The 72,089-nt window shown below is 49.9% G+C and overlaps 3 pseudogenes; all 3 read left to right on the top strand.

Moving 5' to 3' along the window:
* Positions 1-9,375, top strand: part of LOC135528872 (ABC transporter G family member 20-like) — a 56,833-nt pseudogene extending 47,458 nt beyond the window's left edge.
* A 21,131-nt stretch (positions 9,376-30,506) lies between these two features.
* LOC135528871 (E3 ubiquitin-protein ligase pellino homolog 1-like) lies at positions 30,507-60,475 on the top strand (annotated as a pseudogene).
* Positions 46,559-47,288, top strand: LOC135528868 (uncharacterized; annotated as a pseudogene).
* Positions 60,476-72,089: the final 11,614 nt, after the last annotated feature.

Here is a 72,089-nt window from a genome sequence, read left to right as displayed (position 1 = left end):
AGATGTATGTATTGTGTTGTACACACACTGAGCAGCACGGTGTGACTGTGGAGATGTGTATATTGTGTTGTACACACACTGAGCAGCACGGTGTGACTGTGGAGATGTGTATATTGTGTTGTACACACACTGAGCAGCACGGTGTGACTGGAGATGTGTATATTGTGTTGTACACACACTGAGCAGCACGGTGTGACTGGAGATGTATGTATTGTGTTGTACACACACTGAGCAGCACGGTGTGACTGGAGATGTATGTATTGTGTTGTACACACACTGAGCAGCACGGTGTGACTGTGGAGATGTGTATATTGTGTTGTACACACACTGAGCAGCACGGTGTGACTGTGGAGATGTGTATATTGTGTTGTATACACACTCAGCAGCACGGTGTGACTGGAGATGTATGTATTGTGTTGTACACACACTGAGCAGCACGGTGTGACTGGAGATGTATGTATTGTGTTGTACACACACTGAGCAGCACGGTGTGACTGGAGATGTATGTATTGTGTTGTACACACACTGAGCAGCACGGTGTGACTGTGGAGATGTGTATATTGTGTTGTACACACACTGAGCAGCACGGTGTGACTGTGGAGATGTGTATATTGTGTTGTACACACACTGAGCAGCACGGTGTGACTGTGGAGATGTGTATATTGTGTTGTACACACACTGAGCAGCACGGTGTGACTGGAGATGTATGTATTGTGTTGTACACACTGAGCAGCACGGTGTGACTGGAGATGTATGTATTGTGTTGTACACACACTGAGCAGCACGGTGTGACTGTGGAGATGTGTATATTGTGTTGTACACACACTGAGCAGCACGGTGTGACGGTGGAGATGTGTATATTGTGTTGTATACACACTGAGCAGCACGGTGTGACTGTGGAGATGTGTATATTGTGTTGTACACACACTGAGCAGCACGGTGTGACTGTGGAGATGTGTATATTGTGTTGTACACACACTGAGCAGCACGGTGTGACTGTGGAGATGTGTATATTGTGTTGTATACACACTAAGCAGCACGGTGTGACTGTGGAGATGTGTATATTGTGTTGTACACACACTGAGCAGCACGGTGTGACTGTGGAGATGTGTATATTGTGTTGTATACACACTGAGCAGCACGGTGTGACTGGAGATGTATGTATTGTGTTGTACACACACTGAGCAGCACGGTGTGACTGGAGATGTGTATATGGTGTTGTATACACACTGAGCAGCACGGTGTGACTGTGGAGATGTGTATATGGTGTTGTACACACACTGAGCAGCACGGTGTGACTGTGGAGATGTGTATATTGTGTTGTACACACACTGAGCAGCACGGTGTGACTGTGGAGATGTGTATATTGTGTTGTACACACACTGAGCAGCACGGTGTAACTGTGGAGATGTGTATATTGTGTTGTACACACACTGAGCAGCACGGTGTGACTGTGGAGATGTGTATATGGTGTTGTACACACACTGAGCAGCACGGTGTGACTGTGGAGATGTGTATATTGTGTTGTACACACACTGAGCAGCACGGTGTGACTGTGGAGATGTGTATATTGTGTTGTACACACACTGAGCAGCACGGTGTGACTGTGGAGATGTGTATATGGTGTTGTACACACACTGAGCAGCACGGTGTGACTGGAGATGTGTATATGGTGTTGTACACACACTGAGCAGCACGGTGTGACTGGAGATGTATGTATTGTGTTGTACACACACTGAGCAGCACGGTGTGACTGTGGAGATGTGTATATTGTGTTGTACACACACTGAGCAGCACGGTGTGACTGGAGATGTATGTATTGTGTTGTACACACTGAGCAGCACGGTGTGACTGGAGATGTGTATATTGTGTTGTACACACACTGAGCAGCACGGTGTGACTGGAGATGTGTATATTGTGTTGTACACACACTGAGCAGCACGGTGTGACTGTGGAGATGTGTATATTGTGTTGTACACACACTGAGCAGCACGGTGTGACTGTGGAGATGTGTATATGGTGTTGTACACACACTGAGCAGCACGGTGTGACTGGAGATGTGTATATGGTGTTGTACACACACTGAGCAGCACGGTGTGACTGTGGAGATGTGTATATGGTGTTGTACACACACAGAGCAGCACGGTGTGACTGTGGAGATGTGTATATTGTGTTGTACACACACTGAGCAGCACGGTGTGACTGTGGAGATGTGTATATTGTGTTGTACACACACTGAGCAGCACGGTGTAACTGTGGAGATGTGTATATTGTGTTGTACACACACTGAGCAGCACGGTGTGACTGTGGAGATGTGTATATGGTGTTGTACACACACTGAGCAGCACGGTGTGACTGTGGAGATGTGTATATTGTGTTGTACACACACTGAGCAGCACGGTGTGACTGTGGAGATGTGTATATTGTGTTGTACACACACTGAGCAGCACGGTGTGACTGTGGAGATGTGTATATGGTGTTGTACACACACTGAGCAGCTCGGTGTGACTGGAGATGTGTATATGGTGTTGTACACACACTGAGCAGCACGGTGTGACTGGAGATGTATGTATTGTGTTGTACACACTGAGCAGCACGGTGTGACTGTGGAGATGTGTATATTGTGTTGTACACACACTGAGCAGCACGGTGTGACTGGAGATGTATGTATTGTGTTGTACACACACTGAGCAGCACGGTGTGACTGGAGATGTGTATATTGTGTTGTACACACACTGAGCAGCACGGTGTGACTGTGGAGATGTGTATATTGTGTTGTACACACACTGAGCAGCACGGTGTGACTGTGGAGATGTGTATATGGTGTTGTACACACACTGAGCAGCACGGTGTGACTGGAGATGTGTATATGGTGTTGTACACACACTGAGCAGCACGGTGTGACTGGAGATGTATGTATTGTGTTGTACACACACTGAGCAGCACGGTGTGACTGTGGAGATGTGTATATTGTGTTGTACACACACTGAGCAGCACGGTGTGACTGGAGATGTATGTATTGTGTTGTACACACACTGAGCAGCACGGTGTGACTGGAGATGTGTATATTGTGCTGTACACACACTGAGCAGCACGGTGTGACTGGAGATGTGTATATTGTGTTGTACACACACTAGCAGCACGGTGTGACTGTGGAGATGTGTATATTGTGTTGTATACACACTGAGCAGCACGGTGTGACTGTGGAGATGTGTATATTGTGTTGTATACACACTGAGCAGCACGGTGTGACTGGAGATGTGTATATTGTGTTGTATACACACTGAGCAGCACGGTGTGACTGTGGAGATGTGTATATTGTGGAGTGTTAGGGAATATGGGGGATAGTCAGGCAGAGATGTTGACTTGTAATGCAGAGTTGACTTCAAAAGCTCCTCTGTGGCTGCAGAACCCGAGTTCTGGCTTGACTACTTCAATACTACATGGTACGGTACCCTGCATTACCTTATGTAGTGGTCCTACACCTCCATCTAGTGGCTGCTTGGTGGTATTACTGCACTGATACTGTAGATTGAGAAATGGTTCAGAAAAAGGGGAAGCAGGTCAAGTTTAATTAGTAAAATGTTGAAGGGACATTCTTTTCCACATCCATGTGTTTTATTTAAAAATGAATGATACACCATTTCTTTTTGAAGAATATAACTGACTTGCCTAGTTAAAAAAAGAAATGTCTCACACACCAAACAATTAATGCTAAATGTCACCCACAACAACAGTTCCATCAATGTGCCTATCGACAATCAATGGAGTCTGAAGTTTCTATTCATCCGTTGACCTCAGGTTGACCTATCCAGACCTGGGTTCAAATCTTTCACATACTTTTACTTTCATTTTTCTAACACACTGTTGAAGAAACGTTTTTAAATGTAATTACGCTGCCAGATTATATTGAGGTTTATGATAAAATAAAGAAAATCCAAGGTAGAGTAGAAAAGAATGTGCCTATTTTAAAGCTATAAATTATTGCAACGTTATATAAAATAAATAAAGTATCTCTCATGTTATAAAGGAGAAGCGTGACATTGATCCTTAAGAGGATATTATTAAGAACAAATTGTTATTTTCAATGACGGCCTAGTGGGTTAACTGCCTGTTCAGGGGCAGAACGACAGATTTGTACTTTGTCAACTCGGAGATTTGAACTTGCAACCTTGCGGTTACTAGTCCAACACTCTAAAGCCTCTTGGGGCTAGAGGGCAGAATTTTCACTTTTGGATAAATAGCGTGCCCAATTTCAACTTCCTGCTACTCATGCCAAGAATATAAGATATGCATATTATTCATAGATTTGGATAGAAAACACTCTGAAGTTTCTAAAACTGTTTGAATCATGTCTGTGAGTATAACAGAACTTATGTAGCAGGAAAAACCCAGAGGACTAACTGTTCAGATTGTTTTTTTCCTCTCTCTGTTCCCTGGGTTGTCATTGCCCAGGGATATTTCTTAGGAACCTGTTTTCAGTTCCTACCGCTTCCACTGGATGTCACCAGTCTTTGGAATTTGGTTGAGGTTATTCCTTTGTGCAATGAAGAAGTAGGCCAACTAGGAACTGGGTCCACTGTTGAGAGTTGTGCAAGACGTGAAAAGTGGCGCTGGTTTGTTTTCATTCCTGTATTGAACACAGATTCGCCCCGTCTACAATTTGATCGATTATTAACGTTTATAAAATACCTAAAGTTGTATTACAAAAGTAGTTTGAAATATTTTGGCAAAGTTTATAGGCAACTTTTGAAATATTTTGTAGTGACGTTGCGTTTTTTGTAAGCTGTTTTTTTCTGGATCAAACATGCTTTATAAATGGACATTTAGATATATATGGACGGAATTAATCGAACAAAAGGACCAATTGTGATGTTTATAGGACATATTGGAGTGCCAACAAAAGAAGCTCGTCAAAGCTAATGCATGTTTTATATTTTATTTCAGCGTTTTGTGTAGCGCCTGCAGGGTTGTAATATGCTAACCTCTTTGTTTACTGCTGGTGCAGATGATGCAGGTTATCAGATAATAGCTTCTTATGCTTTTGCCGAAAAGCATTTTAAAAATCTGACAAGTTGGCTGGATTCACAACAAGTGTAGCTTTAATTGAGTAATTGAGTATCTTACATGTGAGATTTAATGAAAGTTTGAATTTTATAGTGTTTTATTTGAATCTGGCGCTCTGCATTTCCCCTGGCAATTGGCCAGTTGAGACATTTGCGTCCCGCCTCTCCCTAACTAGGCTACCCTGCCGCCACATAGTCCAAAGAGGTGTCTGGAGTATATATTTCTATTCTTACCAGTACCTGAGTCCATCATATCTAAGGAATCACCACGACAACAGCCTTTGATTGCTGTGGCAACCGAGCAGCCATGTGCTTTCTCCCTCAGTCTATTTTTACACCTTGTCAGTGGAGACAGATAGACACACACGCACACACGCACACACACACACACACACACACACACACACACACACACACACACACACACACACACACACATAGAGGTCTCTGTATTGTGACAATGTAACAGTCACTATATCATTGAATAACATGACATGCTCCTTCACCTTCCTCTCTCTTGTTACCATCCCTCCTTTTCTGTCTCTTACTTTTTACTGTCTCCTCCCATCCAACATATTCTCTCTCTCACTCTAATTTTCTCTCTCTCTCTCTCTCTCCCCTTCCACCTCTCCCCACCCCACCCATCTTTTCCCCTACACCTCCACCTCTCCACCCTCCCTCCCCCTCCTCTGCCTCTCCCCCTCACCCTCCCTCCCCCCTCCTCTGCCTCTCCCTCTCCTCTGCCTCTCCCCCTCCTCTGCCTCTCCCCCTCCTCTGCCTCTCCCCCTCCTCTGCCTCTTCCCCTCCCTCCTCTCTCCTTTGCCTCTCCCTCTCCTCTGCCTCTCCCTCTCCTCTACCTCTCCCCCTCCTCTGCCTCTCCCCCTCCTCTGCCTCTTCCCCTCCCTCCTCTCTCCTTTGCCTCTCCCTCTCCTCTGCCTCTCCCCCTCCTCTGCCTCTCCCCCTCCTCTGCCTCTCCACCTCCTCTGCCTCTTCCCCTCCCTCCCTCTCTCCTTTGCCTCTCCCTCTCCTCTGCCTCTCCCCCGTCTCTGCCTCTCCCCCTCCTCTGCCTCTTCCCCTCCCTCCTCTCTCCTTTGCCTCTCCCCCTCCACTGCCTCTCCCCCTCCTCTGCCTCTTCCCCTCCCTCCTCTCTCCTTTGCCTCTCCCCCTCCTCTGCCTCTCCCCCTCCTCTACCTCTCCCCCTCCTCTGCCTCTCCCCCTCCTCTGCCTCTTCCCCTCCCTCCTCCTTTGCCTCTCCCCCTCCTCTGCCTCTCCCCCTCCTCTGCCTCTCCCCCTCCTCTGCCTCTCCCCCTCCTCTGCCTCTTCCCCCTCCCTCCTCCTTTGCCTCTCCCTCTCCTCTGCCTCTCCCCCTCCTCTGCCTCTCCCCCTCCTCTGCCTCTTCCCCTCCCTCCTCTCTCCTTTGCCTCTACCCCTCCCCCCTCCTCTCTTCTTTGCCTCTCCCCCTCCTTTGCCTCTCCCTCTCCCCCTCCTCTGCCTCTCCCCCTCCTCTGCCTCTCCCCCTCCTCTGCCTCTTCCCCTCCCTCCTCTCTCCTTTGCCTCTACCCCTCCCCTCCTCTCTTCTTTGCCTCTCCCCCTCCTTTGCCTCTCCCCCTCCTCTGCCTCTCCCCCTCCTCTGCCTCTCCCCCTCCTCTGCCTCTTCCCCTCCCTCCTCTCTCCTTTGCCTCTCCCCCTCCTCTGCCTCTCCCTCTCCTCTGCCTCTTCCCCTCCCTCCTCTCTCCTTTGCCTCTACCCCTCCCCTCCTCTCTCCTTTGCCTCTCCCCCTCCTTTGCCTCTCCCCCTCCTCTGACTCTCCCCCTCCTCTGCCTCTTCCCCTCCCTCCTCTCTCCTTTGCCTCTCCCCCTCCCTCCCCCTCCCCCTGCCTCGTCCCCTCCCCCTCCCCTGCCTCGTCCCCTCCCCCTCCCTCTGCCTCTCTCCCTCCCTCCAGATTCCTAATGAGGGAGCCTGGTGTTGGTTATAGCTCTGATCGGGCTGCAGGGTGTGACTGGCATCTCCTTTGGTCTGGTCATCTCATCTGCCATCGATGATGAACAGAACGCCAACCAAGCTGCCCTTGGTGTCTTCTACCCCAACCTCATCGTCAGTGGTACGTTACACACTCACACACGGACGCACATCAAACCTGGGTTCAAATACATGTGTATTTGTTATTTAAATACTTATTTTCTGTGTATTTAATCATGTTGCCTGAATCCATTTCTGTTGAAAGTATTTGAAAGTGTTTTCAAATGATTTCCTATAAATAGCCTACTATTTGCAAGTTTTTTCAAAAACTATTTTCAAATGCCTCGGTTAAATGCATGGGAGTGTTTGAGTATTTTCAGCTAATTGTCTTATCAAATACAAAATATCTCAATTATTCTAAATGTCTTTGAAAGTAATTCACATACCCTTAATATTATTTGAACCCAAGTCTTACACACTTACACTAAGTCTCTCTGTTTCTCTAAGTCTCTCTGTTTCTCTAAGTCTCTCTGTTTCTCTAAGTCTCTCTGTTTCTCTGTCTCTCTGTTTCTCTAAGTCTCTGTTTCTCTAAGTCTCTCTCTGTTTCTCTAAGTCTCTCTCTGTTTCTCTAAGTCTCTGTTTCTCTAAGTCTCTCTCTGTTTCTCTAAGTCTCTCTGTTTCTCTAAGTCTCTCTGTTTCTCTAAGTCTCTGTTTCTCTAAGTCTCTCTCTGTTTCTCTAAGTCTCTCTCTGTTTCTCTAAGTCTCTCTGTTTCTCTAAGTCTCTCTGTTTCTCTAAGTCTCTCTGTTTCTCTAAGTCTCTCTGTTTCTCTGTCTCTCTAAGTCTCTGTTTCTCTAAGTCTCTCTCTGTTTCTCTAAGTCTCTCTGTTTCTCTAAGTCTCTCTCTGTTTCTCTAAGTCTCTCTGTTTCTCTAAGTCTCTCTGTTTCTCTAAGTCTCTCTGTTTCTCTAAGTCTCTCTGTTTCTCTAAGTCTCTCTGTTTCTCTAAGTCTCTCTGTTTCTCTAAGTCTCTCTCTTTCTCTAAGACAGTCTCTTTCCTCCTCTCCCTACAGGTATAATCTGGCCTGTGGAGTGCATCCCCTATCCACTACGTTACATCAGTCTGGCCCTGCCCCAGACCTACGCTTCTGAAGCCCTACGATGCATCATGTACAGAGGTAACACACACGCACACGTTATCCACTACGTTACATCAGTCTGGCCCTGCCCCAGACCTACGCTTCTGAAGCCCTACGATGCATCATGTACAGAGGTAACACACATACACACGTTATCCACTACGTTACATCAGTCTGGCCCTGTCCCAGACCTACGCTTCTGAAGCGTTATCCACTAGCAATTAGCTACACAACACAGTACATTGAAGCTTATATCCTGTCTGCACAGAGTCAGCCCTAAACACACACACACACACACACACACACACACACACACACACATGTGTTATCTGAGACTTTAGACACCTGATTCGTCCGGAATCAGCAGTGAAATGTTCTAAATGATTCACAATGCCAGTAGTCACACAGTGTTCTAAATGATTCACAATGCCAGTAGTCACACAGTGTTCTAAATGATTCACAATGCCAGTAGTCACACGGCGTTCTAAATGATTCACAATGCCAGTAGTCACACAGTGTTCTAAATGATTCACAATGCAGTAGTCACACAGTGTTCTAAATGATTCACAATGCCAGTCGTCACACAGTATTCTAAATGATTCACAATGCAGTAGTCACACAGTGTTCTAAATGATTCACAATGCCAGTAGTCACACAGTGTTCTAAATGATTCACAATGCCAGTCGTCACACGGCGTTCTAAATGATTCACAATGCCAGTAGTCACACGGTGTTCTAAATTATTCACAATACAGTAGTCACACAGTGTTCTAAATGATTCACAATGCCAGTCATCACACAGTGTTCTAAATGATTCACAATGCCAGTAGTCACACAGTGTTCTAAATGATTCACAATGCCAGTAGTCACACGGCATTCTAAATGATTCACAACGCCAGTAGTCACACAGTGTTCTAAATGATTCACAATGCCAGTAGTCAGACAGACACACGTGACTTAGTCATGGGCTTCTAGTGGAGGACAGATATCCTGCTCTGTCTGTCTGTCTGTCTGTCTGTCTGTCTCATCTTCACGTCACAGTAGGACCTGAGCTTCCATGTCAAACTGACACAACACACACACATCATGTGATGACGTCTCTCCCTCAGGCTGGGGTCTCTCCAGGATGATGGTGTGGCGAGGCTTTGCTGTCACCCTGGGCTGGAACACTTTCTTCGTCATCCTGGCCATCGTCATCCTCAAGCTGAGGACCTGAGACGTCTACCCAGGGGGGGGGGCTTCCTAGTCTCAGGATGTCTGTGTCGGGGGACACTGTGCTTTAAGGGATCAAGTGCTGGTATTCCAGAGTTCATCTTGCAGACAGACCCTCACCCACACCGACACGCACAATCACACCCCCTCCTCCCTCCTCCTGCTTGCCAACTAGCTGACCCTGAGAACCAGAGTCTATGGGTGAAGGACTACTAGGTGGGGCGATTCATTCCAAATCTTGCAGGTAGAAATCTACTTCATAGAAAGGATAGCGTTCGCTATTCCATTAGAGAGTTGTGGCTGCTCTTTTATGTTGTCGTCTTTCATGCTGCGATGCTTTGAATGTTTCAACCGTCTGAATCTGTTTCTCAACCCGGTTGTTTTACAGCCTACTTTATTACATACAGCCCAGCTAGCACATTTGGTTCCTTTGAAGTTGTAGGAACGTATGTTTTTGGTTTCACATTGGTTGTTGTGGGAAGGAAGCCATAGTTTCCTGACTGGTAAAACTGAAACGTTCTTCAAACATTCTGAGAAGAGAAGTTCCAGGAACAAGATAAATTGTCACGTCGTACTTCTCTGAACTATCTGAGAACATTCCCAATGTCAAACCAGTTGGAGAACATTACCAACATTGAAATTAAATGTAGCTGTATTTGAACTGATATGAAACGTTGAAATACATAACGTAATGAAATACCAAAATACATTTTTTTGTTGTCAAGTTCATTAAATGCGCTGAGAATGTTCCAAAGCCAATTAACTGTCCTGCACCATTCCCAGGAAGTTGTGGGAAGGTTGTATGGTAAATAACCATAGGCCAACCACTCTCTCACCAAGTTCTAAGTAACATATGGTTCTCAGAACGTTATGTGCTTGCTGGGAGTATTGTCTGATTCACACTGCAGGGCCAGGCCAAGCTGTACTGGACTGGCCTGGTTACGCGTCCACCAGAGCTGCTGAAACCATGTTGGAAAGGATCATGTGAAGATAAAATATCAGAGCCAGAACGGTTCAGGTCGTTGCTATAGTGTGAATCAGACATCAGTCAAACGGCTGGTGGACCCAGAGAACTGAGGTTGAGAAACACTGTAGAGTAGAAGTGCTGATCTAGGGTCAGGTCCTCCCTGTCCATCATAATGATTTATTATGATGCAAACGGCTAAACTGATCCTAGATCAACACCCTTACTCTGAGACGCTTGATAATAGGGTTCCTTATCACTGTCATGTATGATCTGCTCCAGAACACACTGTACACAGTGCAGGTTATTATAGGCCTTAGGCATGTTTAACTTGTACCACCTGTTCTCAACATAACAATGCATTGATTGGAGGTTTATATATAGAGTAGCTGTTGCGGTTTTATGAATAACCTCTTCTACAGTATATGTTGACTGTATTTACACAAATGATAGAGAGATATATTATACTATATGTTTCATATTTTTGAGGGAACTGTGTGTAAAAAACTGTTTTTGGTATTGTGGTGTTACTGGATAGAGGTCTTCCTAGCTGCTGGTGCGTGGGTAAAGAATGGCCACGACAAGATGGACTCCTGTTTCACAGCCTTTTTATGAAGGATGTTCTCTGGTGATGGGAATTCCTGCTCAGTAGATGTTCTTCTACAGGTTCTACTACGGTGGAGACACCGGCTCTGTCCAGGGGCTCGGCCCGGCTCTGTCCAGGGGCTCGGCCCGGCTCTGTCCAGGGGCTCGGTCCGGCTCTGTCCAGGAGCTCGGCCCGGCTCTGTCCAGGGGCTCGGCCCGGCTCTGTCCAGGGGCTCGGCCCGGCTCTGTTCAGGGGCTCGGTCCGTCTCTGTCCAGGGGCTCGGCCCGGCTCTGTCCAGGCGCTCGGCCCGGCTCTGTCCAGGGGCTCGGTCCGGCTCTGTCCAGGGGCTCGGCCCGGCTCTGTCCAGGCGCTCGGCCCGGCTCTGTCCAGGGGCTCGGCCCGGCTCTGTCCAGGGGCTCGGTCCGGCTCTGTCCAGGCGCTCGGCCCGGCTCTGTCCAGGGGCTCGGCCCGGCTCTGTCCAGGGGCTCGGCCCGGCTCTGTCCAGGCGCTCGGCCCGGCTCTGTCCAGGGGCACGGCCCGGCTCTGTCCAGGGCTCGGCCCGGCTCTGTCCAGGGGCTCGGCCCGGCTCTGTCCAGGGGCTCGGTCCGGCTCTGTCCAGGGCTCGGCCCGGCTCTGTCCAGGCGCTCGGCCCGGCTCTGTCCAGGGGCTCGGTCCGGCTCTGTCCAGGGGCTCGGCCCGGCTCTGTCCAGGCGCTCGGCCCGGCTCTGTCCAGGGGCTCGGCCCGGCTCTGTCCAGGGGCTCGGCCCGGCTCTGTCCAGGCGCTCGGCCCGGCTCTGTCCAGGGGCACGGCCCGGCTCTGTCCAGGGGCTCGGCCCGGCTCTGTCCAGGGGTTCGGCCCGGCTCAGTCCAGGGGCTCGGTCCGGCTCTGTCCAGGGGTTCGGCCCGGCTCTGTCCAGGGGCTCGGCCCGGCTCTGTCCAGGGGCTCGGCCCGGCTCTGTCCAGGGGTTCGGTCCGGCTCTGTCCAGGGGCTCGGCCCGGCTCTGTCCAGGGGCTCGGTCCGGCTCTGTCCAGGGGCTCGGTCCGGCTCTGTCCAGGGGTTCGGTCCGGCTCTGTCCAGGGGCTCGGCCCGGCTCTGTCCAGGGGCTCGGCCCGGCTCTGTCCAGGGGTTCGGTCCGGCTCTGTCCAGGGGCTCAGCCCGGCTCTGTCCAGGCGCTCTGTCCAGGCGCTCTGTCCAGGCGCTCGGCCCGGCTCTGTCCAGGGGCTCGGTCCGGCTCTGTCCAGGGGTTCGGCCCGGCTCTGTCCAGGCGCTCTGTCCAGGCGCTCTGTCCAGGGGTTCGGCCCGGCTCTGTCCAGGGGCTCGGTCCGGCTCTGTCCAGGGGCTCGGCCCGGCTCTGTCCAGGGGTTCGGCCCGGCTCTGTCCAGGCGCTCTGTCCAGGCGCTCTGTCCAGGGGTTCGGCCCGGCTCTGTCCAGGGGCTCGGTCCGGCTCTGTCCAGGGGCTCGGCCCGGCTCTGTCCAGGGGTTCGGCCCGGCTCTGTCCAGCGCTCTGTCCAGGCGCTCTGTCCAGGGGTTCGGCCCGGCTCTGTCAGGGCTCGGCCCGGCTCTGTCCAGGGGCTCGGCCCGGCTCTGTCCAGGGGTTCGGTCCGGCTCTGTCCAGGGGCTCGGCCCGGCTCTGTCCAGGGGCTCGGCCCGGCTCTGTCCAGGGGTTCGGCCCGGCTCAGTCCAGGGGCTCGGTCCGGCTCTGTCCAGGGGTTCGGCCCGGCTCTGTCCAGGGGCTCGGCCCGGCTCTGTCCAGGGGCTCGGCCCGGCTCTGTCCAGGGGCTCGGCCCGGCTCTGTCCAGGCGCTCGGCCCGGCTCTGTCCAGGGGCACGGCCCGGCTCTGTCCAGGGGCTCGGCCCGGCTCTGTCCAGGGTTCGGCCCGGCTCAGTCCAGGGGCTCGGTCCGGCTCTGTCCAGGGTTCGGCCCGGCTCTGTCCAGGGGCTCGGCCCGGCTCTGTCCAGGGGCTCGGCCCGGCTCTGTCCAGGGGTTCGGTCCGGCTCTGTCCAGGGGCTCGGCCCGGCTCTGTCCAGGGGCTCGGTCCGGCTCTGTCCAGGGCTCGGTCCGGCTCTGTCCAGGGGTTCGGTCCGGCTCTGTCCAGGGGCTCGGTCCGGCTCTGTCCAGGGGCTCGGCCCGGCTCTGTCCAGGGGTTCGGTCCGGCTCTGTCCAGGGGCTCAGCCCGGCTCTGTCAGGCGCTCTGTCCAGGCGCTCTGTCCAGGCGCTCGGCCCGGCTCTGTCCAGGGGCTCGGTCCGGCTCTGTCCAGGGTTCGGCCCGGCTCTGTCCAGCGCTCTGTCCAGGCGCTCTGTCCAGGGGTTCGGCCCGGCTCTGTCCAGGGGCTCGGTCCGGCTCTGTCCAGGGGCTCGGCCCGGCTCTGTCCAGGGGTTCGGCCCGGCTCTGTCCAGCGCTCTGTCCAGGCGCTCTGTCCAGGGTTCGGCCCGGCTCTGTCCAGGGGCTCGGTCCGGCTCTGTCCAGGGGCTCGGCCCGGCTCTGTCCAGGGGTTCGGCCCGGCTCTGTCCAGGCGCTCTGTCCAGGCGCTCTGTCCAGGGGTTCGGCCCGGCTCTGTCCAGGGGCTCGGCCCGGCTCTGTCCAGGGGCTCGGCCCGGCTCTGTCCAGGGGTTCGGTCCGGCTCTGTCCAGGGGCTCGGTCCGGCTCTGTCCAGGGGTTCGGTCCGGCTCTGTCCAGGGGTTCGGTCCGGCTCTGTCCAGGGGTTCGGTCCGGCTCTGTCCAGGGGCTCGGCCCGGCTCTGTCCAGGGTTCGGTCCGGCTCTGTCCAGGGGCTCGGCCCGGCTCTGTCCAGGGGCTCGGCCCGGCTCTGTCCAGGGGCTCGGCCCGGCTCTGTCCAGGGGCTCGGCCCGGCTCTGTCCAGGGGCTCGGTCCGGCTCTGTCCAGGGGCTCGGCCCGGCTCTGTCCAGGGGCTCGGCCCGGCTCTGTCCAGGGGCTCGGCCCGGCTCTGTCCAGGCGCTCGGCCCGGCTCTGTCCAGGGGCTCGGCCCGGCTCTGTCCAGGGGCTCGGCCCGGCTCTGTCCAGGGGCTCGGCCCGGCTCTGTCCAGGGGCTCGGCCCGGCTCTGTCCAGGGGCTCGGTCCGGCTCTGTCCAGGGGCTCGGCCCGGCTCTGTCCAGGGGCTCGGCCCGGCTCTGTCCAGGGGCTCGGCCCGGCTCTGTCCAGGCGCTCGGCCCGGCTCTGTCCAGGGGCTCGGCCCGGCTCTGTCCAGGGGCTCGGCCCGGCTCTGTCCAGGGGCTCGGTCCGGCTCTGTCCAGGGGCTCGGTCCGGCTCTGTCCAGGCGCTCTGTCCAGGGGCTCGGCCCGGCTCTGTCCAGGGGTTCGGCCCGGCTCTGTCCAGGGGCTCGGCCCGGCTCTGTCCAGGGGCTCGGTCCGGCTCTGTCCAGGGGCTCGGTCCGGCTCTGTCCAGGCGCTCTGTCCAGGGGCTCGGCCCGGCTCTGTCCAGGGGTTCGGCCCGGCTCTGTCCAGGGGTTCGGCCCGGCTCTGTCCAGGGGCTCGGCCCGGCTCTGTCCAGGCGCTCAGCCACAGAACGATGTCCACGTCCGTGCGATTAGCATGCGAGCAAACTTCCCAACTAACTGTGGGAAAACCAGACAACTGGCTAACCTCATCATGGCACGCCCACCAACCAATGAGCGACGAGCAGAAGGTGGACAGTAGAACCTACGGGGCAGGAGCTATGCCATCTGCACTACAGTATGGATAGAAGTGTATTTTGATGAACTGAAATGCTAAACTCAATGTCGGACAAAAAAAAACGAAACTTATTTTTGTCCTCCGCTATTTCCAGGGGCCTCTGAGTCTGAATTCATAAAGCAGAGTGGAAGTGCTGATCTAGGACCAGTTTTGCCATTTAAATCAAAATGAATAAGATTACATGGACAGGAGGGGACCTGATCCTAGACCAGCCTACCAATTCTGAGGTTATTTGTGGATATGAGCTCTGGTCTCTATCTGTATTTTGTTCTGTTTTGCTTCCTGTTGCCTGTTTTGACAGGAAGTGGTGACCCTGTCTCTTGGTTACCAGGTGATCTAACCTCACAGTATTGGCTTGCTGCTGAAGTAGCCTTGGCTTCTGGTTATTGGTGGAATGCTGTATTTCTGGAGTCTGTTGTGTGCCTGTGCTTGCAGCATACCTCTTATAAAAAGGGCAGTTTGATTGATTGTCCTGATGGTGATTGCATGGGGCTTGTCCGTCGTGGTTGACTGTTCTGTCAGTGATCGTGTTTGTTTATTGGGATCCCTGTTATCTTTTGCAGAAGCAGCAGCTCCTCTTCCTGGTGTCCACCAAAAACACAAAACATGACAAGTAACAAAACACTGGTACACTGATAGACAAGGACAGTCACACACATCTAAAATACATGAATATACAACAATAAAGTGTGTGTGTGTGTGTGTTACCTGAGAAGGTCATCAGCTTTTAATTACTTTTGTCTTCCCATCACCCCCCTGCTGCTGGACAGAGTGGTGGCTGCTGGGTAAAGCCCTTGGACATGTACCACAGCAAAGAGTATCCAGTCAGTTCTGTTTTAATGACATCTCTCCAGCATGTCCATTCATTGTGTTTTATTACTGCTGGTATTATAATGTATTATTCCATATGTGAAATCAAAGTGTCCAACAACAGATATTGAGGTCTCTTAACTTCCCTGAGCCGGGATCAATCCACTTCTCTGATCCAATGGGAGCTCTCTATATATTTCAGAGTTTCTATTGGGTTTGGGGATGATTGACAGCAGCCCGTGGTATTCCGGGGTTCTGAGATTTCATATCTTGTATTTCTAGTGTCCATCCTTCAAAGTCGTGCCATTGACCACTATTACTGACTGAGAAATATGTTTACACACATCGAACTGACAAAGTGCTGATGACTTGAACCGACAACAGGCTGTAAATAGCTCACGGTCACTCGGTTTGTGGTTTATAAATATGATAATAGAGAAGGTACCATGTTAAGTTATGTAGCTAAAGCATCTACACCAGCATGTGTGTTACTGTATGAATCACAATTGATTGATGTTTTCTGCAGAATTGTGAATTTTAGACCGTAAGGCAACTTTTCAAGGTGACTGCAGAAGTTACATTTACTGTGCTTCCCAAATGGCACCCTATTCCCTACATAGTGCACTATTTTTGACCCAGACCCCTATGGGCCCTGGTCAAAAGTAGTGCACTATATATATATACATATAAGGAAAAGGGTTGTCATTTGGGGTGCATTCTTAAACGTCCTTGTTTAACGTGGCATATTTTAGAAAAGTCAAGTTTGTATTATAGAGAGAGAGAGTGTTATACAAATCAAGTTTAAATTGAGGAAAGTGACATAAATATTTATATGTACCGCATTGGGGTCAAGAGGTCAAGGACCATCACGGCTGAACCTTTGAGTTCATTAGGTGTTAATTCATGTGGAACTCCATATTTATTGTGTTTCCTGTATTGCTCACGTTCTGTTGCCTTTTATGTGTTTGCTCGTGCTGCTATTTCCCACATCTTCAGGGACACATCCACATTCATCTGGAATGTATGTGTCTTACAAATGACATAACAGGTGTTATAAACACGTGTGACTGCAAATGACTTGTGACTTATCTTATGACGACTGACTTAACACTGTCATAACACAAACTGGAATTGGGGTTGGAAATCCATCAAATCCTTCATTAGATTGTAGCCCTGTTATAACATACATAATATATATATATAACCTGTTATGTCAGCTTATGACAACTGACTTAACACTGTCATGACACCAAACTTATCTAGGTCAGCTAGTTACCACTAGCCAACTAGCTTATAGATCATTTTAAGACTATTCATGTCATTTGTTTTGTCAATGATATGTAGGCCTTATGCCAGGGCATAGGGTTCAGGTAACGTGTTAGCTGCCATAATGTATAGGGTGCGTCCCAAATGGCACTCTATTCTCTACATAGTGCACTCGTTTTTACCAGAGGCCTATGGGTACTGGTCAAAGGTAGTGCACTATAAAGGCAATAGGGTGGCATTTGGAACACAGCCGTAGTGTCAGCTCTGCTGGTGTCTGTGACCCTATACTTCTACCTCCTCCATGTTCCCCCCCCCCCCAAAGGGCCTTTTATATAAGTATCCTCACCAGACCTGGGTTCAAATACTATTTGGAATCTTTCAAATCATTTCATCCTTTGCTTTTAGCCTGTCTGGAATGCGAGATGGGCGGGGTTTGCAGTTTTGCAACTATTCTATTGGTTCCATTGTGCCAGGTAAACATGATCGAGCCCAGCTAAAGGATTTTAAGTTACTGTATTTTGAATATACTGAACAAAAATAAGTGCAAGAAGTGTTGGTCCTCTGTTTTATGAGCTGAAATAAAAGTTCCCAGAAATGTTCCATATGCACAAAAAGCTTATTTCTCTCAAATTTTGTTCACAATTTTTTCCCATCCCAGTTAGTGAGCATTTCTCTTTTGTCAAGATAATCCATCCACCTGACAGGTGTGGCATATCAAGAAGCTGATTAAACAGCATGATCATTACACAGGTACACCTTGTGCTGGGGACAATAAAAGGCCACTCTAAAATGTTCAGTTTTGCCACAGATGTCTCAAGTTTTGAGGGAGCGTGCAATTGGCATGCTGACTGCAGGAATCTCCACCAGAGCTGTTGTCAAAGAATTTAATTTTAATTTCTCTACCATAAGCCGCCTCCAACATCATTTTAGAGAATTTGGCATTCCGTTCAACCGGCCTCACAACCACAGACCACGTGTAACCACGTTAGCCCAGGACCTCCACATCCGGCTTCTTCTCCTGTGGGATCTTCTGAGACCAGCCAACTGGACAGCTGATGAAACTGGGTTTGCACAAACAAACAAAAAATTGTGCACAAACTGTCAGAAACCGCCTCAGGGTAGATCATCAGTATGCTCGTCTCCTCACCAGGGTCCTGACCTGACTGTAGTTGGGCGTCGTAACCCACTTCAGTGGGCAAATGCTCACCTCCGATGGCCACTGGCACAATGGAGAAGTGTGCTCTTCACAGATGTATCCTGGTTTCAACTATACCGGGTAGATAGCAGACAGTGTGTATGGCTTCGTGTGGGTGAGCAGTTTGCTGTCAATGTTGTGAACAGAGTGCCACATGGTGCTGGTGGTGTTGTGGTATGGGGAGGTCTAAGCTACGGACAACAAACACAATTGCATTTACTGATTGTAATTTGAATGCACAGAGATACCGTGACGAGATCCTGAGGCCCATTGTCGTGCCATTCATCCGCCGCCATCACCTCATGTTTCAGCATGATAATGCTGAATCCAGGTCACAAGGATCTGTACACAATTCCTAGAAGCTGAAAATGTTCTAGTTCTTCCATGACCTGCATGCTCACCAGACATCTCACCACCCATTCAGCATCTTTGGGATGGCGTGTTCCAGTTCCCACCAATATTCATCAACTTCCCCCAGCCATGGAAGAGGAGCGGGACAACATTCCTCTGGCCACAGTCAACAACCTGATCAACTCTATGTGAAGGAGATGTGTCGCGCTGCATGAGGCAAACGATGGTCACACCAGATGCTGACTGGTTTTATGATCCACGCCTTACCTTTGTTTTTTAAAGGTACAGTGACCAACAGGTGCATATCTGTACTCCCAGTCATGTGAAATCCATAGATTAGGGCCTAATTAATATATTTCAATTGACTGATTTCCTTATATGAACTGTGACTCAGTAAAATCTTTGAAATTGTTGCCTGTTGCATTTATATTCTGGTTCAGTGTAGTATTTGAACCCAGGTCTGATCCATACTCCTCTGTGACGTCATGTATATGCTGTGACAGCAAACATGCTCTGAAATACTCTTCATGTCTCTGAAACAATAAAACCTTCATGAGTAACGTGTCTTTGGTTGGGTTGTTTTTCCTGCTGATGGTGGTCTACTGACTCATGTTGCATGGTTTATACCTGGAGGCGTTTCTCAGTCAGGGTGTAGTCACCTGCATGGTTTATACCTGGGGGCGTTTCTCAGTCAGGGTTTAGTCACCTGCATGGTTTATACCTGGGGGCGTTTCTCATTCAGGGTTTAGTCACCAGCATGGTTTATACCTGGGGGCGTTTCTCAGTCAGGGTGTAGTCACCAGCATGGTTTATACCTGGGGGTGTTTCTCTGTCAGGGTGTAGTCACCTGCATGGTTTATACCTGGGGGCGTTTCTCAGTCAGGGTTTAGTCACCTGCATGGTTTATACCTGGGGGTGTTTCTCAGTCAGGGTTTAGTCACCTGCATGGTTTATACCTGGGGGCGTTTCCCAGTCAAGGTGTAGTCACCTGCATGGTTTATACCTGGGGGCGTTTCTCAGTCAGGGTTTAGTCACCTGCATGGTTTATACCTGGGGGTGTTTCTCAGTCAGGGTTTAGTCACCTGCATGGTTTATACCTGGGGGCGATTCTCAGTCAGGTGTAGTCACCTGCATGGTTTATACCTGGGGGTGTTTCTCTGTCAGGGTGTAGTCACCTGCATGGTTTATACCTGGGGGCGTTTCTCTGTCAGGGTGTAGTCACCTGCATGGTTTATACCTGGGGGCGTTTCCCAGTCAGGGTTTAGTCACCTGCATGGTTTATACCTGGGGGCGTTTCCCAGTCAAGGTGTAGTCACCTGCATGGTTTATACCTGGGGGCGTTTCACAGTCAGGTGTAGTCACCTGCATGGTTTATACCTGGGGGCGTTTCACAGTCAGGTTTTAGTCACCTCCATGGTTTATACCTGGGGGCGTTTCTCAGTCAGGGTTTAGTCACCTGCATAGTTTATACCTGGGGGCGTTTCCCAGTCAAGGTGTAGTCACCTGCATGGTTTATACCTGGGGGCGTTTCTCATTCAGGGTTTAGTCACCTGCATGGTTTATACCTGGGGGCGTTTCTCAGTCAGGGTTTAGTCACCTGCATGGTTTATACCTGGGGGCGTTTCTCAGTCAGGGTGTAGTCACCTGCATGGTTTATACCTGGGGGCGTTTCTCAGGGTTTAGTCACCTGCATGGTTTATACCTGGGGGTGTTTCTCAGTCAGGTGTAGTCACATGTATGGTTTATACCTGGGGGCGTTTTTCAGTCAGTGTTTAGTCACCTGCATGGTTTATACCTGGGGGCGTTTCCCAGTCAGGGTTTAGTCACCTGCATGGTTTATACATGGGGGCGTTTCTCAGTCAGGGTTTAGTCACATGCATGGTTTGTACTTGGGGGCATTTCTCTGTCAGGGTGTAGTCACCTGCATGGTTTATACCTGGGGGCGTTTCTCAGTCAGGGTTTAGTCACCTGCATGGTTTATACCTGGGGGCATTGCCCAGTCAGGTGTAGTCACCTGCATGGTTTATACCTGGGGGCGTTTCCCAGTCAGGGTTTAGTCACCTGCATGGTTTATACCTGGGGGTGTTTCTCAGTCAGGTGTAGTCACATGCATGGTTCTATGTGAAATGGGGAGAGAGGCAAGGGAGGAGAGAAATAAAGAGGGATGGAGAGGAAGAGGGTAACAGAGGGAGTGAAAAAGAGAAGGTGTGATCTTATTGCAGAGAGAGGGTCATTGTGTTCTCCTCCCTTTTATGGCACCCTACAGATACTTGCTGGCTGCAAATATATGCGTGTGTCTATGGGGGTTAGGCCTGCCCCTTATTGAGCTCTATGGGGGTTATACCCACCCTTATTGAGCTCTATGGGGGTTAGGCCTGCCCTTATTGAGCTCTATGGAGATTAGGCCTGCCCTTATTGAGCTCTATGGGGGTTATACCCACCCTTATTGAGCTCTATGGGGGTTAGGCCTGCCCTTATTGAGCTCTATGGGGGTTAGGCCTGCCCTAATTGAGCTCTATGGGGGTTAGGCCTGCCCTTATTGAGCTCTATGGGGATTAGGCCTGCCCTTATTGAGCTCTATGGGGGTTAGGCCTGCCCTTATTGAGCTCTATGGGGTTAGGCCTGCCCTTATTGAGCTCTATGGGGGTTAGGTCTGCCCTTATTGAGCTCTATGGGGATTAGGCCTGCCCTTATTGAGCTCTATGGGGGTTAGGGCTGCCCTTATTGAGCTCTATGGGGATTTGGCCTGCCCTTATTGAGCTCTATGGGGGTTAGGCCTGCCCTTATTGAGCTCTATGGAGATTGGGCCTGCCCTTATTGAGCTCTATGGGGTTAGGCCTGCCCTTATTGAGCTCTATGGGGGTTAGGCCTGCCCTAATTGAGCTCTATGGGGGTTAGGCCTGCCCTTATTGAGCTCTATGGGGATTAGGCCTGCCCTTATTGAGCTCTATGGGGGTTAGGCCTGCCCTTATTGAGCTCTATGGGGTTAGGCCTGCCCTTATTGAGCTCTATGGGGGTTAGGTCTGCCCTTATTGAGCTCTATGGGGATTAGGCCTGCCCTTATTGAGCTCTATGGGGGTTAGGCCTGCCCTTATTGAGCTCTATGGAGATTAGGCCTGCCCTTATTGAGCTCTATGGGGGTTAGGGCTGCCCTTATTGAGCTCTATGGGGATTTGGCCTGCCCTTATTGAGCTCTATGGGGGTTAGGCCTGCCCTTATTGAGCTCTATGGAGATTGGGCCTGCCCTTATTGAGCTCTATGGGGGTTAGGCCTGCCCTTATTGAGCTCTATGGGGATTAGGCCTGCCCTTATTGAGCTCTATGGGGATTAGGCCTGCCCTTATTGAGCTCTATGGGGATTAGGCCTGCCCTTTTTGAGCTCTATTGGGGGGGTTATACCCACCCTTATTGAGCTCTATGGGGGTTAGGCCTGCCCTTATTGAGCTCTATGGGGGTTAGGGCTGCCCTTATTGAGCTCTATGGGGATTTGGCCTGCCCTTATTGAGCTCTATGGGGGTTAGGCCTGCCCTTATTGAGCTCTATGGAGATTGGGCCTGCCCTTATTGAGCTCTATGGGGGTTAGGCCTGCCCTTATTGAGCTCTATGGGGATTAGGCCTGCCCTTATTGAGCTCTATGGGGATTAGGCCTGCCCTTATTGAGCTCTATGGGGATTAGGCCTGCCCTTTTTGAGCTCTATTGGGGGGTTATACCCACCCTTATTGAGCTCTATGGGGGTTAGGCCTGCCCTTATTGATCTCTATTGGGGGTTATACCTACCCTTATTGTGCTCTATGGGGGTTAGGCCTGCCCTTATTGAGCTCTATGGGGGTTAGACCTACCCTTATTGAGTTCTATTGGGGTTAGGCCTGCCCTTATTGAGCTCTATGGGGATTAGGCCTGCCCTTATTGAGCTCTATGGGGATTAGGCCTGCCCTTATTGAGCTCTATGGGGATTAGGCCTGCCCTTATTGAGCTCTATGGGGATTAGGCCTGCCCTTATTGAGCTCTATTGGGGGGGTTATACCCACCCTTATTGAGCTCTATGGGGGTTAGGCCTGCCCTTATTGAGCTCTATTGGGGGTTATACCTACCCTTATTGTGCTCTATGGGGGTTAGGCCTGCCCTTATTGAGCTCTATGGGGGGGTTAGACCTACCCTTATTGAGTTCTATTGGGGTTAGGCCTGCCCTTATTGAGCTCTTATGGGGGTTACTGTAGCAAACATTTTCAAAATGATGTGCAACAGAAAACAAAATTGTGGGTTTCTTTCCGAGTGGCGCAGTGGTCTAAGGCACCTCATTGCAGTGCTGGAGGCGTCACTACAGATCCGGGTTCGATCCTGGGCTGTGTTGCATCCAGCTGCGACCGGGAGATCCATGAGGTGGCACACAATTGACCCAGCGTCATCCGGGTTATGGGAGGGTTTGGCCTAGCCGTCCTTACAGGAGTTTCAGCAATGGGACAAGACTGTAGCTACCAATTGGTTTTCATGAAAAAGAGGTCAAATGTTTTTAGAATGATAATGAGGGTTTGTTATTGGACAATTTCAGGCAGTCCCTGTCTGTTTGTTTACTTTTGTTTGGTGCCTAATGAGCCTTTAAAAGGTTATTCTGTAACTCATTTTGACCTGGTTTGATCGTATTCAAATCTATATTTTGATCGGTGTTGTTTCTGTTGATGTCTGACGGTATTGGTCCTGGTTCAAAAATCAAGGACACTTTATTTAAATTGGATGTCTTATTTAGAGCATGGGCTTTTACTATTGGTGTGAATCCCTTGGTGTCATGTGACCTACAGACGACCAACACTTGAACTTCTACTAATAGCTTCTCTCTATATCTCACCAAACTGTGTTACACAAATACAGGTAGATCAGGTACGTGACTCTGCCCAGTCATCCGCATGCTCCTTGTAAGTTCCCGCCATTATGCTAAACATTCTAAAAACGTGTTCCTGGTTACTGTCTCCATGGCAGCCTGACAACAGTGCACGAGCCGGCCCCTAAACACCAAAGCCTGTGATAATCCTGTGACACCACCAGGCTTCCCTCCACACACACACACACACACACACACACGTTCTTTAGGTGCCCTTTACGCTGCTGAATGCAATCCTGTTGTTGCTATGTTTTGTCGCTTTAGCTCCGAAAACAACAACAACACCCTGAAATGCACTCCTGGTACGAGCAGAACAGAACACAGTGGTCTCTTTGAATTGAGCCCCTTCAGGATGTAACTCTTGAGTTCCAATTTGATGTTTCACGAGTCCTCATACAGAGGTGTATTCACTTCAGTGGCCTTTTGGAAAGATAACTATTTGCTAAACATCCATCAGACCTGAAGCAGCCTGTGTGCTTTTGCATGTGGAGTCAAAGAGCCTGTGTCAGACCTGCTGTGTTCAAATACCATTTGCAACCTTTTAAATACTTGTAGCATTTTCCCCTCGCCTGCCTGGCGTAGAGACCACGTGCCACATGGGTGAAGTTTGCATGTTGCAACTATTCTATTGGTCGATTGCGCCAAGCAAGCTCAATCAAGGACCAGCTAAAGTATTTACAATTATATCAAAAAGTATTTGAACCCAGGCCTTGACTCTAGAGGTGCTCTGTCCCAACGTTGGACGTGTTCAAGGGAGGGGCTGTGATGGTGTTGTAGCTATGGCAACATAAACAGGAGTGGCGGGTCGTTTGTCAACAGAGATTAGAACATGGGCCTATGTACTGTATGTTCCCGTGTGGCTCGGTTGGTAGAGCGTGGCACTTGCAACGCCTGGGCTGTGGATTTGATTCTCACTGGGGACCAGTATGAAAATGTATGCACTCACTACTGTATGTTGCAGGGGACCAGTATGAAAATGTATGCACTCACTACTGTATGTTGCAGGGGACCAGTATGAAAATGTATGCACTCACTACTGTATGTTGCAGGGGACCAGTATGAAAATGTATGCACTCACTACTGTATGTTGCAGGGGACCAGTATGAAAATGTATGCACTCACTACTGTATGTTGCAGGGGACCAGTATGAAAATGTATGCACTCACTACTGTATGTTGCAGGGGACCAGTATGAAAATGTATGCACTCACTACTGTATGTTGCAGGGGACCAGTATGAAAATGTATGCACTCACTACTGTATGTTGCAGAGCGTCTGATACATGACTAAAATAGATATTTTTATGTAAGCGTGTTCGGTAAAGGCTTAGAGAGAGTATGTGTGTTGTCCCTGCTGTAGTCCCATGTCCCATCCTATTCCCTATGTAGTGCCCAGAGCTCTGGTTAAAATAGGGAATAGGGGCCGTAGCTGTTGACCAGAGCTCTGGGCACTATATAGGGAATAGGATGGGACATGGGACTACAGCAGGGACAACACACATGCTCTTTCTCTCTCTAAGCCCTTACCGAACACGCTTACATAAAAATATATATTTGAGTCATTTATCAGACATACATTAGCGAGTGCATACATTTTCATACTGATCCCCCGTGAGAATCAAATCCACAGCCCAGGCCGTAGCTGTGTGTTTTATAGTCCTCTGACAGTGAGAGGGTGAGGAAGCGTGTGTTTTTGACGACCTTGACCACGGCCTAGTTTAATGAGTATTTAATCTGTCTTTGGCCCCAGTTGAATTGTCCCACTGACCTCATCCAGGGGATCAACTTGGATTCCATGTAAGGTGTAGAACAAGGGTCCCCAGGTTTTCTTCCTTTGTGACCCACAAATTGAGGTGTATTTTGAGCCGAAAACCCATTTACATTTACATTTAAGTCATTTAGCAGACGCTCTTATCCAGAGCGACTTACAAATTGGTGAATTCACCTTCTGACATCAGTGGAACAGCCACTTTACAATAGTGCATCTAAATCATTTAAGGGGGGGTGAGAAGGATTGCTTTATCCTATCCTAGGTATTCCTTGAAGAGGTGGGGTTTCAGGTGTCTCCGGAAGGTGGTGATTGACTCCGCTGTCCTGGCGTCGTGAGGGAGTTTGTTCCACCATTGGGGGGCCAGAGCAGCGAACAGTTTTGACTGGGCTGAGCGGGAACTGTACTTCCTCAGTGGTAGGGAGGCGAGCAGGCCAGAGGTGGATGAACGCAGTGCCCTTGTTTGGGTGTAGGGCCTGAACAGAGCCACGAGGTACTGCGGTGCCGTTCCCCTCACAGCTCCGTAGGCAAGCACCATGGTCTTGTAGCGGATGCGAGCTTCAACTGGAAGCCAGTGGAGAGAGCGGAGGAGCGGGGTGACGTGAGAGAACTTGGGAAGGTTGAACACCAGACGGGCTGCGGCGTTCTGGATGAGTTGTAGGGGTTTAATGGCACAGGCAGGGAGCCCAGCCAACAGCGAGTTGCAGTAATCCAGACGGGAGATGACAAGTGCCTGGATTAGGACCTGCGCCGCTTCCTGTGTGAGGCAGGGGCGTACTCTGCGGATGTTGTAGAGCATGAACCTACAGGAACGGGCCACCGCCTTGATGTTAGTTGAGAACGACAGGGTGTTGTCCAGGATCACGCCAAGGTTCTTAGCGCTCTGGGAGGAGGAAACAATGGAGTTGTCAACCGTGATGGCGAGATCATGGAACGGGCAGTCCTTCCCCGGGAGGAAGAGCAGCTCCGTCTTGCCGAGGTTCAGCTTGAGGTGGTGATCCGTCATCCACACTGATATGTCTGCCAGACATGCAGAGATGCGATTCGCCACCTGGTCATCAGAAGGGGGAAAGGAGAAGATTAATTGTGTGTCGTCTGCATAGCAATGATAGGAGAGACCATGTGAGGTTATGACAGAGCCAAGTGACTTGGTGTATAGCGAGAATAGGAGAGGGCCTAGAACAGAGCCCTGGGGGACACCAGTGGTGAGAGCGCGTGGCGAGGAGACAGATTCTCGCCACGCCACCTGGTAGGAGCGACCTGTCAGGTAGGACGCAATCCAATCCAATCCAAACCCCCTAAAAAACATACACAGACCAAAGAATAAGTCAAAAATATTAGAGAAAATGTTGGTTTCTAAGCTATTCTCCTGCAATTCCACACATCCTGGCATGGCGCTGAAAGAAATGTTGCAATTTTAAATCTAATTTCCTGAAATTCTATACACTTTTCCATTGAGCTGAGAGAAACATTTGGATTTTTAAAGTTTATTTGTTTTTAAATTCTCAAAGAATATAGGCTATTATTGTCAAATGTATAGGTCCATTATCTTTTTACATACTTCATGTTTGGTTTTAGTTTCCGTTTACACTGAAAGCATTTTTCTATCCCGAAAATGTATTTCTTGGGGTGGCAATGTCATCCCGCGACCCACAAGTGGGTCTCCGACCCACAGTTTAGGAACCACTGGTGTAGGAGACACGTACGCACGCACGTACGCAGGCTAAGTTACTTTCTATAGTTATAGTTACTACTAGTTAGCTATCCAAATTATAATCAGTTACATATATTTTGCATAACCCAAACTCAGTAACGTAATCTGATTACTTGTAGTTACTTTTGGATTACTTTCCCCTTAAGAGGCATTAGAAGAAGAGAAAAAGGATCCATCTCAACACATTTGATGTCATCATAGTGATCTCTGACTTGTGGTCAGACTCGCTCAGTTTTTTTTTTGTAATCAGATGACATGTAACTGATTATATGTAATGAATTTACTCTCCAACACTACACAGACAGACAAACGCTGGCATGGACACACACACTATCTCTCTCAAACACACACACACACACTCACTATCTCACTCTCTCTCACACACACACACACACACACACACTCACTCACTATCTCACTCTCTCTCAAACACACACACACTCACTATCTCACTCTCTCAAACACACACACACACACTCACTCACTATCTCACTCTCTCTCAAAAACACACACACTCTCTATCTCACTCTCTCTCAAACACACACACACACAATCTCACTCTCTCTCAAACACACACACACTCACTATCTCACTCTCTCTCAAACAAACACACACACACACTAACACACACACACACACACTCTCACTCTCTCTCAAACAAACACACACCACACACACACACACTATCTCACTCTCTCTCTCAAACACACACACACACACTATCTCACTCTCAAAACACACACTATCTCACTCTCAAACACGCACACACTCTCACTCTCACTCTCTCAAACACACACTATCTCACTCTCAAACACACACACACTCTCACTCTCTCTCTCAAACACACACACACAAACAAGCACAAACACCCTCCTAGGGAATGAGAAGGAAAGTCCTCTCTGCCTGTAGGCTTATGTTATGACTCCATTCAATTTCACCCTTCCAATGACATCTAGGGTGCTGGCATCTATAGAACAGGTTCACACGGGTGACATATTTGTCACACACGATGAGTGTCCACCATTGGCTGTGAGGGCAATAGACCGTGAGTCCCATGCAACCAGACTTCTGTGGCTTGTTACAGCCTGTCTCAAACTCCTCTGTGGGAGAGAGAGAGTCCCAAATGAAGTTAGCAGCCTAGTATTCCCTATATAGTATACTACATTTGAGGGAATTTGCCACATATACAATGATACATCTGTGTGGCATGAAGGTCTGGAGTAGAGCGAGATTATATAACGGGCTGGGATCTATCGAACCCAAGATCTATACCTCAGCAATAAGGTAGGGAGTTCTGTATCATGAATATGGTCACAGGTAGATGTTGTTCAGCCCGGCACAACAGCGGAGGGCCAGTCAACCCATAAAGTCCTTATACTCTTGCATAAGGGCCTTATCTTTTATATCAGTGAGAATTTATTTTTTTTAAACAAAAAGGTTCAATTGATACACGCCCTCATAGGATGCGGGTTAGTGCTTCCACACATATCTCCATGTGACAGTGCTTGTTTATGGAAACCAGACGGAGGACTGAGGCGACCACCTGTGCTAAAATTGCCATCTAGTGTGCTCCTAACACCTGTGTGTAAAGGTTAGCTGGAGAATAGTTCTGGCGGTTGGAGGCACCCATAGCTGGGTGGATCTGTGCAAAACTGTTGCAGTAAGTATCATTTTTATTTGAAAGATTATTCCTCGCTGATGAAAGGGCCATGTGTTTCGAAAGCAGTATCGCAAGCAATGATTATTGACATTTCTCAACAGCATCTGGATTGTAGTTCACATGAGCCAGTCATGGGCGAAGTTAACTGCTGAAAACTGTAGGGAGAAGGCAGAATTCTGCCTAGAGTTTGAGAGCTGGGATCTATCCACAGAAACATGACCTGATATTCAAGCGCCTACGGCTCACTACGAACAAGCACTGACAAAGAAACATACCATCTCAGAACACAGGACCACACCCCACAACATAAATGTACATAGCAACCATTCAGCATGGACGACACATCACAAAAACGTTCATCTGCACAAGTTCATGGGGTGTGGTTTAATATCATTTTAAATGCTCCCCAGTAAGTAGCGTCCCTTGGGAAACACTGACCAAAACTTTGGTTCCTGCCTTGTCACATACGGTTTGATTGACATAAGACCAGTAAAATGACTAGGTTCACCTGAATGAGCAATATTATATTGCCCTTTTCTGCTTTAAAAAAAACAACTTTTACTTAACTAGGCAAGTCGGTTAAGAACAAATTCTTATTTACAACGACGGCCTAACAAAATACCTCCTGTGGGGACGGGATTGGTGTTAAAAATAAAATACAAATAGAGGACAAAATACACATCACAACAAGAGAGACAACACTGCATAAAGAGAGACCTTAGACAACAACATAGCATGTCAACAACACATGACAACACAGCATGGTAGCAACACAACAAGAGAGACAACACAGCATGGTAGCAACACAACATGACAACACAGCATGGTAACAACACAACAACACAGCATGGTAGCAACACAACACGACAACAACATGGTAGCAACACAACATGACAACAACATGGTAGCAACACAACATGACAACAACATGGTAGCAACACAACATGACAACAACATGGTAGCAACACAACATGACAACACAGCATGGTAGCAACACAGCATGGTAGCAACGCAACATGACAACACAGCATGGTAGCAACGCAACATGACAACACAGCATGGTAGCAACGCAACATGACAACATAGCATGGTAGCAACACAACATGACAACACAGCATGGTAGCAACACAACATGACAACACAGCATGGTAGCAACACAACATGACAACACAGCATGGTAGCAACACAACATGACAACACAGCATAGTAGCAACACATGACAACACAGCATGGTAGCAACACAACATGACAACACAGCATGGTAGCAACACAACATGACAACACAGCATGGTAGCAACACAACATGACAACACAGCATGGTAGCAACACAACATGACAACACAGCATGGTAGCAACACATGACAACACAGCATGGTAGCAACACAACATGACAACACAGCATGGTAGCAACACAACATGACAACACAGCATGGTAGCAACACAACATGACAACAACATGGCAGTGGGACAAAACATGGTACAAACATGATTGGGCATAGACAACAGCACAAAGGGCAAGAAGGTAGAGACAACAGCACAAAGGGCAAGAGGGTAGAGACAACAGCACAAATGGCAAAAAGGTAGAGACAACAATGCATCATGTGGAGCAGTCCAACTGTCACTAAGAGTGTCCATGATTGCCCTACTGTATCTTGCCTATGCTGCTCTGTACCATCACTCATTCATATATACTTATGTACATATTCTTTATCCCCTTACACTGTGTATAAGACAGTAGTTTAGGAATTGTTAGTTAGATTACTTGTTGGTTATTACTGCATTGTCGGAACTAGAAGCACAAGCATTTCACTACACTCGCATTAACATCTGCTAACCATGTGTATGTGACAAATAAAATTTGATTTGATTTGATTAAGTCTTTGAATGAAGAGATACAACTGTCCAGTGTTTATGGCAGCTCGTTCCAGTCGCTAGCTGCAGAGAGCTGAAAAGAGGAGCAACGCAGGGATGTGTGTGCTTTGGGGACCAGAGAGAGGGCTGCAGTAGGTATCTCAGATAGGTGGGAGTTAGGCCTAAGAGGGTACATGCTTTTTCGTCTTCTTTGACGGACTGCGTGGCTTTACTCAGTTTCATTACATTCGCTGTAGGCTACCACACGAATGCATAATATATAAACAACTTGCACGCCACATTTCAAAACAAGTACTTGCATGGTGGCTTCAATGACAGGTTTAGATACTCTGCGGTGCCTTGTTAGGTCGAGAGCTCAACTACGATATCCACAATCCCTTTCGCATCATACGCGGCAGGATTTTCTCGGATCGGAGTACGCTACAATTCAAAACGAGACGTTTCTGTTTATGTTCAACACACCTCCAACATATTATTCTGCTGTCTGCACGGAGAGCGAAGCATTAAAAAAAACATTTGGGGGAATGTAACTTTGTACAGGAAGAAAGCTAACACGAATGATTGGCCATTCTGACTGTTTTTTTTGTATCAAACATTGAGATTTGTTGACAAATTGCCTTTGTTAGCTGGTAAACAAGCGAACTCAACGAACTTGGTCGGAAGCGGCGGGTGGTAGATGGTTGTCACCCGCTCACTGAGCGGTGTGTCTCGGCAGGAGGAGCGCATCGACTCCGCTGTAAGTAAAACTACCTAACAATAACCTCCCTCTCGTTTACACAAGATAACTAACCATATTAGCTTGCCAATCAGTTGACAATCTCCTGTTTCCCTTTGTGAACCCGCTGGCTAGCTAACATAAGGGACAGTAGGCTAGCTAGCTAATATGATTGCTTGCTGGTGGAGAGATGTGCCAGGTAACGTTAACGTTAGAGTAGCTAGTTATTCCTCTCAACCTAGCTAGCTAACTAATAATGGTCATAATTTAGGCTATAACCAAATCTTCTCTTAACGTTAATCATAACTATTTATTTTTGGGTCATTGTAATGTATCCAAAGCTATTTAGTCATAAATCCTTACGTTTTTACGCATGGTGGTCCCGGGAATCGAACGCACTATTCCGGCTTTGTCTATCAACTGAGCTAACTAACAAACTAGGTTTTGCATGTCAAGTTGGAATGGGATATCATTCCCTCATCTGATCTGTTGGCTATTCCTGCTTCTGCCTTTGTTGGTCCGGTCTGTCGATGACTTGGATCCGCCTTTTTGACATCCATGTCCCGTTGTCGTATCAATCATTCGGTTCACCCTTTCCAATTATCTTATCTCTTGTTTCATTGCGGATCAATAGGTCGAATGGTGATTTGACTTGCCACTCAGCTATTGTTTAGCTACAAACGTTGTCGTCATTGCATTGTCACGGGTAAACATGTTGTTTACAAACTGATTTTTGGTCAGAATATGTTTTGTTTTTAAACTTGTGGATGTACACACACAAACACCACCACCACCATATGTTCTACTATCCTTGTGGGTACCTAGCCTTAACCTGACTCCTGAACTTAGCCCTAATTGTAACCAAAACACAAAACCTAACCCCTGAATTTAAAATAGCGTTTGTCCTTCTGGGGATGTGGGAAATGTCCCCACTAGGGATAATGTGCCTTGTTTTACAGCGGGGACTTGTTTTACTGTCCTAGCGGGGACTTGTTTTATTGTCCTAGCGGGGACTTGTTTTACTATCCTAGCGGGGACTTGTTTTACTATCCTAGCGGGGACTTGTTTTACTGTCCTAGCGGGGACTTGTTTTACTGTCCTAGTGGGGACTTGTTTTACTATCCTAGCGGGGACTTGTTTTACTATCCTAGCGGGGCCTTTTTTACTATCCTAGCGGGGAGTTGTTTTACTGTCCTAGCGGGGAGTTGTTTTACTGTCCTAGCGGGGACTTGTTTTACTGTCCTAGCGGGGACTTGTTTTACTATCCTAGCGGGGACTTGTTTTACTATCCTAGCGGGGACTTGTTTTACTATCCTAGTGGAGACTATCCTAGCGGGGACTTGTTTTACTATCCTAGCGGGGACTTGTTTTACTATCCTAGCGGGGACTTGTTTTACTATCCTAGCGGGGACTTGTTTTACTATCCTAGCGGGGACTTGTTTTACTATCCTAGCGGGGACTTGTTTTACTATCCTAGCGGGGACTTGTTTTACTATCCTAGCGGGGACTTGTTTTACTATCCTAGCGGGGACTTGTTTTACTATCCTAGCGGGGACTTGTTTCACTGTACTAGCGGGGACTATCCTAGCGGGGACTTGTTTTACTATCCTAGCGGGGACTTGTTTTACTATCCTAGCGGGGACTATCCTAGTGGGGACTTGTTTTACTATCCTAGTGGGGACTTGTTTTACTATCCTAGCGGAGACTATCCTAGTGGAGACTTGTTTTACTATCCTAGCGGGGACTTGTTTTACTATCCTAGCGGGGACTTGTTTTACTATCCTAGCGGGGACTTGTTTTACTATCCTAGCGGGGACTTGTTTTACTATCCTAGCGGGGACTTGTTTTTACTATCCTAGCGGGGACTTGTTTTACTATCCTAGCGGGGACTTGTTTTACTATCCTAGCGGGGACTTGTTTTACTATCCTAGCGGGGACTATCCTAGCGGGGACTTGTTTTACTATCCTAGCGGGGACTATCCTAGCGGGGACTTGTTTTACTATCCTAGTGGGGACTTGTTTTACTGTCCTAGCGGGGACTTGTTTTACTATCCTAGCGGGGACTTGTTTTACTATCCTAGCGGGGACTTGTTTTACTATCCTAGCGGGGACTTGTTTTACTATCCTAGCGGGGACTTGTTTTTACTATCCTAGCGGGGACTTGTTTTACTATCCTAGCGGGGACTTGTTTTACTATCCTAGCGGGGACTATCCTAGCGGGGACTTGTTTTACTATCCTAGCGGGGACTATCCTAGCGGGGACTTGTTTTACTATCCTAGTGGGGACTTGTTTTACTGTCCTAGCGGGGACTTTGGGCATTTTCAATACCCTCAAGGATAGTAATACACACACCCCTTCCCACCCCAGAGGATCTGAGGGGGGGTCTGTCCCACTCCAGAGGGTCTGAGGGAGGGGGGGGGGTCTGTCCCACTCTAGAGGGTCTAAGGGGGGTCTGTCCCACTCCAGAGGGTCTGAGGGGGGTCTGTCCCACTCCAGAGGGTCTGAGGGGGGGGGGATCTGTCCGTCCTCTATTGAATCTGTGGGTCTGTAGGAACCCCCACCTATCCAGAGTGTCTGTAGGAACCCCCACCTATCCAGCATGTCTGTAGGAACCCCCACCTATCCAGAGTGTCTGTAGGAACCCCCACCTATCCAGTGTGTCTGTAGGAACCCCCACCTATCCAGCGTGTCTGTAGGAACCCCCACCTATCCAGAGTGTCTGTAGGAACCCCCACCTATCCAGTGTGTCTGTAGGAACCCCCACCTATCCAGCATGTCTGTAGGAACCCCCACCTATCCAGAGTGTCTGTAGGAACCCCCACCTATCCAGAGTGTCTGTAGGAACCCCCACCTATCCAGAGTGTCTGTAGGAACCCCCACCTATCCAGAGTGTCTGTAGGAACCCCCACCTATCCAGAGTGTCTGTAGGAACCCCCACCTATCCAGAGTGTCTGTAGGAACCCCCACCTATCCAGAGTGTCTGTAGGAACCCCCACCTATCCAGAGTGTCTGTAGGAACCCCCACCTATCCAGAGTGTCTGTAGGAACCCCCACCTATCCAGAGTGTCTGTAGGAACCCCCACCTATCCAGAGTGTCTGTAGGAACCCCCACCTATCCAGAGTGTCTGTAGGAACCCCCACCTATCCAGAGTGTCTGTAGGAACCCCCACCTATCCAGAGTGTCTGTAGGAACCCCCACCTATCCAGAGTGTCTGTAGGAACCCCCACCTATCCAGAGTGTCTGTAGGAACCCCCACCTATCCAGAGTGTCTGTAGGAACCCCCACCTATCCAGAGTGTCTGTAGGAACCCCCACCTATCCAGAGTGTCTGTAGGAACCCCCACCTATCCAGAGTGTCTGTAGGAACCCCCACCTATCCAGAGTGTCTGTAGGAACCCCCACCTATCCAGAGTGTCTGTAGGAACCCCCACCTATCCAGAGTGTCTGTAGGAACCCCCACCTATCCAGAGTGTCTGTAGGAACCCCCACCTATCCAGAGTGTCTGTAGGAACCCCCACCTATCCAGAGTGTCTGTAGGAACCCCCACCTATCCAGAGTGTCTGTAGGAACCCCACCTATCCAGAGTGTCTGTAGGAACCCCCACCTATCCAGAGTGTCTGTAGGAACCCCCACCTATCCAGAGTGTCTGTAGGAACCCCCACCTATCCAGAGTGTCTGTAGGAACCCCCACCTATCCAGAGTGTCTGTAGGAACCCCCACCTATCCAGAGTGTCTGTAGGAACCCCCACCTATCCAGAGTGTCTGTAGGAACCCCCACCTATCCAGAGTGTCTGTAGGAACCCCCACCTATCCAGAGTGTCTGTAGGAACCCCCACCTATCCAGAGTGTCTGTAGGAACCCCCACCTATCCAGAGTGTCTGTAGGAACCCCCACCTATCCAGAGTGTCTGTAGGAACCCCCACCTATCCAGAGTGTCTGTAGGAACCCCCACCTATCCAGAGTGTCTGTAGGAACCCCCACCTATCCAGAGTGTCTGTAGGAACCCCCACCTATCCAGCGTGTCTGTAGGAACCCCCACCTATCCAGCGTGTCTGTAGGAACCCCCACCTATCCAGCGTGTCTGTAGGAACCCCCACCTATCCAGCGTGTCTGTAGGAACCCCCACCTATCCAGCGTGTCTGTAGGAACCCCCACCTATCCAGCGTGTCTGTAGGAACCCCCACCTATCCAGCGTGTCTGTAGGAACCCCCACCTATCCAGAGTGTCTGTAGGAACCCCCACCTATCCAGCGTGTCTGTAGGAACCCCCACCTATCCAGCGTGTCTGTAGGAACCCCCACCTATCCAGCGTGTCTGTAGGAACCCCCACCTATCCAGCGTGTCTGTAGGAACCCCCACCTATCCAGAGTGTCTGTAGGAACCCCCACCTATCCAGAGTGTCTGTAGGAACCCCCACCTATCCAGAGTGTCTGTAGGAACCCCCACCTATCCAGTCTGTCTGTAGGAACCCCCACCTATCCAGAGTGTCTGTAGGAACCCCCACCTATCCAGCGTGTCTGTAGGAACCCCCACCTATCCAGCGTGTCTGTAGGAACCCCCACCTATCCAGCGTGTCTGTAGGAACCCCCACCTATCCAGAGTGTCTGTAGGAACCCCCACCTATCCAGCGTGTCTGTAGGAACCCCCACCTATCCAGCGTGTCTGTAGGAACCCCCACCTAGCCAGCGTGTCTGTAGGAACCCCCACCTATCCAGCGTGTCTGTAGGAACCCCCACCTATCCAGAGTGTCTGTAGGAACCCCCACCTATCCAGAGTGTCTGTAGGAACCCCCACCTATCCAGTCTGTCTGTAGGAACCCCCACCTATCCAGAGTGTCTGTAGGAACCCCCACCTATCCAGCGTGTCTGTAGGAACCCCCACCTATCCAGAGTGTCTGTAGGAACCCCCACCTATCCAGAGTGTCTGTAGGAACCCCCACCTATCCAGAGTGTCTGTAGGAACCCCCACCTATCCAGCGTGTCTGTAGGAACCCCCACCTATCCAGCGTGTCTGTAGGAACCCCCACCTATCCAGAGTGTCTGTAGGAACCCCCACCTATCCAGTGTGTCTGTAGGAACCCCCACCTATCCAGAGTGTCTGTAGGAACCCCCACCTATCCAGTGTGTCTGTAGGAACCCCCACCTATCCAGAGTGTCTGTAGGAACCCCCACCTATCCAGAGTGTAAGATATCCATCAATCCGGTTTTCAATTTGGGTATTCTGTGTGTGTATGTGATGTGTGCTGTTCTCTGGATCTGTTGCGTCATGAGGCTTGGTACTGTGTGTTTGTGTTAACACACTGTAGGCCTGTGTGTTTTGGCCTGTGTGTGTGCCCTCTGTATGTGCCTGTACTCTGAATGGAATGCCTGGGTAGTTCCCCAGGTCATAACTGTGGGTGTGTACGTGTGTGTTTTTTGCTTACGTTCGTGCATACTGTAAGCTTATGAGTCTGTACTCTGAATGACATGCCTGGGTGAGTTCCCCAGGTCGTAACTGTGCGTGTATGAGGCTAGGGACATCTGAGCAGCTTAGGCTAGGCTGTAGGCTACACTCTGCAGTGTATGTGAAGCTTGGCACACTACTCTTCAGTTCAGCTTATTCGCTCCATTCAGTGTGCTGGGTTTGTGCATGTGAGATGGAGGATTACCAGGGTTTGTCATGGAAAGTGGGTCAGACAGTGGGTATGTTTTTACTGTCGTTTCTGTTAGTGGGGAAAGAAAGACAAAGGCCTGGTAAAACATCATCAAACGTTTTTCCACATTGCTGGGAGCAGATTAGACTGTTGGTCTCTCTTTCTTAGTCTCTACACCTTGAGTCTATCCCAGTCTCTCTCTCGCTCTCTGTCTCTCTACTTCTTCCCTTCTAATTCTTTAGGTATATTCCAAACAGTCCATCACCCTCTCTGCTTCCCTCTTTCCCTACTTTTCCATCCTCTCTGCTTCCCTCTTTCCCTACTTCTCCATCCCTCTCTGCTTCCCTCTTTCTCTACATCTCCATCCCTCTCTGCTTCCCTCTTTCTCTACATCTCCACCCCTCTCTGCTTCCCTCTTTCCCTACTTCTCCATCCCTCTCTGTCTTAATTACGCACATGAGGTCATTCATACATGGAAGGACATACCTGCCAACACCTGAGCTGAAAGAAAATGTCAAATCTGGACACGGGGCAGTTTGCTTCTGGAGAAACATTTAACGACTAATTCTGTTTGTGGTTTGTGTTCTGAAGCTCTACCTTTTAGTCTAGCAGTTCACAACATTACAAATGCTGCTCCTGTGAAGTTTCCCTGGGTTTTATATATATTATTTAACCTTTATTTAACTAGGCAAGTCAGTTAAGAACATATTCTTATTTACAGTGACGGCCTTCACCGACCAAATCAAACGACACTGGGCAAGTTGTGCGCTGGCCTATGTGACTCCCAATCAAGGCCGGTTTTGATATAGCCTGGATTCGAACCAGGGTGTCTCTAGTGATGCCTCTAACACTGAGATGCAGTGTCTTAGACCGCTGCGCCACTCGGGTGCCCAAGGTACAGATCTAGGATCAGCTTTCCCCCCCCCCAATGCTAACTAAAACCATTAGGGGGGGATGCTAAAACTGTCCCAAAATCAGCATTTTGGAACTTCACTAACTCCAATAAAGTTAGCCTTACTGAAATGAAGTAGTTTGTATTGTGAACACAACATTTATGATGTTGTCTTTCACCCCTCAGATTTGGTAAGTGAAAAAGTAGTAGTTGGGGTTAGAGAGGAGGGCTGGGAGTAGTAGTTGGGGTTAGAGAGGAGGGCTGGGAGTAGTAGTTGGGGTTAGAGAGGAGGGCTGGGAGTAGTAGTTGGGGTTAGAGTGGAGGGCTGGGAGTAGTAGTTGGGGTTAGAGAGGAGGGCTGGGAGTAGTAGTTGGGGTTAGAGAGGAGGGCTGGGAGTAGTAGTTGGGGTTAGAGAGGAGGGCTGGGAGTAGTAGTTGGGGTTAGAGAGGAGGGCTGGGAGTAGTAGTTGGGGTTAGAGAGGAGGGCTGGGAGTAGTAGTTGGGGTAAGAGTGGAGGGCTGGGAGTAGTAGTTGGGGTTAGAGTGGAGGGCTGGGAGTAGTAGTTGGGGTTAGAGTGGAGGGCTGGGAGTAGTTGGGGTTAGAGAGGAGGGCTGGTAGTTAGGGTTAGAGAGGAGGGCTGGGAGTAGTAGTAGTTGGGGTTAGAGAGGAGGGCTGGGAGTAGTAGTAGTTGGGGTTAGAGAGGAGGGCTGGGAGTAGTAGTAGTTGGGGTTAGAGAGGAGGGCTGGGAGTAGTAGTAGTTGGGGTTAGAGAGGAGGGCTGGTAGTTAGGGTTAGAGAGCAGGGCTGGGAGTAGTTCTCTCCTCCCCATATCCCCCAGTCTCTCCTCAATCTCTCTCAGGGGCTGCTGCTGCCAGTACAGGCTGTGCTTTAGGCACAGATTTATGATCAGTCTGCCCCCATCAGGTCAGCCCCCCTCCCTGCTGTTTTCCTGTGCAGAGTGAGTCAAGTGAGCCACACTTTCCTCAAGCTGCTGGTCACTGGAACGGTTGGTTGGTTTCTGGGAAGGTCACACAGTGTGTTTTCTACTGGCAGGAAGTAGTACCTAGGCAGGGTGTGAGTGTGTCCGTGTGGTTTTGAGTGCATGCGATGTGTGTGTGTGTGTGTGCCGTTTGTTGTCTGTCCGCTGTCGGACTGTGTTCACCTCAGTGAATTATTGATGAGCCTGTAACTTGAACGCCTCCCCTCCTCTCCATCTCCCAGTCTCTCCATCTGTCACCAGTAGCCTACATCCCAGTACTGCCTACTGGAGTCAGTACAACTCTCTCTCTGTCTCTCTCTCTCTCTCTAGGCCCCTCTCTCCCCTCCCCTGGGTGTGTTTGATGGGGATTACCTACCTACTGACAATAATTTACTGTTAATGCAGCCACACACACACACACACACAGGGTGGTGGTAGGGTGGGGCTGTATAATCGGTGCCAGATGGCCTTTGAAGATGGAAGGTGGGGGTCTCTGTACCTAATTACATTGACCCACACTGCGTTGTGTAGTTTTCATGCGTTTCAGGTCCATTACAGCATGTGACTGGGCTGAGTGGATAGAAACATTGCTTTGAATACGAGTTCATGTAGGCTACAGCCCACGTTTCCATTCTATGGAATACAGTGTCTAAGATTTAAGTCAACCTCTGCCTTTGAGTAGTCCAAAGAAACATGTCTGCTATTGGAAGGCTTTCTCCTGTTTGTCTGATAGGCTATTAAATAGGATTCTGGGAACTTTCAATAAATTCCCTGGTTTTCCAGAAATCCCGTTTCCGGATTTCCTTCTTATTCCCTTCCGATTCCGTGAATCTTCAACCAGGATTTCTGGAAAACCAGGGAATTTATTGAAAGTACCATGAATTTTGCAACCCTAGTTTTAGATATCTGGAGTGTGTTTTATAAATGTCTGAAAGACATTTGGGAACCAACCACTAGTGAAATTCAACCTCTGTTCAGTGTATTAGACCTTGTGATAATGTCTAGGTCATTTGACTCCCTCTGTGGTCAATCTGTTACTGCTTGGCACTCAGCATTAAGGGGTGAAGGCCCTGTGATAGACTAGTGTCCTGTCCAGGGGGTGTACTGAGGGGATAGACTAGTGTCCTGTCCAGGGGGTAAGGCCCTGTGATAGACTAGTGTCCTGTCCAGGGGGTGTACTGAGGGGATAGACTAGTGTCCTGTCCAGGGGGTGTACTGAGGGGATAGACTAGTGTCCTGTCCAGGGGGTGTACTGAGGTGATAGACTAGTGTCCTGTCCAGGGGGTGTACTGAGGGGATAGACTAGTGTCCTGTCCAGGGGGTGTACTGAGGTGATAGACTAGTGTCCTGTCCAGGGGGTGGACTGAGGTGATAGACTAGTGTCCTGTCAAGGGGGTAAGGCTCTGTGATAGACTAGTGTCCTGTCCAGGGGGTGTACTGAGGGGATAGACTAGTGTCCTGTCCAGGGGGTGTACTTGAACATCAAGCTGCCTCACTACAGGAACAGGAAATGGGCTCCGGCTCGTACAAGCCAAGGCTCGTACAAGGCTACCTACTTACTGTGGTCAGTCAGTCCATTTCCCCCAATGGGCAAACGTCCAGTCATCCAGGACATCAGCTGCCACGGATGACCCAGTTGTCGTGGGAATGGCACCGATTGGTCCCAGATTCTCTTGGCAAGCGGGTCCAGCTGGAACATGGTTTATTTAACCAAGCTAATTTAATACTGAGAAGTATTTCAACCTGCTCAGAAAGATGACAGATAGATGGGGGTTATCTCAAACACAACAACAACCAGCTCTACATTGGTACATCATAGATCCGAGGATGAGGAAGATTCTGGCAATCACACAGACAGACACAGAGATTGATTGAAAAGCCTGAGAAATGTTTGAAATTGTGAAAAGCATCATTCATTTTTCATACATTCACCTACATTCAGGAAACCATTATTTTAGGTCAGATGTTTGGCAACGGTTACAATGGACCTGTTCTGATACATTTCCCTTAGACAAGTTGGTGGCTGTGTGGGAGAATGTTCTGACTTGAGTTGGCCACGTCTACGGATGTTTAACCTTTTTCATTCGGTTAGTTTTGTTGAGATTAACATCTCTGTTTCCAGAGAGACCAGCACAGCAGCATCAGACAAACCACCACCTGACATCAGCCAGAGGAAAATGACATTAAATACAATAAACTGCATGTTCCCATGTCTGGAGGCGAACTACGCCATCTAGACTCGCCCACAACAATGCATCTCATCCTTTGTAGTCACTGGGTGCCCACTGGTAGATTCCACTGTCTGTGTTGGTTAGAAGGGACACTTCACCACCTTTTCACCTAATCTTGACTATGCTGTCTTCAGCACCATACCAGTGTCTGTCTGTTACGCAGGGCTACACGTAGGCTAGGCTATGTAACAAGAAGATTAGAACATAACATGTGTTGTTTTTGTGAGGTTTGTATTCCAGTCTTCTGACAGTTAGGCTGGTTTGTGCTCCAGTCTTCTGACAGTTAGGCTGGTTTGTGCTCCAGTCTTCTGACAGTTAGGCTGGTTTGTGCTCCAGTCTTCTGACAGTTAGGCTGGTTTGTGCTCCAGTCTTCTGACAGTTAGGCTGGTTTGTGCTCCAGTCTTCTGACAGTTAGGCTGGTTTGTGCTCCAGTCTTCTGACAGTTTGGCTGGTTTGTGCTCCAGTCTTCTGACAGTTTGGCTGGTTTGTGCTCCAGTCTTCTGACAGTTTGGCTGGTTTGTGCTCCAGTCTTCTGACAGTTAGGCTGGTTTGTGCTCCAGTCTTCTGACAGTTAGGCTGGTTTGTGCTCCAGTCTTCTGACAGTTAGGCTGGTTTGTGCTCCAGTCTTCTGACAGTTAGGCTGGTTTGTGCTCCAGTCTTCTGACAGTTAGGCTGGTTTGTGCTCCAGTCTTCTGACAGTTAGGCTGGTTTGTGCTCCAGTCTTCTGACAGTTAGGCTGGTTTGTGCTCCAGTCTTCTGACAGTTAGGCTGGTTTGTGCTCCAGTCTTCTGACAGTTAGGCTGGTTTGTGCTCCAGTCTTCTGACAGTTAGGCTGGTTTGTGCTCCAGTCTTCTGACAGTTAGGCTGGTTTGTGCTCCAGTCTTCTGACAGTTAGGCTGGTTTGTGCTCCAGTCTTCTGACAGTTAGGCTGGTTTGTGCTCCAGTCCTCTGACAGTTAGGCTGGTTTGTGCTCCAGTCCTCTGACAGTTAGGCTGGTTTGTGCTCCAGTCCTCTGACAGTTAGGCTGGTTTGTGCTCCAGTCTTCTGACAGTTAGGCTGGTTTGTGCTCCAGTCTTCTGACAGTTAGGCTGGTTTGTGCTCCAGTCTTCTGACAGTTAGGCTGGTTTGTGTGCGCAAGTGTTTGAGGCTAACTAACTTCCTGTCTCATTAAATGGCGCCTGGATTCACTTTCTTCTTGTTTCGGATACTAAGGGGGACATCACACAGACAGACACACACATCCTCATCAAACAAACAAAAAATCACTTCAACCAGTAAAATGGCTCTTTGGCTAGCTTTTGCTACAGCCTATATCAATGAGCGTTAGCATTCTAGCTAACAACTGCTGCATCCAAAACAGTTATTTTGCAAAGATCACAACCGAATATAATCTTAGCGACGTTTCAAGCAAGAATCAAAACCTCATTGTAAGCGTAAGTTATTTTGTTTAGCCTAAGATTGATGTTTTTATTTTTTCTCTGTTGAATGGGTGCAGAGCGCGATGGCTTCCTTACAGCCGCGTGCTTAGGAGGATGACTGCATTCTATGAGGAAGTAGCAAACATTTTTTTAACGGTCTGTTTGAGATACAATTTGTGAGGTGGGTTTTTTTTATGTGTTTGTTTGTTTTCTCCAATTTATGCTTTGGCCACCTGAGTTTAGAATGAGTCAACAACATTATTTGGGTATGAGTTAACAGAATATTAACTTTTAAAAGTGAGATTGCCCAGACAGTTACTTGTTTTGTCAACAGATATCTAATCACCTGACCCTGATGGCATCCTGACTAGAGGTCGACTGATTAATCGGAATGGCCGATTTAATTAGAACCGATTTTAAAGTTTTCATAACAATCGGAAATTGGTAATTTTGGGCGCCTATTTTTTTTTATATATATATATATTATTTTTTATTTTTTTTAACCTTTATTTAACTAGGCAAGTCAGTTAAGAACACATTCTTACTTTTAATGACTGCCTAGAAACGGTGGGTTAACTGCCATGTTCAGGGGCAGAACGACAGATTTTCACATTGTCAGCTTGGGGGATCTAATCTTGCAACCTTACAGTTAACTAGTCCAACGCAATAACGACCTGCCTTTCTCTCGTTGCACTCCACAAGGAGCCTGCCTATTACGCGAATGCAGTAAGCCAAGGTAAGTTGCTAGCTAGCATTAAACTTATCTTATAAAAAACAATCAATCATAATCACTAGTTAACTACACATGGTTGATGATATTACTAGATATTATCTAGCAGCTCTTCGTTGTGCGTCAAGCATTGCGCTGTTTATGACTTCAAGCCTATCAACTCCTGAGATGAGGCTGGTGTAACCGAAGGGAAATGGCTAGCTAGTTGGCGCGCGCTAATAGCATTTCAAACGTCACTCGCTCTGAGCCTTGGGGTGGTTGTTTCCCTTGCTCTGCATGGGTAACGCTGCTTCGATGGTGGCTGTTATCGTTGTGTTGCTGGTTCAAGCCCAGGGAGGAGCGAGGAGAGGGACGGAAGCTATACTGTTACACTGGCAATACTAAAGTGCCTATAAGAACATTCAATAGTCAAAGGTTAATGAAATAGAAATGGTATACAGGGAAATAGTCCTATAATAACTACAACCTAAAACTTCTTACCTGGGAATATTGAAGACTCATGTTAAAAGGAACCACCAGTTTTCATATGTTCTCATGTTCTGAGCAAGGAACTGAAACGTTATCTTTCTTACTTAGCACATATTGCACTTTTACATTCTCCAATACTTTGTTTTTGCATTATTTAAACCAAATTAAACATGTTTCATTATTTACTTGAGGCTAAATTTATTTTATTGATGTATTATATTAAGTTAAAATAAGTGTTCATTCAGTATTGTTGTAATTGTCATTATTACAAATACATTTTTTTTTAAATCAGCTGATTAATCGGTATCGGCTTTTTTGGTCCTCCAATAATCGGTATCGGCTTTGAAAAATAATAATCGGTCAACGTCTAATCCTGACATGCAGTACTTTCAGGTTTCTCCGTTTTTAAGAAGTTTGATTCACTCGCTCAGTTGGCTTCCCCTGGTTAGCTAACCTGCAGAAAGAAAAAGGCTTTGAGCTCCCTCCCTACGTTCCCCAGCAACACGCATACACATACGCACACAGAATACGCACGCTGAGGAAAACATCAAACGCTCACAGGCAGTCCCCCCTCCTCTCAACAGTTTTTTTTATCTTTTACATCCAGAACGTCGGCCCGTAGAGGAGGGTTTGACATCCCGAACGTCGGCCCGTAGAGGAGGGTTTGACATCCCGAACGTCGGCCCGTAGAGGAGGGTTTGACATCCCGAACGTCGGCCCGTAGAGGAGGGTTTGACATCCCAAACGTCGGCCCGTAGAGGAGGGTTTTAGAAAGACGGACAAACATCTAGACCTCAAATCAAATTGTATTTGTTACCCTCCGCATGCCCGGAATACAGCAGGAATACAGCAGGACTACAGCAGGAATACACCTAAACAACATGACACTTTTGGCAACAGACTTTTAGAAACACAGGACACACTCTTCATAGTGATGTTGATTACCTTGTTAATTACCTTGATGCGACCTCTGCTTCATGACCAATAACTGCACTGTATTAAAGTCCCAGCACTGGTAGGATCATTGCTAGTGAATTTCCCCATCGTAAAGTTATCAGTGGACTTATAATAGACGAGGCCAATCTGTGGATGGCGTATGTGTACAGTACAGTAAGAATGTTGTGTTGAAGTGTTCCACAAACAGTCAGCCAAATCCCAGACCACACACACACACAACTCTCCGCCTCAGCTCTCGACCATTATTTTATTTAACCTTTATTTAACTAGGCAAGAACAAATTTGCAATTCTTATTTACAATGATGGTCTTCTGGGGAACAGAAGACCAGAAGACCTTGTTCAGGGGCAGAACGACAGATTTTAACCTTGTCAGCTCGGGGATTCGATCTAGCAACCGTTCAGTTACTGGCCCAACACTCTAACCACTAGGCTACCTGCTGGTTACTGGCCCAACACTCTAACCACTAGGCTACCTGCTGGTTACTGGCCCAACACTCTAACCACTAGGCTACCTGCTGGTTACTGGCCCAACACTCTAACCACTAGGCTACCTGCTGGTTACTGGCCCAACACTCTAACCACTAGGCTACCTGCTGGTTACTGGCCCAACACTCTAACCACTAGGCTACCTGCTGGTTACTGGCCCAACACTCTAACCACTAGGCTACCTGCTGGTTACTGGCCCAACACTCTAACCACTAGGCTACCTGCTGGTTACTGGCCCAACACTCTAACCACTAGGCTACCTGCTGGTTACTGGCCCAACACTCTAACCACTAGGCTACCTGCTGGTTACTGGCCCAACACTCTAACCACTAGGCTACCTGCTGGTTACTGGCCCAACACTCTAACCACTAGGCTACCTGCTGGTTACTGGCCCAACGCTCTAACCACTAGGCTACCTGCTGGTTACTGGCCCAACACTTTAACCACTAGGCTACCTGCTGGTTACTGGCCCAACACTCTAACCACTAGGCTACCTGCTGGTTACTGGCCCAACACTCTAACCACTAGGCTACCTGCTGGTTACTGGCCCAACACTCTAACCACTAGGCTACCTGCTGGTTACTGGCCCAACACTCTAACCACTAGGCTACCTGCTGGTTACTGGCCCAACACTCTAACCACTAGGCTACCTGCCACCCCAATGCAGGGGGTCAGACGGCCTTCCTAACCCATAGGTTAGTTTCATAATACAGACGGCCTTCCTGCTCTCCCAGCTAGGCCCCAGACCAGTGCTCCAGAACCCCATCCCAGACCAGTGCTCCAGAACCCCATCCCAGACCAGTGCTCCAGAACCCCATCCCAGACCAGTGCTCCAGAACCCCATCCCAGACCAGTGCTCCAGAACCCCATCCCAGACCAGTGCTCCAGAACCCCATCCCAGACCAGTGCTCCAGAACCCCAGACCAGTGCTCCAGAACCCCATCCCAGACCAGTGCTCCAGAACCCCATCCCAGACCAGTGCTCCAGAACCAAATCCAAATCCCAGGTAGCCTACACACATCCCCTCTCCCTGACTGGAACACGATTTCCCTCCCAAATCCCAGGTAGCCTACACACATCCCCTCTCCCTGACTGCAACACGATTTCCCTCCCAAATCCCAGGTAGCCTACACACATCCCCTCTCCCTGACTGGAACACGATTTCCCTCCCAAATCCCAGGTAGCCTACACACATCCCTTCTCCCTGTCTGGAACCTCCCAAATTCCAGGTAGCCTACACACATCCCTTCTCCCTGTCTGGAACCTCGCAAATTCCAGGTAGCCTACACACATCCCCTCTCCCTGTCTGGAACACAATTTCCCTCCCAAATCCCAGGTAGCCTACACACATCCCTTCTCCCTGTCTGGAACCTCCCAAATTCCAGGTAGCCTACACACATCCCCTCTCCCTGTCTGGAACCTCCCAAATTCCAGGTAGCCTAACACACATCCCTTCTCCCTGTCTGGAACCTCCCAAATTCCAGGTAGCCTACACACATCCCTTCTCCCTGTCTGGAACCTCCCAAATTCCAGGTAGCCTACACACATCCCCTCTCCCTGTCTGGAACACAATTTCCCTCCCAAATCCCAGGTGACTGAGATGATTCCTCCTCTTCTCCTTCCCTCTCTTTTGATATTTTACACATCCCTGCTCATCGATTTGATGGGTTACACAGGAAGAATGAGGGAGGGAGGCAACGACGGGGAGTCTGTGAGCGGGAGGGAAAGAGAGACTGAGAGAGGTATCATTAGTGTCGTTCTCCTTTCCCGAGAGTCCCCTCAGATCGATTACCTGGTCATCAGACTTGTAATCTTCAACGTGTGCAAACCAATCCTCCTCCTCTGATCCCTCCATGCAACCAACACACTCAGGAGTCCAGACCGGATGCAGGGCGTAAGCAACAACCAACACACTCAGGAGTCCAGACCGGATGCAGGGCGTAAGCAACAACTCCCCTCAACCCCTCCCATCTATCTCTGAACACCATCCAGTCCCAGCCTTCAGCTCCCCTCAACCCCTCCCATCTATCTCTGAACACCATCCAGTCCCATCCTTCAGCTACCCTCAACCCCACCCATCTATCTCTGAACACCATCCAGTCCCAGCCTTCAGCTCCCCTCAACCCCTCCCATCTATCTCTGAACACCATCCAGTCCCATCCTTCAGCTCCCCTCAACCCCTCCCATCTATCTCTGAACACCATCCAGTCCCATCCTTCAGCTCCCCTCAACCCCTCCCATCTATCTCTGAACACCATCCAGTCCCATCCTTCAGCTCCCCTCAACCCCTCCCATCTATCTCTGAACACCATCCAGTCCCATCCTTCAGCTCCCCTCAACCCCTCCCATCTATCTCTGAACACCATCCAGTCCCAGCCTTCAGCTCCCTCAACCCCTCCCATCTATCTCTGAACACCATCCAGTCCCATCCTTCAGCTCCCCTCAACCCCTCCCGTCTATCTCTGAACATCATCCAGTCCCATCCTTCAGCTCCCTCAACCCCTCCCATCTATCTCTGAACACCATCCAGTCCCATCCTTCAGCTCCCCTCAACCCCTCCCATCTATCTCTGAACACCATCCAGTCCCAGCCTTCAGCTCCCCTCAACCCCTCCCATCTATCTCTGAACACCATCCAGTTTTCTATTTGCCTGTGGTGTGATATTTCACCAATGTTCTGAACCTTTCTTTTCTCATAGATGTTACACATTTTAAATTAAACATCAACATTTTTGCTAAGAGTATTATTGTATTATTGATCGATTGACTATGACTTTTTAAATCACCCAGCAGTGCCGGGGCGGCAGGGTAGCCTAGTGGTTAGAGCGTTGGACTAGTAACCAGAAGGTTGCAAGTTCAAACCCCCGAGCTGACAAGGTACAAATCTGTACCTTGAACAGGCAGTTAACCCACAGGCAGTTAACCCACAGTTCCTAGGCCGTCGTTGAAAATAAGAATTTGTTCTTAACTGACTTGCCTAGTTAAATAAAGGTAAAATAAAATAAAAATTTGCAGAGTTGGCTCCAGTTAAATGTTGCAATTCTTCAGCCATTCCTGAACTTGTGACCAAAAACAAGCTACATGGACCGTACCAAAACCAAATATGCAGAACTGCGATGGTTGTACCCCCTATATATATATGAAAACCATGTGCCATGGAATCGGTACATTGAAAATCTCTTCCCAACTATTTTGGAATCATATGGCACAGCTGTCAATTTTTTTGTCCATAAATGAAAATGGTATACTTTTTTTATTTATCACAATTTTCTTTAACCAATTTTTGGTTTTTAATGTAGAGCCAACAGGCAAGGTCCTTATTTGCTCCCCCTTCCACTTGCCTCTTCCATTTCTGTGGTAATGCTGCAATTAGTTGGTTGTAATTTTGAGTAGAGCAAACATTTCTGTATTTTTGTGTGACAACTCCATTTATGATATAATTTACAAAGATTATACATTTAAAATAATAATAATAATATATTTTTTAAAAATACATTTTTAGTCAATTAGTATATTTGAGGTTAACCATAATATTTGTTCTGTCTTTTCTGGTGGATTAAACTGGAATTGCAACCGGCTGTCTATGGTTTGTTTTAAAAATAGCAATATTTTAGAGATTGTTTCATTTTTTAATAACCGAAAGTGAGAGGTTGTAATCTGAATAAATGGGGGAAAACAGCCATTCTTGAACATGGAGTGAGACATTCTTACTAATCTGCTAGAGAAACAGTTCGGATTTAAGGTCTAATGCTTTAATATTTAATCATTTCTGCCCTCCAAATTCATATTCATTATATAAATAGGCCCCTTTTAATTTTGTTTGGCTTGCTGTTCCAAATAAAATGGAATATTTCTGCAAATAGGTAAACTGGTATATGACTAAAGAGTTAATCAGTTTTTCACGAATAGACAGGTATGTTCCTTTCCACGGCAGCAAGAGCTTCTCTATTTTTGCTAACTTCCTATTAAAATGTATTGTAGTGAGCCTCTTTGACTGGAGGCCTAGTGAAGCTTTGATTGGCTAACAAAAACAATCATGTGTGAAGGCACCTGTCTTTATGGGGTGCATGTCATAAAAATGACTTTTAAAAGTTAGTTTTATTGAATTAAGAATTTGAAATATCGTGGTATATCCTTGTATGCAGCAATGTAACATGGATATTTTCATTTTTAAAATAGGCCTGTAATTTTTACTCACACAAGTAATCAAATACTAATGTCTGTTCAGATATTCCAATATTTCAAAAGCTGTGCCCATCCCCAGCTGCGAGTAAACAACCTAAGGATAGGAGTGTTCTCGCTGAAGGTTGAGAGTTGGTTGAGAGTTGCCCTTAATGGAGGCTGAAGTGCAGAGAGTTGATAGCCATCAACGAGACTGGCTTAACTATAATATATTCCGCTTAGCAGAAAGTTTTGGGATTTGAACCCACTATCCTGCCGTTACAAGTGCCAGGCTCTACCAACTGAGCTGCAGAGGACCCCTGTTACTCATTTAACCAGCCAGCCAATTAGCCAGTCTACAAACCATTTAGACAGCGAGTCAGCTAACCAGCCAGGCCTCCAGTCAGCCAGCAGCACTAAGTGAAAGTAAGATGACTGATACTGACTTAGCTTAGTACTCTCTCTTAGAGGTGCTGCTAGACTGGGTGCCTGAAAGGTTCGCGGACTGACAGGCTGTCTGGTTGGTTGGTTGACTGTGATTGACTGGTTAGCTGGCTGTCTGGCTAGTTTGTTGGCTGTCTGGTTGACTTGCTGGCTGGTGAGCAGGCTGGCTAACTGGCTGGCCTGTTGGATATCCCAGGAGGCAGCTGGTGTTTGCCCAGGAAGCAGGCTGTCTGCTGGGGCCACTGATGTGGTTGTCCTTCCCCATGGAGGTCCTCCACCACACCACGCCTAGTCTGTCTGCTTCCCCATGGAGGTCCTCCACCACACCACGCCTAGTCTGTCTGCTTCCTCATGGAGGGCCTCCACCACACCACGCCTAGTCTGTCTGCTTCCTCATGGAGGTCCTCCACCACACCACCCCTAGTCTGTCTGCTTCCTCATGGAGGTCCTCCACCACACCACGCCTAGTCTGTCTGCTTCCCCATGGAGGTCCTCCACCACACTACGCCTAGTCTGTCTGCTTCCCCATGGAGGGCCTCCACCACACCACGCCTAGTCTGTCTGCTTCCTCATGGAGGTCCTCCACCACACCACCCCTAGTCTGTCTGCTTCCTCATGGAGGTCCTCCACCACACCACGCCTAGTCTGTCTGCTTCCCCATGGAGGTCCTCCACCACACCACGCCTAGTCTGTCTGCTTCCTCATGGAGGTCCTCCACCACACCACGCCTAGTCTGTCTGCTTCCTCATGGAGGTCATCCACCACACCACGCCTAGTCTGTCTGCTTCCCCATGGAGGTCCTCCACCACACCACACCTAGTCTGTCTGCTTCCCCATGGAGGTCCTCCACCACACCACGCCTAGTCTGTCTGCTTCCCCATGGAGGTCCTCCACCACACCACGCCTAGTCTGTCTGCTTCCCCATGGAGGTCCTCCACCACGCCTAGTCTGTCTGCTTCCTCATGGAGGTCCTCCACCACACCACGCCTAGTCTGTCTGCTTCCCCATGGAGGTCCTCCACCACACTACGCCTAGTCTGTCTGCTTCCCCATGGAGGTCCTCCACCACACCACGCCTAGTCTGTCTGCTTCCCCATGGAGGTCCTCCACCACACCACGCCTAGTCTGTCTGCTTCCCCATGGAGGTCCTCCACCACACCACGCCTAGTCTGTCTGCTTCCCCATGGAGGTCCTCCACCACACCACGCCTAGTCTGTCTGCTTCCCCATGGAGGTCCTCCACCACACTACGCCTAGTCTGTCTGCTTCCCCATGGAGGTCCTCCACCACACTACGCCTAGTCTGTCTGCTTCCCCATGGAGGTCCTCCACCACGCCTAGTCTGTCTGCTTCCCCATGGAGGTCCTCCACCACGCCTAGTCTGTCTGCTTCCCCATGGAGGTCCTCCACCACACCACGCCTAGTCTGTCTGCTTCCCCATGGAGGTCCTCCACCACACCACGCCTAGTCTGTCTGCTTCCCCATGGAGGTCCTCCACCACACCACGCCTAGTCTGTCTGCTTCCCCATGGAGGTCCTCCACCACACCACGCCTAGTCTGTCTGCTTCCCCATGGAGGTCCTCCACCACGCCTAGTCTGTCTGCTTCCCCATGGAGGTCCTCCACCACACCACGCCTAGTCTGTCTGCTTCCCCATGGAGGTCCTCCACCACACCACGCCTAGTCTGTCTGCTTCCCCATGGAGGTCCTCCACCACACCACGCCTAGTCTGTCTGCTTCCCCATGGAGGTCCTCCACCACACCACGCCTAGTCTGTCTGCTTCCCCATGGAGGTCCTCCACCACACCACGCCTAGTCTGTCTGCTTCCCCATGGTGGTCCTCCACCACACCACGCCTAGTCTGTCTGCTTCCCCATGGAGGTCCTCCACCACACCACGCCTAGTCTGTCTGCTTCCCCATGGAGGTCCTCCACCACACCACACCTAGTCTGTCTGCTTCCTCACCACCATCCCTTCATCTGGAAACACACTGCCTCTCCCTCACTCACTCACACACTCTCACTCACACACTCTCACTCATATATGAAGGGACTTTTCTCTCTCTCACTCACACACTCTCACTCATATATGAAGGGACTTTTCTCTCTCTCTCATGAAATTACTTTTCTCCACTGAGCTGATAACCTAAACGTTCATTGAGATTCAGACACTTCCTAAAAGAGGGTGTTTGGACTCCTGTCATCAGATTTTGGGTGAGAACTTTTGAGTTGATTAGCTCCGACCCCTGAGCCTTAGGCTGCCCCACATCAGGGGTTCACCAGTGTTTATGTTGATGTGGGCACGAGTGTTATTTTTGGGGGGGGGGGACTGTTTCCATCAGGAGGGTGTCGTTGAAGACTTGGGGTGAGCGGGATCAACAACCTCTGCATCATCAAGACAGTTGCTTTGTGAGAAGGTGTTAACAGTCAGCCATCTCCGTTGGAAGTTCTCCATTAGTGTTTTTGTGGTTAGTGTGGTGGGGAGTAACATTATTTTAACTTGATGTGAGTTGAGGCCTTCGCTTTTTGCAAATGATGCCTTGGCAGCTGAGAGGTATGAAATAGGTTGTGTGTGAATCTGTTTCCAGGAAACTGGCCTGATCTATTCCATTTGTGAATCACCTCAACTCCCATGTGAAGCGACTTCGTCAGCGCAGTTCTCACAAGCGTCCCGATCAACAGCCAGTCCAGTGTGCATTCTGAACACTCAAAAGTGTGGTTGAAGAATAGCACACCTTTCCCTTTCCTTGAACTGTTGAAGGACGGGACTCGACCTGCGTGCCAAACAGGACACAGGCAAATTGTTGGTGTTGTTTTTAGGGGGGGACTGCCTGGCTGCACAAAGGCACCGTTGTCTGAGGAAGTGAGGTCACTGTGGAAGCCCTGGGTCGTATTCATTAGGGGAAACGGTAGCAAAACCTTTTGCAACTTGAAACTTTAAGCACCCCTTGTTTTTCTGCCGAGCGCATTTGGTGACCGCGTGGGGGAGTTTGGTGACTGCGTGGGGAGTTTGGTGACTGCGTGGGGGAGTTTGGTGACTGCGTGGGGAGTTTGGTGACTGCGTGGGGAGTTTGGTGACTGCGTGGGGAGTTTGGTGACTGCGTGGGGAGTTTGGTGACTGCGTGGGGAGTTTGGTGACTGCGTGGGGAGTTTGGTGACTGCGTGGGGAGTTTGGTGACTGCGTGGGGAGTTTGGTGACTGCGTGGGGAGTTTGGTGACTGCGTGGGGAGTTTGGTGACTGCGTGGGGAGTTTGGTGACTGCGTGGGGGAGTTTGGTGACTGCGTGGGGGAGTTTGGTGACTGCGTGGGGAGTTTGGTGACTGCGTGGGGAGTTTGGTGACCGCGTGGGGGGAGTTTGGTGACCGCGGGGGTTGGTGACTGCGTGGGGAGTTTGGTGACTGCGTGGGGGAGTGTGGTGACTGCGTGGGGGAGTGTGGTGACTGCGTGGGGAGTGTGGTGACTGCGTGGGGGAGTGTGGTGACTGCGTGGGGAGTGTGGTGACTGCGTGGGGGAGTGTGGTGACTGCGTGGGGGAGTGTGGTGACTGCGTGGGGGAGTGTGGTGACTGCGTGGGGGAGTGTGGTGACTGCGTGGGGGAGTGTGGTGACTGCGTGGGGGAGTGTGGTGACTGCGTGGGGAGTGTGGTGACTGCGTGGGGGAGTGTGGTGACTGCGTGGGGAGTGTGGTGACTGCGTGGGGAGTGTGGTGACTGCGTGGGGAGTGTGGTGACTGCGTGGGGGAGTGTGGTGACCGCGTGGGGAGGGGGTTTGGTGACCGCGTGGGTGGGGGGAGTTTGGTGACTGCGTGGGGAGTTTGGTGACTGCGTGGGGGAGTTTGGTGACTGCGTGGGGGAGGTTGGTGACTGCGTGGGGAGTTTGGTGGGAAGGGGGGTTTGGTGACTGCGTGGGGAGTGTGGTGACTGCGTGGGGAGTGTGGTGACTGCGTGGGGGAGTTTGGTGACCGTGTAGGGAGGGGGGGTTTGGTGACCGCGTGGGGGGTTTGGTGACCGCGTGGGGGAGTTTGGTGACCGCGTGGGGAGGGGAGTTTGGTGACCGCGTGGGGAGGGGGTTTGGTGACCACGTGGGGAGTTTGGTGACCGCGTGGGGAGTTTGGTGACCGCGTGGGGAGTTTGGTGACCGTGGGGGGTTGGTGACCGCGTGGGGGGTATAAACCTATCCTAAGGGGATACACAGACACACAGCAGCAACCATTTCAACCCCAGACCACATAGCAAACACACACGTGTGGGTGTAGTTATCCTGTAATGCAGGTGGCACCAGCCAGAGACCGTTGTTTGGTTAGCAGTGCTTCTGTAGCCCTCATGAGATTGCAGAGTTTTCTAAGCAAATGGCCACTGGATTGATGCAAATAATCATGGTATCATTCTGCCAGGTAGGTAGCAGATAGGCTGCTTTGTAGTTAACATTAAATTGAGAAGGTTTTTGGGAAAGCCTTTTCATCTACCGGCAGATGGTTATCATTAGCATCATCGCTAACGGCTACACTAAGTGTAGACTAGACATAAGAGCACCACAACACAGACAGGCCCTTTCAGAAAGATGAAAGAAAATGCTATTGGAGTATTGTTTCATTCGGGTTTAATGTCTGGATTCCACGCTTGGCGCAACGCAGATATTTTTTTCTAGGGCCCTATTTGTGTGTCTTAATGGGTGTGTGGTGGTGTAACTGTCAGTGACTTCCTGTTCAGTGTAAGGTGAGACCTGAGAGATCAGGTGACTTCCTGATGTTGTGAGCTGTGTTGTCCACGTGTGACTGACCTCACACGCTCTCTCTCTTATCTCTATCTAGGGTTGCAGCGGCGACAACCAACAGGCACATGCAGGATGAGGAGGCGGAGCTGAAGCTCAGCTGACCCCACCCATTTAGTGTGACCTCCCTCCTACCCTCACCCATCCAGCCAGCCGGGCCCATGTTCTCTCCAGAGCAGGAAAATATCTCCCCCTCCTCCACCTCGTCCTCCAAAGTGCCAGTGAAATATGGAGAGCTCATGGTGCTGGGGTAAGGAGCCAACCACATTATAACACTTCACCACTTAGTTACCAACTCAGATGCTTATGGCTGTTCCTCTATGTTGATGATACTGAGATACTTATGGCTGTTCCTCTATGTTGATGATACTGAGATACTTATGGCTGTTCCTCTATATTGATGATAGTAACTCAGATACTTATGGCTGTTCCTCTATGTTGAGGAAAATAATTGATGATTATAACAGTAGTGTTGGTCTCCAGGGAGATGATTATAACAGTAGTGTTGGTCTCCAGGGAGATGATTATAACAGTAGTGTTGGTCTCCAGGGAGATGATTATAACAGTAGTGTTGGTCTCCAGGGAGATGATTATAACAGTAGTGTTGGTCTCCAGGGAGATGATTATAACAGTAGTGTTGGTCTCCAGGGAGATGATTATAACAGTAGTGTTGGTCTCCAGGGAGATGATTATCACAGTAGTGTTGGTCTCCAGGGAGATGATTATAACAGTAGTGTTGGTCCTGGTCTCCAATGGAAAACAGTGATGAGATATGAGCTGGATCACACACACTCATAGCTTAAACCTATCTTTAAATCTAGCCTTTGTACTCATGGGGACCTGGGAAATACTTTTGGGGATTTCCAGTACCCACGAAGATAGTAATACATACACACACACACACACACACACACACACACACACACACACACAGACACACACACACAATGCAGGCGTGTCTGTGAACTCACAGCAACTCCCCCTGCCTGCTCTAGGAACACTTCTTGCTTCCAACATGGCATCCTATCCCCTTGTTTATCTCTGTCTGTCTCTCTCTTTAGGTACAATGGCTCTCTACCCAACGGTGATCGAGGCAGGAGGAAAAGCCGCTTCAGTCTGTCTAAGAGACCCAAGGCTAATGGGGTCAAACCCAGCACAGTGCACGCTGCCTGCACCGCACAGGCAGCTAAGGTAAGACATACACACACACCCCTACCAGTATCTCTTGTCGTGATTTGTGTTTTGTCTTATATTTGTATTTTTAATCCCAGCACCCTGTCCCTGCAGGAGGCCTTTTACCCTGTCCCTGCAGGAGGCCTTTCTACCCTGTCCCTGCAGGAGGCCTTTCTACCCTGTCCCTGCAGGAGGCCTTTCTACCCTGTCCCTGCAGGAGGCCTTTCTACCCTGTCCCTGCAGGAGGCCTTTCTACCCTGTCCCTGCAGGAGGCCTTTCTACCCTGTCCTTGCGGGAGGCCCTTTTACCCTGTCCCTGCGGGAGGCCTTTCTACCCTGTCCCTGCGGGAGGCCTTTCTACCCTGTCCCTGCAGGAGGCCTTTCTACCCTGTCCCTGCAGGAGGCCTTTCTACCCTGTCCCTGCAGGTGGCCTTTCTACCCTGTCCCTGCAGGAGGCCTTTCTACCCTGTCCCTGCAGGAGGCCTTTCTACCCTGTCCCTGCAGGAGGCCTTTCTACCCTGTCCCTGCAGGAGGCCTTTCTACCCTGTCCCTGCAGGAGGCCTTTCTACCCTGTCCCTGCAGGAGGCCTTTCTACCCTGTCCCTGCAGGAGGCCTTTCTACCCTGTCCCTGCAGGAGGCCTTTCTACCCTGTCCCTGCAGGAGGCCTTTCTACCCTGTCCCTGCAGGAGGCCTTTCTACCCTGTCCCTGCAGGAGGCCTTTCTACCCTGTCCCTGCAGGAGGCCTTTTTACCCTGTCCCTGCAGGAGGCCTTTTACCCTGTCCCTGCAGGAGGCCTTTTACCCTGTCCCTGCGGGAGGCCCTTTTACCCTGTCCTGCGGGAGGCCCTTTTACCCTGTCCTTGCAGGAGGCCCTTTTATCCTGTCCTTGCGGGAGGCCCTTTTACCCTGTCCTTGCGGGAGGCCCTTTTACCCTGTCCATGCGGGAGGCCCTTTTACCCTGTCCTTGCAGGAGGCCCTTTTACCCTGTCCCTGCAGGAGGCCTGCCTTTCTACCCTGTCCCTGCGGGAGGCCCTTTTACCCTGTCCCTGCTGGAGGCCTTTCTACCCTGTCCCTGCGGGAGGCCCTTTTACCCTGTCCTTGCGGGAGGCCCTTTTATCCTGTCCTTGCGGGAGGCCCTTTTACCCTGTCCTTGCGGGAGGCCCTTTTACCCTGTCCATGCAGGAGGCCCTTTTACCCTGTCCATGCAGGAGGCCCTTTTACCCTGTCCTTGCAGGAGGCCCTTTTACCCTGTCCATGCAGGAGGCCCTTTACCCTGTCCTGCAGGAGGCCCTTTTACCCTGTCCTTGCAGGAGGCCCTTTTACCCTGTCCTTGCGGGAGGCCCTTTACCCTGTCCATGCGGGAGGCCCTTTTACCCTGTCCTTGCAGGAGGCCCTTTACCCTGTCCATGCAGGAGGCCCTTTTACCCTGTCCTTGCGGGAGGCCCTTTTACCCTGTCCTTGCAGGAGGCCCTTTTACCCTGTCCTTGCAGGAGGCCTTTCTACCCTGTCCCTGCAGGAGGCCCTTTACCCTGTCCTTGCGGGAGGCCCTTTTACCCTGTCCATGCAGGAGGCCCTTTTACCCTGTCCATGCAGGAGGCCCTTTTACCCTGTCCTTGCAGGAGGCCCTTTTACCCTGTCCTTGCAGGAGGCCCTTTTACCCTGTCCTTGCGGGAGGCCCTTTACCCTGTCCTTGCAGGAGGCCCTTTTATCCTGTCCCTGCAGGAGGCCCTTACCCTGTCCTTGCAGGAGGCCTTTCTACCCTGTCCCTGCAGGAGGCCCTTTTATCCTGTCCTTGCAGGAGGCCCTTTTACCCTGTCCATGCAGGAGGCCCTTTTACCCTGTCCTTGCAGGAGGCCTTTCTACCCTGTCCCTGCAGGAGGCCCTTTTATCCTGTCCTTGCAGGAGGCCTTTCTACCCTGTCCCTGCAGGAGGCCCTTTACCCTGTCCTTGCGGGAGGCCCTTTTACCCTGTCCCTGCAGGAGGCCTTTCTACCCTGTCCTTGCGGGAGGCCCTTTTACCCTGTCCCTGCAGGAGGCCCTTTTACCCTGTCCCTGCAGGAGGCCTTTCTACCCTGTCCTTGCGGGAGGCCTTTCTACTCTGTCCTTGCAGGAGGCCTTTTGTCCTTTGGTAGGCCATCGTTGTATATAAGATTTTTTTCTTAACTGACTTGACTAGTTAAATAAAGGTAAAAAATAAAATTGTAATTCAATTAAAAACCTACACACAACACCATAACACTACTGCCTTGGTTAACAGTGGAAGTATGTGAACCATGCCTTTACGAACACACAGAACACACTGGCTGTTTACGGCAGAGTTAAGTGTGAACTGTCCAATGAAGGTCAGCAGAGAGATGTCCTACAAAGTGTGTGTGTGTGTGTGTCCTTGGAAACATGTCTGTTTCCATCCTCTTAATTAAGTCTTTAAACAGGCCTGTTAAGCTACGAGGCTGGGATTGTTGGGGACCATTTGGATTTGTGATTGAGGTGTGTGTGTGTGTGTGTGTGTGTGTGTGTGTGTGTGTGTGTGTGTGTGTGTGTGTGAGAGAGACGTTTAGAACGCTACTTAGCAGATAGAAATATAACAAAAAGAGCTGAGGACAGAACCTTCTCTGTTCAACATTTCTACACTGATAGTTCCTCATTTCTCCATCCCTCCCCCATCTTTCCCTGTCCCCCCGTCCTCCCTCCCTCTGTCCCTCCCCCCTCTCCAGGCTATCAGCAACAAGGACCAACACAGCATCTCCTACACGTTATCCAGAGGTCAGACGGTGGTGGTGGAATATACTCATGATAACAACACAGACATGTTCCAGGTAACGACAAACTCATCCTTCTGGGCCCAGTTGCAGAAAACATCCTTAAGGACATTTTCTCTTAAACTTTCCTACACTTTTAAGTCAGTTGCACAAAAATACATTTTAAGGCAAATTTTCCCCTTAAATGAAGTGAAAAGGTTTCGGGTGTCCGTGAGGTCTCTTTCTAAGTGCTTCATTCAGTATGGATATCAATGTAAACAGCGTTTTGTGGAGGGGACTGTTGCTTTCATCTGCTCACCAGCAGATTTTCAACTTAGTAGTGTTTCTGTTGTCTATACAAAATACTCAGATATCAGTTAAATTAGCCTACCTTTAAAAGCATAGATATATATGGTAGTCGTGTTATTTAGTCTGGATCATCAGGGTAAAGCACATCTGGAACGTTCTGTCCTCTGGGCTCCTTTCTGTTTTAAACCATACGTCTGGCCCCAGATCATCCCATGTTGGAGAGGGGATGGGAGGGACCCTGTTAGGGCAGATCTGAGATATTACACTGCTTTGGTACTCTTCACTCTACATGGTTCTGTTGCTTTATGTTCATAACTACCATATATTTTGAACATTTAGGCAGTTAGGTAAAAAGGGCATTTGGCATGTCACTGTGAGGTGCGCTCGCCGTGATGTCAGACTCTGGTGCTGCGGTCCAGTTTTAAATATGCTAAACCATCAACGATAGCTGTCACACATCGATAGACGATAAAATCTTAGTCACCAACCCTAATGTAGTGCACATCTTTTAACCAGAGCCCATAGGGCTCTGTAGTGCACCCTATTCCCTAAGTAGTGCACCTATTTCAACCAGGGGCCATAGGACTATTAGGGAATAGGGCGCCATTTGGGACCTATCCATATTCTTATATATTTATGTGAATGTATTGGCTTGTGTTTGTACTTTCAAATGTGTTGTGTGTTAACTAGTTACAGTATTAAGTTAGTAAGTATTGAGTCAGAATAACCCATTGGGCAGGAGCCTGTTTCTGTGAGGTAGAAGTAAACCCCCTTGATAAGACATGAGTTATGAGCATAAATAACATATTACCTGTTTTCAATGGAATTAGTTTTAAATCTACCTGTGCAGTCGATGTCTCCTAAACACATTTACGTCCTCTGTCTTTCTCTCCCCATTTCTCTCCCTCTCTGTCTGTCTCCCACATAAAGTCAACCTACTTGTAACATATTGTCTTTCTCTCTCCCAATTTCTCTCCCTCTCTCAGTCTGTCTCCCACATAAAGTCAACCTACTTGTAACATATTGTCTTTCTCTCCCCCCATTTCTCTCCCTCTCTCTGTCTGCCTCCCACATAAAGTCAACCTACTTGTAACATATTGTCTTTCTCTCTCCCCATTTCTCTCCCCTCTCTGTCTGCCTCCCACATAAAGTCAACCTACTTGTAACATATTGTCTTTCTCTCTCCCCCATTTCTCTCCCTCTCTGTCTGCCTCCCACATAAAGTCAACCTACTTGTAACATAGTCTTTTCTCTCCCACCGTTCCCCTCCCTCCTCCGGTCAGATTGGTCGTTCCACAGAGAGCCCTATAGACTTTGTGGTCACCGACACGGTGGCAGGGAGCCAGAGTAACTCAGACACCCAGTCGGTCCAGAGCACCATCTCTCGCTTCGCCTGCCGTGTCATGTGTCAGAGGACGCCCCTACACCGCACGCATCTACGCTGCCGGCTTCGACAGCTCCAAGAACATCTTCCTAGGGGTGAGTGGGGAGTGGGGAGGGGTGAGTGGGGAGGGGTGAGTGGGTCGGGGGGGGGGTGTGTGGGTCGGGGTGTGTGGGTCGGGGGTCGGGGGTGTGGGTCGGGGGGGGGGGGTGTGTGTGTGGGACGGGGGAGGAGAGTGTGTGTGTGTGTGTGTGTGTGTGTGGGATGAGGGGAGGAGAGGTGTGTGTGTGTGTGTGTGTGTGTGTGTGTGTGTGTGTGTGTGTGTGTGTGTGTGGGATGGGGGAGGAGAGTGTGTGTGTGTGGGATGGGGGGAGGAGAGGTGTGTGGGACGGGGGAGGAGAGGTGTGTGTGTGTGGGACGGGGAGACCAGGTGTGTGTGTGTCACTAAAATGAAAATGGGGGATTTTCACCTCCTCTTTGATTTGTTAAAATGTTCAGAAAGGTACATGCATATACCACACAGTACAGTAAATCTTGACACTATAAAGAAAATTAACAATTTACTTTCTATTTCCCTCTCTAAACCCCCCCCGCCCACGTCAGGAGAAGGCAGCTAAATGGAAGACGTGTGACGGTCAGATGGACGGGCTGACCACCAACGGCGTGCTGGTGATGCACCCTCGCCACGGCTTCACGGAGGATTCCAAACCGGGCGTCTGGAGAGAGATCTCTGTGTGCGGTAACGTCTTCACCCTCCGAGAGACCCGCTCCGCTCAGCAGCGGGGCAAGATGGTGAGACACACACACAGGGCAAGATGGTGAGACACACACACAGGGCAAGATGGTGAGACACACACACAGGGCAAGATGGTGAGACACACACACAGGGCAAGATGGTGAGACACACACACAGGGCAAGATGGTGAGACACACACACAGGGCAAGATGGTGAGACACACACACAGGGCACACACACAGGGCAAGATGGTGAGACACACACACAGGGCAAGATGGTGAGACACACACAGGGCAAGATGGTGAGCACACAGGGCAAGATGGTGAGACACACACACACAGGGCAAGATGGTGAGACACACACACAGGGCAAGATGGTGAGACACACACACAGGGCAAGATGGTGAGACACACACAGGGCAAGATGGTGAGACACACACACAGGGCAAGATGGTGAGACACACACACAGGGCAAGATGGTGAGAGACACACACACAGGGCAAGATGGTGAGACACACACACAGGGCAAGATGGTGAGACACACACACACAGGGCAAGATGGTGAGACACACACACACAGGGCAAGATGGTGAGACACACACACAGGGCAAGATGGTGAGACACACACACACAGGGCAAGATGGTGAGACACACACACACAGGGCAAGATGGTGAGACACACACACACAGGGCAAGATGGAGAGACACACACACAAGATGGTAGGGAGACACACACACAGGGCAAGATGGTGAGACACACACACACAGGGCAAGATGGTGAGAGACACACACACAGGGCAAGATGGTGAGACACACACACAGGGCAAGATGGTGAGAGGGCAAGATGGGGACACACACACAGGGCAAGATGGTGAGACACACACACACAGGGCAAGATGGTGAGACACACACACACACACACACACACAGGGCAAGATGGTGAGACACACACACACAGGGCAAGATGGTGAGACACACACACAGGGCAAGATGGGTGAGACACACACACACAGGGCAAGATGGTGAGAGACACACACACAGGGCAAGATGGTGAGACACACACACAGGGCACACACACACAGGGCAAGATGGTGAGACACACACACAGGGCAAGATGGTGAGACACACACACAGGGCAAGATGGTGAGACACACACACAGGGCAAGATGGTGAGACACACACACAGGGCAAGATGGTGAGACACACACACACACACAGGGCAAGATGGTGAGACACACACACACACACAGGGCAAGATGGTGAGACACACACACACAGGGCAAGATGGAGAGACACACACACACAGGGCAAGATGGTGAGACACACACACACACAGGGCAAGATGGTGAGAGACACACACACAGGGCAAGATGGTGAGACACACACACACACAGGGCAAGATGGTGAGACACACACACAGGGCAAGATGGTGAGACACACACACAGGGCAAGATGGTGAGACACACACACACACAGGGCAAGATGGTGAGACACACACACAGGGCAAGATGGTGAGAGGGCAAGATGGTGAGACACACACACAGGGCAAGATGGTGAGACACACACACACACACACAGGGCAAGATGGTGACACACACACACACAGGGCAAGATGGTGAGACACACACACACACAGGGCAAGATGGTGATGACACACACACACACAGGGCAAGATGGTGAGACACACACACACAGGGCAGGGCAAGATGGTGAGACACACACACACAGGGCAAGATGCAAGATGGTGAGACACACACACAGGGCAAGATGGTGAGACACACACACACAGGGCAAGATGGTGAGACACACACACAGGGCAAGATGGTGAGACACACACACAGGGCAAGATGGTGAGACACACACACACAGGGCAAGATGGTGAGACACACACACACAGGGCAAGATGGTGAGACACACACACAGGGCAAGATGGTGAGACACACACACAGGGCAAGATGGTGAGACACACACACACAGGGCAAGATGGTGAGAGACACACACACAGGGCAAGATGGTGAGACACACACACACACAGGGCAAGATGGTGAGACACACACACACAGGGCAAGATGGTGAGACACACACACACAGGGCAAGATGGTGAGACACACACAGGGCAAGATGGTGAGCAGATGGTGAGAGACACACACACAGATGGCAAGATGGTGACACACACACACAGGGAGATGGGACACACACACACAGGGCAAGATGGTGAGACACACACACACAGGGCAAGATGGTGAGACACACACACAGGGCAAGATGGTGAGACACACACACACAGGGCAAGATGGTGAGACACACACACACAGGGCAAGATGGTGAGACACACACACACACAGGGCAAGATGGTGAGACACACACACACAGGGCAAGATGGTGAGACACACACACACAGGGCAAGATGGGAGAGACACACACACAGGGCAAGATGGTGAGACACACACACACACAGGGCAAGATGGTGAGACACACACACAGGGCAAGATGGTGAGACACACACACACAGGGCAAGATGGTGAGACACACACACACAGGGCAAGATGGTGAGACACACACACACACAGGGCACACACACACAGGGCAAGATGGTGAGACACACACACACAGGGCAAGATGGTGAGACACACACACAGGGCAAGATGGTGAGACACACACACACAGGGCAAGATGGTGAGACACACACACACAGGGCAAGATGGTGAGACACACACACAGGGCAAGATGGTGAGACACACACAGGGCAAGATGGTGAGACACACACACACACAGGGCAAGATGGTGAGACACACACACAGGGCAAGATGGTGAGACACACACACACAGGGCAAGATGGTGAGACACACACACACAGGGCAAGATGGTGAGACACACACACAGGGCAAGATGGTGAGACACACACACACAGGGCAAGATGGTGAGACACACACACACAGGGCAAGATGGTGAGACACACACACACAGGGCAAGATGGTGAGAGACACACACACACAGGGCAAGATGGTGAGACACACACACAGGGCAAGATGGTGAGACACACACACAGGGCAAGATGGTGAGACACACACACACAGGGCAAGATGGTGAGACACACACACACACAGGGCAAGATGGTGAGACACACACACACACAGGGCAAGATGGTGAGACACACACACAGGGCAAGATGGTGAGACACACACACACAGGGCAAGATGGTGAGACACACACACACAGGGCAAGATGGTGAGACACACACACACAGGGCAAGATGGTGAGACACACACACACACAGGGCAAGATGGTGAGACACACACAGGGCAAGATGGTGAGACACACACACACAGGGCAAGATGGTGAGACACACACACAGGGCAAGATGGTGAGACACACACACAGGGCACACACACACAGGGCAAGATGGTGAGACACACACACAGGGCAAGATGGTGAGACACACACACACAGGGCAAGATGGTGAGACACACACACAGGGCAAGATGGTGAGACACACACACACAGGGCAAGATGGTGAGAGACACACACACAGGGCAAGATGGTGAGACACACACAGGGCAAGAGACACACACACAGGGCAAGATGGTGAGACACACACACACAGGGCAAGATGGTGAGACACACACACACAGGGCAAGATGGTGAGACACACACACACAGGGCAAGATGGTGAGACACACACACAGGGCAAGATGGTGAGACACACACACAGGGCAAGATGGTGAGACACACACACACAGGGCAAGATGGTGAGACACACACACACACACAGGGCAAGATGGTGAGACACACACACACACAGGGCAAGATGGTGAGACACACACACACACAGGGCAAGATGGTGAGACACACACACACACACACACACAGGGCAAGATGGTGAGACACACACACACAGGGCAAGATGGTGAGACACACACACACACAGGGCAAGATGGTGAGACACACACACACAGGGCAAGATGGTGAGACACACACACACACAGGGCAAGATGGTGAGACACACAGGGCAAAAGACACACACACACATGGCAAGAGACACACACAGGGCAAGATGGTGAGACACACACACAGGGCAAGATGGTGAGAGACACACACACAGGGCAAGATGGTGAGACACACACACAGGGCAAGATGGTGAGACACACACACACACACAGGGCAAGATGGTGAGACACACACACAGGGCAAGATGGTGAGACACACAGGGCACACACACAGGGCAAGATGGTGAGACACACACACAGGGCAAGATGGTGAGACACACACACACACAGGGCAAGATGGTGAGACACACACACAGGGCAAGATGGTGAGAGACACACACACAGGGCAAGATGGTGAGACACACACACACAGGGCAAGATGGAGAGACACACACACACAGGGCAAGATGGTGAGACACACACACAGGGCAAGATGGTGAGACACACACACAGGGCAAGATGGTGAGACACACACACACAGGGCAAGATGGTGAGACACACACACAGGGCAAGATGGTGAGACACACACACAGGGCAAGATGGTGAGACACACACACAGGGCAAGATGGTGAGACACACACACAGGGCAAGATGGTGAGACACACACACACAGGGCAAGATGGTGAGACACAGGGCACACACACACAGGGCAAGATGGTGAGACACACACACAGGGCAAGATGGTGAGACACACACACAGGGCAAGATGGTGAGACACACACACGGCAAGATGGAGAGACACACACACACACACAGGGCAAGATGGTGAGACACACACACACACAGGGCAAGATGGTGAGACACACACACACACACACAGGGCAAGATGGTGAGACACACACACACACAGGGCAAGATGGTGAGACACACACACACACAGGGCAAGATGGTGAGACACACACACACACACACAGGGCAAGATGGTGAGACACACACACACACAGGGCAAGATGGTGAGACACACACACACAGGGCAAGATGGTGAGACACACACACAGGGCAAGATGGTGAGACACACACACACACAGGGCAAGATGGTGAGACACACACACACAGGGCAAGATGGTGAGACACACACACACACACACACAGGGCAAGATGGTGAGAGGGCACACACACACAGGGCAAGATGGTGAGACACACACACACACAGGGCAAGATGGGAGAGACACACACACACAGGGCAAGATGGTGAGACACACACAGGGCACACAGTGAGACACACACACAGGGCAAGATGGTGAGACACACACACAGGGCAAGATGGTGAGACACACACACACACAGGGCAAGATGGTGAGACACACACACACAGGGCAAGATGGTGAGACACACACACACACACAGGGCAAGATGGTGAGACACACACACACAGGGCAAGATGGTGAGACACACACACAGGGCAAGATGGTGAGACACACACACACAGGGCAAGATGGTGAGACACACACACACAGGGCAAGATGGTGAGACACACACACACACACACAGGGCAAGATGGTGACACACACACACACAGGGCACACACACACACACAGGGCAAGATGGTGAGACACACACACACACACACAGGGCAAGATGGTGAGACACACACACACACAGGGCACACACACACACACAGGGCAAGATGGTGAGAGACACACACACACAGGGCAAGATGGTGAGACACACACACACACACAGGGCAAGATGGTGAGACACACACACAGGGCAAGATGGTGAGACACACACACACACAGGGCAAGATGGTGAGACACACACACACAGGGCAAGATGGTGAGACACACACACACACAGGGCAAGATGGTGAGACACACACACACAGGGCACACACACAGGGCAAGATGGTGAGACACACACACAGGGCAAGATGGTGAGACACACACACACAGGGCAAGATGGTGAGACACACACACAGGGCAAGATGGTGAGACACACACACAGACACACACACAGGGCAAGATGGTGAGACACACACACACACAGGGCAAGATGGTGAGACACACACACAGGGCATGGTGAGGGCAAGATGGAGAGACACACACACACACAGGGCAAGATGGTGAGACACACACACAGGGCAAGATGGTGAGACACACACACAGGGCAAGATGGTGAGACACACACACAGGGCAAGATGGTGAGACACACACACACACAGGGCAAGATGGTGAGACACACACACACACAGGGCAAGATGGTGAGACACACACACACACAGGGCAAGATGGTGAGACACACACACACACAGGGCAAGATGGTGAGACACACACACACAGGGCAAGATGGTGAGACACACACACACACAGGGCAAGATGGTGAGACACACACACACACACAGGGCAAGATGGTGAGACACACACACACACACACACACAGGGCAAGATGGTGAGAGACACACACACACAGGGCAAGATGGTGAGACACACACACAGGGCAAGATGGTGAGACACACACACAGGGCAAGATGGTGAGACACACACACACACAGGGCAAGATGGTGAGACACACACACAGGGCAAGATGGAGAGACACACACACAGGGCAAGATGGTGAGACACACACACACACAGGGCAAGATGGTGAGACACACACACACACAGGGCAAGATGGTGAGACACACACACACACAGGGCAAGATGGTGACACACACACACACACAGGGCAAGATGGTGAGACACACACACACACAGGGCAAGATGCAAGATGGAGACACACACACACACAGGGCAAGATGGTGAGACACACACACACAAGATGGTGAGACACACACACGGCAAGATGGAGAGACACACACACACACACAGGGCAAGATGGTGAGACACACACACACACAGGGCAAGATGGTGAGACACACACACACACAGGGCAAGATGGTGAGACACACACACACAGGGCAAGATGGTGAGAGACACACACACAGGGCAAGATGAGACACACACACACAGGGCAAGATGGAGAGAGACACACACACAGGGCAAGATGGTGAGACACACACACACACAGGGCAAGATGGTGAGACACACACACACAGGGCAAGATGGAGAGAGACACACACACAGGGCAAGATGGTGAGACACACACACAGGGCAAGATGGTGAGACACACACACAGGGCAAGATGGTGAGACACACACACAGGGCAAGATGGTGAGACACACACACAGGGCAAGATGGTGAGACACACACACATGGCAAGATGGAGAGACACACACACACACAGGGCAAGATGGTGAGACACACACACAGGGCAAGATGGAGAGACACACACACAGGGCAAGATGGAGAGACACACACACACACAGGGCAAGATGGTGAGACACACACACACACAGGGCAAGATGGTGAGACACACACACAGGGCAAGATGGTGAGACACACACACACACAGGGCAAGATGGTGAGACACACACACACACAGGGCAAGATGGTGAGACACACACACACACACAGGGCAAGATGGTGAGACACACACACACACACAGGGCAAGATGGAGAGAGAGACACACACAGGGCAAGATGGAGAGAGACACACACACACAGGGCAAGATGGTGAGACACACACACACAGGGCAAGATGGTGAGACACACACACACATGGCAAGATGGTGAGAGACACACACACACAGGGCAAGATGGTGAGAGACACACACACACAGGGCAAGATGGAGAGAGAGACACACACACACACAGGGCAAGATGGTGAGAGACACACACACACAGGGCAAGATGGTGAGACACACACACACACAGGGCAAGATGGTGAGACACACACACACACAGGGCAAGATGGAGAGGGGTAACGTGAAAACACATTCTACTCTGAAGAGAGAGGGATAGAGAGAGAATGAGAGTGAGAGAGAAATGATTCCACAAGCATTTTTTTTCACTACTTGTTTGCAATTCCAAATGGCAGCGCAGGTCTTTATCAAGCATCATCCCACCTCTCCTCTTTCACCTCTCTTCCTCTCCTTCTCTCATCCCTCTCTCATCCCTCTCTCATCCCTCTCTTCATGTCTCCCGATGCAGCAACTAATGAACGAGTACATTATGTGGAGCTTTCAATAGTGAAGAGTTAACCATGTGTGCTCCAGCATTAAAGAACCCACTTCCTATTTCACAGCTGATTGGCTGTTTTAGATACTGGGCGGGCACCAATAGAAACATCTTCATATTTATCTGTCTTAAAAGAAAATCTAAAAAGGCATTAAATTAGATTTGTGTCCTTTCCGATCTACTCAACCTATTTTCCCAAATGAATAAAAATGAAGATGTATTGATTGTGTGTCTTCACAGCCCAGAGCTCATACTTGGTGGAAGCACCGTTTTACAGTCTCTACAGCTGTTAATCATTCTGAATAAGATTCTACCGAGCTTGAACAACTCTCTTAGCCCACATGAAAGTAAGGCCTGAGGGAGTGTGGTATATGACCAATATACCACGGCTAAGGGCTGTTCTTAGACACAAAGCAACGCGGCAGAAAGAGAAAAATGTAGCTCCGGTCTTGTAGTTTTGAACGGGTTGGGCGAGAGACGAGCGGTTTCCTGTATTGTAAAGGTGCAACCACAGAGACACAGACATGCTCTGTGTGTTTCTATGGCAGAGGTTCTGGTATAGCTAAGCCCAGAGCCATACAGTACCAGGGGCTCTGGTATAGCTAAGCCCAGAGCCATACAGTACCAGAGGCTCTGGTATAGCTACGCCCAGAGCCATACAGTACCAGAGGCTCTGTTATAGCTAAGCCCAGACCCATACAGTACCAGAGGTTCTGGTATAGCTACGCCCAGAGCCATACAGTACCAGAGGTTCTGTTATAGCTAAGCCCAGACCCATACAGTACCAGAGGTTCTGGTATAGCTAAGCCCAGACCCATACAGTACCAGAGGCTCTGGTATAGCTAAGCCCAGACCCATACAGTACCAGGGGCTCTGGTATAGCTAAGCCCAGACCCATACAGTACCAGAGGTTCTGGTATAGCTAAGCCCAGACCCATACAGTACCAGAGGTTCTGGTATAGCTAAGCCCAGAGCCATACAGTACCAGAGGCTCTGGTATAGCTAAGCCCAGAGCCATACAGTACCAGGGGCTCTGGTATAGCTAAGCCCAGAACCATACAGTACCAGAGGTTCTGGTATAGCTACGCCCAGAACCATACAGTACCAGAGGTTCTGGTATAGCTACGCCCAGAGCCATACAGTACCAAAGGCTCTGTTATAGCTAAGCCCAGACCCATACAGTACCAGAGGTTCTGGTATAGCTAAGCCCAGAACCATACAGTACCAGAGGTTCTGGTATAGCTACGCCCAGAGCCATACAGTACCAGAGGCTCTGTTATAGCTAAGCCCAGACCCATACAGTACCCGAGGTTTTGGTATAGCTAAGCCCAGACCCATACAGTACCAGGGGCTCTGGTATAGCTAAGCCCAGAGCCATACAGTACCAGAGGCTCTGTTATAGCTAAGCCCAGACCCATACAGTACCCGAGGTTTTGGTATAGCTAAGCCCAGACCCATACAGTACCAGGGGCTCTGGTATAGCTAAGCCCAGACCCATACAGTACCAGGGGCTCTGGTATAGCTAAGCCCAGACCCATACAGTACCAGAGGTTCTGGTATAGCTAAGCCCAGAGCCATACAGTACCAGAGGTTCTGGTATAGCTACGCCCAGACCCATACAGTACCAGAGGTTCTGGTATAGCTACGCCCAGACCCATACAGTACCAGAGGTTCTGGTATAGCTAAGCCCAGAGCCATACAGTACCAGAGGTTCTGGTATAGCTAAGCCCAGAGCCATACAGTACCAGAGGTTCTGGTATAGCTAAGCCCAGAGCCATACAGTACCCGAGGTTTTGGTATAGCTAAGCCCAGACCCATACAGTACCAGGGGCTCTGGTATAGCTAAGCCCAGAGCCATACAGTACCAGAGGCTCTGTTATAGCTAAGCCCAGACCCATACAGTACCCGAGGTTTTGGTATAGCTAAGCCCAGACCCATACAGTACCAGGGGCTCTGGTATAGCTAAGCCCAGACCCATACAGTACCAGGGGCTCTGGGTATAGCTAAGCCCAGACCCATACAGTACCAGAGGTTCTGGTATAGCTAAGCCCAGAGCCATACAGTACCAGAGGTTCTGTATAGCTACGCCCAGACCCATACAGTACCAGAGGTTCTGGTATAGCTACGCCCAGACCCATACAGTACCAGAGGTTCTGGTATAGCTAAGCCCAGAGCCATACAGTACCAGAGGTTCTGGTATAGCTAAGCCCAGAGCCATACAGTACCAGAGGTTCTGGTATAGCTAAGCCCAGAGCCATACAGTACCAGGGGTTCTGGTATAGCTAAGCCCAGACCCATACAGTACCAGAGGTTCTGGTATAGCTAAGCCCAGAGCCATACAGTACCAGAGGTTCTGGTATAGCTAAGCCCAGAGCCATACAGTACCCGAGGTTTTGGTATAGCTAAGCCCAGACACATACAGTACCAGGGGCTCTGGTATAGCTAAGCCCAGACCCATACAGTACCAGGGGCTCTGGTATAGCTAAGCCCAGACCCATACAGTACCAGAGGTTCTGGTATAGCTAAGCCCAGAGCCATACAGTACCAGAGGTTCTGGTATAGCTACGCCCAGACCCATACAGTACCAGAGGTTCTGCATAGCTACGCCTGACCCATACAGTACCAGAGGTTCTGGTGTAGCTAAGCCCAGAGCCATACAGTACCAGAGGTTCTGGTATAGCTAAGCCCAGAGCCATACAGTACCAGAGGTTCTGGTATAGCTAAGCCCAGAGCCATACAGTACCAGGGGTTCTGGTATAGCTAAGCCCAGACCCATACAGTACCAGAGGTTCTGGTATAGCTAAGCCCAGAGCCATACAGTACCAGAGGTTCTGGTATAGCTAAGCCCAGAGCCATACAGTAGGCCAGGGGTTCTGGTATAGCTAAGCCCAGAGCCATACAGTACCAGAGGTTCTGGGTATAGCAAGCCCAGACCCATACAGTACCAGAGGCTCTGGTATAGCTAAGCCCAGAGCCATACAGTACCAGAGGTTCTGTATAGCTAAGCCCAGAGCCATACAGTACCAGAGGTTCTGGTATAGCTAAGCCCAGAGCCATACAGTACCAGAGGTTCTGGTATAGCTAAGCCCAGAGCCATACATTAAGAAATAAATGACTCTGGCTAAGTCTAATCAGACTCGTCTGTGCTAACAGTTTTCACAGACAAAGTAAAATTATACAAATGACTTTGCTCCTGATGCTCACCTCAAATGTAACATCAGCCTGAGAACACTGGACCTACAACAGCCACACCTTTATTTAAATAGGCAAGTCAGTTAAGAACAAATTTTATTTTCACAGACGGCCTAGGAACAGTGGGGCCTGTTCAGGGGCAGAACGACAAATTTGAACCTTGTCAGCGCGGGGGGTTTGAAACTGCAACCTTGCGGGTTTCTATTCCAATGCTCTAATCACTAGGCTACCCTGCCGATCCCTACCTCTAACCACTTGGCTACCCTGCCGGTCCCCTACGCTCTAACCACTAGAGCTACCCTGCACGTCCCTACCTCTAACCACTAGGCCACCCTGCCGTCCCTACCTCTAACCACTAGGCTACCCTGCAGGTCCCTACGCTCTAACCACTAGGCCACCCTGCCGTCCCTACGCTCCTAACCACTAGGCCACCCTGTCAGTCCCTACACTAACCACTAGGCTACCCTGCCGTCCCTACACTAACCACTAGGCCACCCTACGTCCCACGCCTAAATCCACAGGCCACCCT

The sequence above is a fragment of the Oncorhynchus masou genome, unplaced genomic scaffold (genome assembly GCF_036934945.1).
Source record: "Oncorhynchus masou masou isolate Uvic2021 unplaced genomic scaffold, UVic_Omas_1.1 unplaced_scaffold_1052, whole genome shotgun sequence".
Lineage (NCBI taxonomy): Eukaryota > Metazoa > Chordata > Actinopteri > Salmoniformes > Salmonidae > Oncorhynchus > Oncorhynchus masou.
Note: the sequence above shows the minus strand (reverse complement) of the source record. Positions and strands in the feature narration are given on the sequence as shown.